The sequence below is a fragment of the Pseudopodoces humilis genome, chromosome 1 (genome assembly GCF_049639895.1).
Source record: "Pseudopodoces humilis isolate 2021_Gansu_Grassland_sample_001 chromosome 1, ASM4963989v1, whole genome shotgun sequence".
Classification (NCBI taxonomy): domain Eukaryota; kingdom Metazoa; phylum Chordata; class Aves; order Passeriformes; family Paridae; genus Pseudopodoces; species Pseudopodoces humilis.
The window spans coordinates 22,777,077-22,849,165 of NC_142200.1; the positions used below are offsets into that span (position 1 = coordinate 22,777,077).

A 72,089-nucleotide genomic window follows, 5' to 3' on the forward strand; every position below is an offset into this window, starting at 1 on the left:
AAATATGCAGCAAACAGTATCTTCAGCTGCATGAGGGAAAAATTGCCAGCAAATGGAGAGAGGTGATTCCTCCCCTCTGCTTGGCACTTGTGAGGCCACACCTGAATTCAGTCCAGTTGGGGGCTCTCTAGTAGAAAAGAGACATGGACAGACCAGAGAGAATCCAATGAAGGGCCACGAGGATCATTAAGGGACTGGAGCATCTCTCCTATGAAAAAAGGCTCAGTGAGCTGGAAAAGTTCAGCCTGGAGAAGAGCAGGCTCAAGGAGAACCTTATCAATACATACCGATACCTGAAGGGAGGGTACAACAAAGAGGGAGCCAAGCTCGTTCCAGTGGTACCCAGTGACAGTACCACAGGAAAAGGGCACACCCAAAACATAGGAGGTTCTCTCTGAAGGTCAGGAAACATTTTTTTCAACATCAGGGCAACTGAGCACTGGAGTACATTGCCCAGAGATGGTGTAGTCTCCATCCTTGGGGATATTAAAAAGCCACCTGGACACATTCCTAGGCAATCAGCTCTACATGGCCCTGCTTGAGCAGGGGGTTGATTCAGACAACCTCCAGAGGTCATACCAGTCTCAGCTGTCCCACGACTTCCCACATGAAGTAGCAGACAGACACCCTTTTCCTTCTCCTCCCAGTTTACACAGGTACAAGAAGACCAAGAGAATAGGTGACAGATTTTTCTTCAGCCAAGGAGTCGAGTCAGTCCCAGCCTGACATCACTGGTCTGATAGCATGCAGGACCGAGGAGCAGAAGGGACTCGCAGCAGCACTGCTGGTCCCTTACTCCTGCCAGCAGCCGTGTTACATTCATTTTGTGGATCAACAAGCTTCCTTTTAACCCCATTTAGGTTGCCACCGTGCACCGTGGTGAACAGCAGCAGCCAGAAACACGGCAGGAACAGAAGCTGGCCTCAGGCATTAGTCACCTGTACACCAGCACTGACGCTTGCACAAGTGGGACAACTGCCTGCATGCCTGACGCTCTTCTGACAACCAAAACAGCCTCTTAACACGGGTACCAACAAAGAACACCAGATCCAAGACAGAAACTGCAGATAAAGCTTCTCAGGCAGCAGCCCCGGTGCCAGGTATTCATTGCTGAGCCCCACCCACCTGACAGAGCCGAGCGACAGGCACAAGACATGCCGACGCTTGTGCTGGAAGCAGATTGCAGTCTCTGCACTTGCTCTGCTAGCAACGCCAAACTTCACCCATCTGCATCCTTGGGTGATCCTCCCCGCACCCCCTAACCAGCTCCGAGCTACCCAGCCCGCTCAGCTGAGGACTGCAGGAGCACAGCTGGACAGCAAGAGCTCACCGCATTTTTGGAGAGCTGCTGTAGAGCACCCAACAGTGCTGGGCACCCTCTTCCAGGGCAGACAGGCACGGGGCACTTCAAATGAGGTACACTCCTCCTTCCCCATGTGTGCTTTTGGGACAGCATGGCAGGAATTTACTTCTCTTCAAAACTACATCAAAAGATCCTCAGGCATTTGCAGCCGCTAAGAATTGCCAGCATTAATTTTGACATGCTGACCAGCAATGGCAATATTTTTTTCCTTCCTGAATTATTCCTGTTCCCTTGGAAAAGGGTCACAGGGAGGGTCCGTGTTAACAATGTACTCACTTGCCGTTCAAGACCTGCTGTCATCACCTGTAAACCTGAAGCCACCAGTATGCAGCACATCGAGACTACTTTGTTTTAGGAATGAGCAGAACAGCACTGTGCTCCCTTGATTTGCATTAAATATTCATTACAACAACTCAGGTTAGTTTTTTCACAAAGATAATATTTTCTTGGACTTAAAATATTTAACTTCCTTCAAGGGAAGTAACAAACCCTTTTATCATGTGAACTAGGAAGTACCTCAACAGAAGGTAAATTTCCTCTGCTTCCAGTTGTCTCATGTGAGACAAACTATATGCATCACTAAAACCCAAAGTGAATAATATTCAAAATAGACTTTTTCATGCGCTCCTCCTCTCATATGTTGTTTCAATGCTGTTAAGAACATTACACAATGCTCTTGTTTAAAAGCCAGTTTGATCTTTCCAACCTTTAAGCCCATCTATTTAAAAAGTCAAGTTTTTATAAATAACTTTCAGGTCAGATGCACATGAGTAATACTTTCACAGACCTATTACAGACTTTTTTTTACTTTTAATAGTAACTTTAGCTTCCAGACTACAAACCCTCCAAAGCCCACTCCCACTGAAGCTGGTTGCCTTTCCTTCTGCATCTAGCAGTAAGCACCACAGCACTTTGCATGCTCTCCGCTGAGAGGCCAGCTCTTTCCTTACAGAGAATGTGTTTTCTTAGTGTAGCACTTAGCTCTGTTGTCTTCCTCATTCCCAGCACAGTGTACATATTCCACAACCAGCTGCAACACCACAGGAGCGCTCACATCATCCCAGTCACACCAGAGAGGCAGGCCCAGCCCTCAGTTATTTATCTTCCAGAGCAATACCCTGATAAAGCAAGTATGCAGCAAGACAGGTGGGAAAGGAAGGAAATTACCTATATATTTACACAGGTGGAAACAGATATCCCAACTCATTTTGGAGTTGTCATTCTGGAGAAAGCACAAGCCTGGAGTGGGGCAAACAGGTACCAGAAGGAACTGACTGCTATTTCCAACACACAAAGCACATCCCCTTCCTTTGCTGCTGGACACATTTCTCAGAGACTGCTGACGTTATGCAAACCTGATACAAGCCAAGGGGTTAGAAGTGCTCAACAGCATCACCAGGCTCTATAAATAAAATAGCCAGCAAGCCCTAACTCTTATTACAACACAGCCTATGATTTAATTTGCATAAAGGCAACAGCTTTTGGAGACAAAAATCTAAATAGCAAGTCTACCAGCCAGATACTAAAATGAATCAGCAGCAAGACACTCACACCTGTAATGGAGCTGGGTGCATTTCCTTTTCATCAGCAAAAAAGACTACCTAAGAAAGGTCAAGAGATGCTCTTGAAGGTCTGACTGTTGAAAGATTTAAATCCTCGAACTCATTAGCATTATGCCTCAGAATATCTGAATAAAACCAGCTCTTGCTTTCTGCCTGAACACTTATTTAGTCTGGGGGTATCATCTTGTTTAAAAGGATTTGTACAGGAGGTTTCTTTTAGAGAAGTTCTTACCATTTAATCCAGTTACCTTCTGTGTAACTGAGAATGACCCTGAACAGGGCGGGGGGGCGGGGGGAAGGCTGTGAGTGCAAGCAGGCCTCTTGGCATCACCTTGGCCTTTGCTGCTGTTGCTGTCATGTGTTAGCCTTCTACGCTTGCAGAAATCAACCTGAGATGGAGTTTTAAAAAATACTAGGTACAAGTAACTGCGAGTTTTATAAATGTAAAACTTCATCTTAAGGGACAGATTTGTTCACTTAGATATGACCAGTTAGACGCACTAAGTGACCATGAAATGCCTTCTGCTCCTTAACATATTATTTCACTGTCAACTCAACTGATTCACTCTGTTAGTTCTTATTCTAAAGGTGTCCAAAGGTGAAATTGAAGCATTTTGACTTTTACTCGGGGCACATGTAGTATTTCACAGACAATTAAAAATTTACATAGCAATTAACCTCTATTCCGAAGACTAAGGTTCAAATTTCTTACTGGTGAATCAGTTTCAGAGAATGTTCAGGTCCGTGCAGTACAGCAGACTCATGGTCACTGTGCTGCGCTCCCGAGCAGCTCCCAACTCCATCACAGCAAGGGAACAGAGCAGAGATTCTTCCCAGCGAGAGCACTGGGAGAGCCAATGAGTCATGGGAGCCAGCTCTGGCAAGAGACCGGCTGCAGGCACAAACAAGCAGCTCAGATTTCATCAAATGAAAGGCAATAGAGAGCCAAAAGACTTTCTAATATTTACTACATTAATTTCCTATTGGAGGCGAAAGGGGGGGACATCAATACTCTTTTCTGACTGTATCTGCTAACAGAACCAGGCATGGTTCTCTCAGTTCAGGCCTTACAGGAAAATACAAAAATCACAATACAATCCCTAATCTGCTTCCACACAAACATTAACCAGCAACTACGACAACCACCGTTTCATTTGCATTAAGAGATTAGCTACAGCGTATCCCCCAGGGGGGAAAACCTCACAATAAATACAAGGTTTCTGAATGTGATTTTCATAATCTGCCTGTTAGAGACAGGACCTTAAAAACTCCACTGCAAATTCAGTACTCCTTAATCCACTTGCCCATTTTGTTAAACTTTGTTTCAACTGAGTAGCAGTGCTTGACCCTCAGATTACAACTACAGCAAATTTAACTGCATTAAATCTGAAAGGAGAACAGCTGAATTTATCTTAATGGCAGTTTAGGTGCAAAAACTGAACTTAGTAAAGTTCAATTAAAATCTTCAAAAGAAAGACTCCTCCCTTTCCTTTAATATTTCCAGCAAATGAACTATGGTAAAGAGTGTGCAAAATGTGAATTCAGCTAAAGCAAGCATGTACTTATTTTTCCAGTACAGAATCTTTAACAAAGCAGAAACTGACTGCAAAGCCTTACAAGACATGCATGCTGTTGTTTTTATTTGATTGAATTTGGAGAAAGAAAAGAAAAAAAAAAGAAAAAAGTTAAATCTACCATAATGTACAGAAAATACAAAGACTTCCCATGCATAACCACTATTTTATGACCAGAAGAATGCAGAAGTTTTGGGGAAAGTACCAAGTTCCTCTCCTGTTTGATACTCCATGAAGTCTTGTCCCCAGGGGTAGTCTGACAGGTCCAAGAACAGAGACCTGTATTGTTGGAGCTGGGCTACTCCAAATGCAGGGCTCTCCAGCCACTTCCAGTGACTGGAACTGTCAGTTCCAGGAACTAACACCAGGCCAACAAAACACAAATTTTGCATTGTGCTTGGTCATACTTCTTTTAAAACATTCCTTAAGTGCATAACTGGCTTCTAAATCCATAACCACACTTATTTCAAAATTATTCTTAAAACTCCTTCTGCACGTTTATGCTCCCAGTTTATTTGTATCTCCTGACAGTGAATAAACCTGCTGCTAAACTACTTGTCAATATAAAAACCAGGTGCCATGTTTTCTCTCACCTCTGAAGGCCCACAGTTAAAGAAAATTAAACACAGGATTGAAGCTATACCATGTATTTGTAAATAAAGTAACTCAACAGAACAAGATTACAAAGTATGAAATGAGCCCTTTCAGAAAGTTTTAACTACAAGGAAAGTCAATGTTCAGTCCATTTTCAGATGAAAAATTCCACACGCACACATTGGTTTGGTTACAGCTTCAGGGGTCAGTGCAGCACAGTGCAAGTTTCCTTCACAGATAAAAAGATATATGAAGTAGGTGCAAGTACATTCTCAAAATACAGGATGTGATCTAACTCTCAAAAACCCTTTTCCCACCACCAAAAGGTGCTGAAAAGCAAAACCTATGGAAACCAAGGGGAAAGTACACAAGGAGATGGACTCTTTAATAAGACAAGTTAAAATTTGACAGCTTAAGAATGAGGAAACAACTGGATAAGGAAGAAAACTACTGTTAGTCATTGGAAGGTAAGTACAAGGGAGGTTTATACTTTGATTCTAGAGAAAAACTGAAGCTAGCAAGTCTCCACTCCTGAAACAGAAATTCCAACAGGTACAAAAAGCACTATTAACTCAAAGTGCCTTCTCAGAACAGCCCATTTTCCCTGCTGCAGAGTCACCACTCCATCTTTCAAGGAAAAAGTATATACAACTATTTCCACTAGTCTTTCAATATATACAATCTGACAATTTTACAGAATCTTCCTGGTCCCAAGTTTGCATCAAAGTGTTTTTTCCCTTTGTGTATTTATTTCCAAATAGAACAAATACCCCTCAGTGCTTCTAAAGAAAGCCTTATTTTTAGAAATTGTCTAAGCTAAAAATACTGATGCAATTTTCACCTGAAGCAATGTCTTGCAAAGTATGAATGTAGAGTGCCTCTCTAAAGATGCTAAGTGCATCTTCAGCTACCAGAAATTTCATGGAGGGATACAGCTCAGAAGTACTCTGCTAATCTTTACAAAAAAATATGACTGATACTTTCAGCATACAGAATGGGAGACTAGTGCAACATGCAGCATTGATTGTTTATTCAATAAATATTTAACCCAATTATTGCCAACCAAGGCAAACAGTGCAGAAATTGTCATTTAGAGATACAAAAGTTTAACATTTTTTGTATAAAGTCAGTTGCTACTATATTCATACAACTATTTCAAAGAGGTTTTTCTGCTTCAAAATTGAGGTTATCATTATAAAAATACAGAAACATGTATTTGGGGGTTTAACATATCTTTGCAAATGTAATTTTTGCATTTATATGGGAACATGACACTTCTGTATTCAAGAAATTAAAATGAACACTATGATAGTGACATTTTCTGCACTGACGATTTCATGATAGTCCTTAAATACATTTTTCTTGGTCCTGGGTATACATTTAAAATGAAATAACTTGCATCTTACATTTATCCTGAGGTCAGCTGTGTAAAAAGGAAAGCCTGTTTTATAAGGATACTTGCAGGCTTCTTGTTCAAAATATTAGGTTATTTTTAAACAAGCCAATAAAACTCCTGGGGGAAGAAAAAACCCAAGACTCTCACCAGTGTTTTAAGAAAAAGAATTTGTGACATTTTTGGGAATTACTTCCAAAAATGTGTAGGCTAGCACACCCAAATGCTGTGTCACCCAAGTAAAATTTCAGTATGCATTTGCCAAATTTGAAACTTAGAAACTGTTCTGAAAAGAAACTATATAAATCCCCAAGAAGAATCTCCCTAAGCTTCTCATCTCAAGATCCCAACCCACAGCACAACTTCTGCAAGGAGAAAGCTGCTGAAAAGCCTGTGGGAATCTGAAGTCTTCAGTCTGCCTGCATAGGTGAGGACATGCCATTTGGGTCTCCATCATCCACCATGGGGTGCAGTTATGACCTTGTCAAAGCTCCACTTTGAACACAGCAGTTATTTTCAATAGCACCAACAATCTTTCAGACACCAGCATTTAGGCAAATGCAGACAAAAAATACGTTTGTTTCTTCCTGAATCAGCACAATTGGTACAAGGCACTGCTTGGCATAGGAAATCATAACTAACTGCAAAACGAGAGTTCCCATGTTTTGTGACATTTAGGTTTGCAAATTGGATGACCTTGTAATTAATTATATACCATGGCTAGAAAAATAAGATGGTCTACAGGATTAATGAAAACAACATCATCCCATGCACGCTTACAGTCTTCCTCCCCAGATGTGAAAAAAACCCCACATAACATACCAATGTGAAACATTAGAAAGTATGGGTTGTTAAATTAAGAAAGTACATTTCATTCTCCAATCTTCCACAAGACTTAGACACAACTCAAGTAAATGAAGTTGGAAAATATTCTGATAACATTTGCACCAGTCTATCCCTGCAGAGGAGAAAAAAACAACTATTGTCTAGAGAATTCATAGATTGAGGCACATTGCAGTTGAATATATTCAGGCATATTTCATGGCTAGAACAGGATTTCTCTGAGGAACCTCACTACAGACTTCCCCAAAAGCAGCTCCATATGGTTTGAAATACAACTTGCAGCACATGGAAAAAACATTTGGTCCTTAATCGCTACTGTCTTCATCATCATCATCATCAGACACATCATTTAGAGATGACTTAGGTGACTGGCTGTAGGAGTCTGACCTAGAGGACTGACAAGCAGTCATCTCCCCAGTAGAAAGAAGATCATAGCAGAAGTCGCAGATTCTCACTGGCTTGGAAGACTGGCTTGGGAGCAGAAACCTCTTTTCCGAGCAGGGCCCGCACACAACAAAGCCGCACTTGCGGCAGTGGTGACGACGGTTGACGGGCGTAAACTTGGCTTTCTGACAGCGCATGCACACAGTGGCTTCCGAGTCCGGTACCCACACAGCTGCGTGTTCATTGCTAGGGGTCTTCCCACTTTTGGAAAGCAAATCAGAAACACACTTATTTATGTGGTTCATCCATTCCGACTTCTCTGTAGCAGTGGCAGCATAAACCGCAAAAGACTTCGTTGGCGTCTTGATAAGCCACCCATTCCGTAAGTCTCCCTCATCCTGGATGGAATCAATAGTGACGTTTTCCAGTGGGATTATGTGCTGCTTATTGTATTTCTTCTTCTGGATGACAATGTTACCATAAACAAGAATGTCATTGAACAGGAAGAACTGCCTTGCTTTGGGCTTCTTCCTACACAGTTTTGTTAGGACTCCCTCTCCAATCAGAACACGGCCAGGAATAGTCAGGGGTTGACCAGCTGCTCCAAAGCAGTTTTCCACTATACTTATTCTTCTAGTATTTGCCTCACTGTTTGCCAAGCGATCCACCATCTTTCACAAGTATCCTAAAATTAGAAAAAAAAGTTTGTTATTAGAACAGGACTGATTCAACAGCAAGCAGCCTTCCCCAAGGAAGGTACCAACCCCGCATTTCTTAAAATATCTAACAGGACCTGCTGGCTGAGAGGCATTGACTTGGGCTAGATTTAAATAAGTATTAACACCTAAGAATTTTTAGCAACCAATTAGTCTTTTTTCCAAAAGCAAAAATGTTCTATGCAGCTGACAGCTATCTTTATCACACAGACAGCACCTACAGCACCGCATTTGAGAGCCTCTGGCAACAAACTAGTTCCTCTCTAGTAAGGCTACTGCAGACTGGTTTAATGCTCCTATTTCTCTGTATATCCTCCTGCACCTACTTCAGACAGAAGCAGGATGCATCACCCATCATTTCAAATTCTAATGCTAAAAAAAAACAACTTAACTGAGCAGCCTGGAGACCCACATTAGTTTTAACACAACAAACAAATTATATAATTGCTGTTCACATAGGAAACCACACACCCCAAGCTAGCTCACTACTGCTCTTTTTTTCCCAGTATGTAAACCTCAAGTCATGGGCCAAAACCATGAATCTACCTGCTGGAAATATTTTGTACAGGCCACAGCTTGCACCCCCCACTACATCTGCTTTCATGGCACTTTTTTCAACTCTTGAGCCAGGAACAAGGAGTGAGTCATGGGTTGTGGCTCATCACCTGCTTGCTGCTGCCTTCATTTTACAGGAGTTCCACAGTCCCTCCGTCCTCACCTACATGAACCACATCTGCATCCATCACATTCAGGCGAGCTACACTGGCAGACCCGCACAGAGGACAAACCACAAAGCTCACAATTGCCCCTGAGAAATACTAAGTGACCTGCACCAGCTCAAAATTTAAAAAAGACTACTTTATATTTCAGGAAGTGCTAATGAACTGTATGCTCCAATTCCAGATTAAAGCCCATCTTGTTGTTCCCCAAATAGCAAATAAGATTTTTTTCTTGTGTGAGATAGCTAAGGCATCCAACAGGGAACTAAAATTAAGAAGTCACTATAGTGATTCATACCTTAGCAAACCACTCTTTAGCCTCTTTCGCCCTAAGGTTTCCCAGGCAGAAGTCTGGCAAAGGCAAATCTTCCCAGTACAATCCAGATCTGCTCCCTTGAAATCCCTTGTGAGTACAGCCATCAACCTGAACTGGTGTGCTCGATGAAGCAGTGAGACATCTGGCAGAGGCAAGTACTATGGACAGACTTTTTCTCAGCATGCAGAAGACGTTCCCCCATGCCTTGCAGAGGGCTGATGCACAACACCCTTTGCTACAGCTACAGCTTTGAACAGCAAAGAAGAGAAGAGCACCAAATACTCCAGTGCCTTCTACCTGTGCTTCACAACATGATCCCAGGTTGGGAAGTCCTCTACATCACCTGCGTTTTCTTTAATCTGCATTGTCTCCCATCAATACAGCATCAGCCTACAACCAGGAGGAAGCTGGGCTGGACAAGGCTCAGACTTGATGCTGCTTATCAAGTCTCCATCGCTTTGCTGTGACCTGACCCAGGCAATCTTCCTCCTATGAATCAAAGCACAGATACTTCCTTGCAAAATAGAGATGAAACACCTCATCAGGCCTCATCTAAATAAGTATGTTACCTGTGATTACACATATCCACATGCCCAGTGTTAAGTATTATTATTGTTACTGCTTTGAAAGTGTAATTAGTTTCACACTAAAGCAGTTTGACAAGTAAGCTTGCACAGATATAACTACCTTTTTTAAGCTCTGCAGACATTATCTTGTATCAAAGTGTGACAAAGAAGAACCTCTAAAAGTTATTTCTCAGCACTGTTTTTGTATTTTCTTTACATGCCTCATAGCATTAGTTACAATACATAAGTATTGCGTTAACTGGTTTTATAGTTAGGAGAATTACAAAGCCACCAAATCCAAAACAATTTTGATCTGCAGACAGTGAAGACAAAATACAAACTGCCAAGTAAAAAGTAGAAAGAAAGGAATAGAAAAGAAATTAGGAGCTTTTTTATGTGTACTTGCTGATGTCCTAGGCTCCAAAATTGAATTCAGGTGCCTGACTGCTGAAGCCCAGGATCTGGAAGACAGTTAATTGCCATTAACTGCCAAAGAACCATTCTCATTTAACAACACATGAGAAATATACAGCCTTTGCAAGCACTAAAACTGAACCAATAGCCCTTCAAACTTAAAAAGCAAGGCCTCAGTCACAGGGTCAGTCTAAAGTTATTTAGTAATCCCATGTTCTCCACGAAGTGGGAGAGGACATCAGTCATCAGAATGCAAAGGGGACAGTCAAGAAAATACACTTTTCTGCTAGTACAAATCAATATGTACCACTTATGAACTTACATTTTTATTTAAATTATCTACAAGTTACAGCAAGTTAAATCCTTTTGGGAGCCCACAAGGGGGAACACTACTCCCACACCACCCCCACAAATACAAACATACTGATGGGTCACAGTGAAGCAAGCTCTTGGTGTGAAGCCACCTGTAGGAAGCAGTTGCTGCTCCACAGTTCCAACTTGGCCACTGCACTCCCTGCAAATAAACTGCAAACTCAGTTCAAGGCCACTGCAAAAGCTTTCAAAATACAAGTCACTGGGAGAAGAAAACAAGGGGAGAAAAAGCTAAAGGCTTTAATTAACTGTTCCCTAGGACAATGTAAGAGAAAACAGCTCTAACCAGGATCATTTAATAATCATCATGGCTTGAAACCAAGACACACGACTCTAGAACTCGTGCTGAAGACTGTATTTTGAGCTTGTTGTGAAAATAATCACTAACTGGACCTTAAGCAAGAATAGTGGGAAAGTTAAGGACTATTAAAGAAGACAATATAAAATACACCTCTTCTAGACTTAAACTTTGTTCTGTAATGGATAACAATCCCACATGATGGCCTCAAGGCTGTAAATGCCAGAGACTGCTGCTGCCATTTCCACCTTTCCAAGGCATTAATTGTATTTTCCCACACTAACAGATTATTTATTTTAATAATATTTAATAATTATTATTGAATAATATTAATTATTATTTAATAATATATTATTATTATTATTAGAATAAGCACTCAGATATTTTTCTCATGAGTTTTTAAAGAACTAAAAATTAAAAATCCATCTGAAATCCTATGTACACTAATGCTCATATATCTTCACTAGCCTTTTCTGGGAAAGGAATTAAGTCCAGAAATGGGTGGGAAACTACCCAAAACACATCCTGATTACAAATAATCATGAAACATGACACAATAAACCAGAAATACAAGAGAAGACATCCCCAAATGAGAGGAGCTAAAGTTACAAGAAGTACACCTCTTCCTCTCATGAGCACACTGACCAAGGAGATTTAAATTACAATATTGTCTGGACACACTGATGAATTTTTAACTCCAAGATGTCACAGTCCAAAAGCAAAGTTATCAATTACCAGTCTTTAAAAATTACAATCTTGTTTTAAAGCATATTCAAGTCTATTGTAAGAGATAGCAGATCATTGTACCCTGAAACTGGGTAACAATATCCTTCTCTCTTCAGAATAAACTTTATTCTGAAGCTTCTGCTGTTGGCCACTATGAGAAACAGATACTGGATTACTGTCCTGAAGATGCAGAATCTCAAGACCTGATCAAACAAAGCAATTCCTGATGGATGGCAAATTGCCGAAAATGTGCCCAAATCCTTCCCCAACCAACTGAAGGGATAAACCAGAACTACAGGCTTCAAAATTAAAGGTTAGACAGCCTCACTTAAGGGGAGAGTATCTTGTATATAGTCTCAGTTTATGGATGCTGTGAAATCAAAAACCTCAAATCTATTATTCAGACTTTATCATATGTGAATAACTGCACACTTCTGGCACACAAACTCCCAAAAGTCCAGAAGCCCTCATGCAAGGGGGACTCCATTTGTGATGGACTGATGGTCCTCACAGACATCAGATTCATTTGCTGCGTCCAGACAGCAGCACAATACTAGCTGCTAGTCAAAACATTACAAAAAAAACCAAAAAACCAAAAAACCAGCAAAACTCAAAACAAACCAAAGGAACACAAACAGATCACTTTGTAAAAAAAGGAGTTACAAAGAGCTACTTCATAAGCCTTTCTAAATAAATAAATCTCAACTCTCAAAATGTTGCAATACCTTCAGTTTGTCCCTCTCATACACACGCTCCTAGTAAGTACCTTTCATGATGAAAATGCTGGGCAAAGGCTTTCATTTCCATGGCATAATATGCTATTTAAAGGTGACAAAATATTTAATGACACAGAAAGCCCCAACTCTTCTACATTATAAAGAACTGTCTTTGACACTTAAGTTATTTCCACTTTTAGTCACATGAAGCCTCTAGAGAAATAACAATTGTTATCAAGATATCAAAATCTTCTTGCTACCCTATTTCAGTCCAGTTTTACATTTGTATCCTGTTGGTGAGAACAACTATCTTGAATGTGATCAAACATACTGAAATTTTTAAAGACCTAACAAGTTACCCCCTTACCTAAAACATAATCCATGTTGAGGAAGTCATGTACTTAGTACAGTTATTAACATTCCAAACTACTGCAGCAGGAAAATAATTCTATTAGGGTTGCTGTGCACTGACAAGTCTACACATAATTTTTTCTTTTTGCCACTGTATCCTGGAGACCAAACCAATGATCTCCCAGGACTCAGCACTTCTACAGGCCTTATTTAAAAATAAAATGTTTCTCTTATATGCTAGCTGTGCTTGTGATAGTGGTCAGACTAAATTGTGATAGTGGCCAGCACAGAATTGCTGCAGCTGAGGACAGACATAAGGAGTCAACTAAAAAGAATGCAATCCTGACTGACATAGTTACACCCAATTCAGTACTGACAGAAAACTTTTCTACTACTACATTAGCACTGTAGGAATTAGCATTAACACCATAAGCAGAACCACAAATAACAAAGGTGCTGGAGGGAAGAAATGAGATTACAAAAAGCTGTTATGGCACAGTGATGCAGGCTGCATACAGCTCAGCACAAAAACATTTTCTCACCCCAGCTCAGTGCATACTACCATCACAACCAGCACTCCCTTCAGGCTGTAGGACAGGCACAAAGGGTGTGCAGGAGAGAGACAACCCAAATTCCCAAGTTTCTTCAGCAAGACAGCAGAACTGGCAGTGTTCCATTACTTCTGGCTTGGGCAAGAACAAATCAAGTCCAGTGTACAGTCCCTGCTAACAAATGTTAATTAATTAGCTTCTAATTTTTAGCATTATTTTTCTTCAATATTCCAAGGAAGAAAAATATTACTGGTTATAATTGTCAGTTCATCTATCATCATCTTTGCAATTAGCTATTAGGCTGCTAACAAGCACATTTAACCCATTGCATTAATACAAACCAGGCAGTCTGTATTTCTCAGAGCCACAGTATCAGGACAGAAGCAGCTTATCCATTTCTATGAATATTCATAGTTAAGGTGACAGCTTTAGAGAACAAAAAAAGCACATTTAAGCTGCTGCAAAAAGCACAAGAGCTCAGAACTAATTGCAAAGAGGCCCATCCAGTCCTAAAACTGCAGCAGGATCCTGGATGTTTCAAAACCAGATACTCGTGTCAGCAACACAAGTCCAAGAAAAAAAGTGTCACTAACCACACCATCAGAATGGAAGAAGCGAGATCTAGATATGAGTGCACTGAATCAAATGTAGGGAATAGAAAAGAGTCAGAAATGGAGGAGTACAAAAAGGAATAAAGACAGAAAAGGCAGAAACAGCAGATCTAAATCCAAGCACGTTATACCTTGCCACCCAATATATGTCTAAATAATTATCCAGTTGTCATAGAAAGCCCTTGTTCTCACACCTGCACGTATATCCAGTTGTCATAGAAAGCCCTTGTTCTCACACCTGCATGTACAATATCAGCAACTATGCCACACCACATACATTCAAATTATCCAATTCTCCTTCTTACCTAAAGCTTCATAAGAGTTTAAAGTCACTTAAGCAGGCAAAAGTTAAAGGTTTTATCATGTTTGGCTCCACAACTTGAAGGTTCTGAATAAAGCAGAAATTTCAAACAGAAATTTATTTTACTTCATTATACTTAAATCACACAAATTAAACATATATGAAAGGTACAGAAGATGAAAAAAAATTTTTTGCAAGACAGAAACAAGTAAATTTTAAAACAAAGATGGACAAGAACTATCTGCAACCAGATATGTAATGTGCATTAATTGACTGATTTTTAAAATTATTCATTATTTGGATCTACCAAGGCAAATATCACACTCTTCCTAAAAAGTGTTAATCAGGTAGAATTGGTCATTTAGTTCTGTGTGAGAGATTATTAGTAACAGCTTTCAAATAATTGACGCATATAGTATTATCACATCAGACCCATAGGGTTTTCCTCTTGCACTTTGCCTATGCAAGGGACAGGTTAATTTGAGTTACTGTTGCATAAACACCAACAATTAAGTTACCCAGAACCCTCATAAATCACTCACTTAAAACTCTGTCCGAAACAGTAATATCACTAGTTTTTGTGGACAAACTTCCAGCTATAAAGGTATCTCACTACTGTAATATAGTATGCTGACCTCTATTGATATTATATATATTGCTCTTAAGAGCAACATTTGACATTCTGCACTACTGCCAAGTAAAACACAAGCGTAAATTTCTGAAGTGCAACCTGTTTAAGGAAACTTACCCATTTAACATGCTGAAAACAGCTTTAGTGTGGAAAATTGCTGAACTAAAAATATGCACAGCAGATCTGATACAAGTGAGAAGACAAATCAGCATGTTTTAATTTTACTTCAGCCTCACTAGTTACACCTCCTACCTTGCATCCTTCAGTACATCCAGAAGGATGATACCAATGCTTGTCCTGGTTGGAAAAATTACATTTTCTATAAACTTAGGAATCATCAGCTGTAATCAGAATCCAAGCATTCATGCACAAGCCACCTTTATGGTCCTTGACAGGTAGTGCAAATAACAACAGCTGGATTAAACATAATATAGAAAGAGGCATTTAATTAAACATCATTTCTATAATTCAGCATGTAAAATAAAATACTGAGGAAAATTAAGTGCTAAATATCCATCAACCCATTTTTTAATCTATTAGTATGTCATTCAATTCTCTACAGTTACTTAAATACATCTATAACAATTAACTGATAGCTTTTTCAGTGTTGGTTATATATGTGCATTATTCACCAGTTCCTTTTTATTAAATAGTAAAAAGACCAATTTGAGCATAAAGTTAAGTGAAATAAAAAAAAATTCACCCACAAAAATATTATGTTGATAGGAGATATGGGTATGACAAGTGTTTTATAAAGGTCTTTATCACTACTAAAAGCTGACACAACAGCAATAACTAAATGCTTGTCCTGTGCTGGAGCTAGCTGGATGCTATTTAAAACATAAGACAACAACTGTCACTTAAGAGAAATACAGCCTTCTAAAAAGCAGTTCTCTTAATGAATCTCTTCAAAAAAGTATTCCCCAAACTGCTGTATTTAACAAACTGTCTTGCTATCACTATCATAACCAGGGGTAAGGACATAGATATAGAGAATAACTCTGATAATATATCAAAGATGTATCAAGCACAACCAAAAGCTTCATCACAATACTGGTAAGAAAAAAGAGCAGAGATATTAGAGATTTTATCAAGGTAGAGATGATAGCAGGAAATGAGTCAATAAGATCTCCCTGACCTTCAGCATAGTCTTTATCCAGATAATCACTTTTGACTAACCTAGTTAATGGCTGCAATGTCCAGAAAGGTACTGATAATGGGACAGAAACTTTGACTTGATTTACAGACAGAAAAAAAGCCCAAACAACCTTTTCCTTATGGCAATGCAAGCTGTTCAATCTTTAAACCATTTCCCACACCATTAATAAATATTGGCATTTAATAAAGTCAAAAAAAAGCTGCAAGATAAAAACATTAGAAAAGATGATGGCAACACCAAGGCTGCTTCAGATTACAGATGCAAAGACGCTTGCAACATTTTCATCTGAACACTATAAAGAAACAGTGTAAACAGCAATCAGTAATACACTGGCAGGAAAGAGGGTTTAACTGTGAACCTCTCCCAAGTCTCATTTTATGATTCCCATGATTTTTAGGATTTTCTACATAAATGCTTTTTTTTTTTTTCTTCCCCCCATGAAGACATCTTCCTGCATTGTGCAAGCCTGTGAAGCACTGGCTTCAGGGTGGGGAAACACAGATTAACTCACCCCCTTACTGGTATATCCAGTATGACCCAGCAGTCTTAACCCTTCATTTGTCTTAACCTGTTGGCCAATGCTGTGGCATCAACCACAGAAACCACGCCAGAAATATGTTAACAGCAACCACATTAATTCATACTGTGCAGCCTGTGAATACTCTGCCTTGACAAAACTTTAGAAGCCTTCAGATTATTTCTGAGTCCAGCAGATAGTCATGTCAAACTACATCATGAAAGTCATGAAAACAAATCCATGCATTTGTCTGGTTGGATGTCATCATAAACCTGTAATTACTATAATGAACCATATGATAGTTCATATAAACTATAATGAACTATTTTGTTTTTAACTGCTGCACACGACTGTCACAAGTCAAATCTCACTAAAATTCTTCTTGAAAGTATAGTGTAGAAATTTTTGTTTTAACTGGCTGACATCTTACAATTGAGTAATTCTTTCTATAAATTACAGTTAATTTTTGTAAAATCTATTTTCTATCTTACAAGCAAGGACTGCTCTTTTACTTTAGTTAACCAGTTGTGTAATAATTGCTTGTATAATGTAAATAATTCTAAATGTATAACAACAACAAAATACCTCACTTTGTTAATAAACCTGCACAACAAGTGCATTGATTTTCAAATTTGCATTATCCAAATGATTTAGGAATTCCTGAGTTAGGATTGCCTAGAAAGGTCAATTCTATCTTCAGGATGGAGATCATTTCTAGGTAGATCTTTCAAGATGTATGACCTTATATTCACTAACCCACTCAGAAGTTCATTTGGGCACAGAAAGCTATTTTTAGCAAAAGACAATTTATTTTGCAAAGCGGCATATGTATTAGCACAGCAAGAGCAGAGCAATGCTGTTTTACTATCCAGGCTACTCTGCTGAACAATTACCACACTCCCTGAGCTGCTGTATGCAGGCAAAACCATCTAAGTTCTGCACATCAGCTGCTCACAAGGTCTGGTATTTAACACCATAAACCTCAGCTGGAAATAGAACGCCAACTTAACCTGCTTATTAAACAGAAAGGGTGCAAGAAAGTTATAATGCCAAGTAATCACAGAGGAGACACAAAGCAAATAAAGGCATGAGGAAGAGGGCTGTCCCATCAGACATGTCTGGCCTGTTTTAAACCTGCCCTGCATGAAGGATGAGAAGAACCACCTTGGCCATAAGGCCACGTGGAGGAATGGCAGCACCCCTGCTCCAAGCAAGAAACACGTGGTACCCATGAAAGAGAGAAACCCAGAACTGCTGGGTTCAAAGCTGCTCCCACTATCTTCTCCTGCTTGGCAGTAACAGAAAACATGAAAGATGGAAACACAAGCAGTACTAAAGAGTTTGTACCACAGGGAAGTACATGACCAGGAGGCCTCAGTGCACTCCCAGACCAACTGGAAAGGGTTGCATTTCCTTTCTGTCCCCTGCTGCACTGGAAGTCATCCCTGAACGCCTCTTCGGGGAGAAGATACCTCACTGCAGAAGTCCAGGAGGACCCTTCTTGTAAGAGGTCCAACTTCTTAATGAAGTCAGCTGCTTATTACCACTGTGAGGCTTCTATTTACAATAAACCATGGTAGCCTGTATTATTTTTGTCTTCTGGCATGATAGACACTGAGCTGCTGCTGGGAATAAACACATAATCCTCCATCCCCCACCTGATAGTCAGGGGTTGGAGCAAACACAGCAACTATCTAAACTAACTTCCCTGGGTCCTTACCCATTTCTTGATAAGCTGAGCATTTTCCAAGCACCTGCACAGGCTTACATGACTTTGAGCAGCACTTCTGGAGCTGAGGTGCTGCCACATTTAGATGTGGAAATTTATAACACTGTTCAGGATGTGAAAGAAGAAGTTGCCAGCATGAGCATGTGGAATGGCTAGAATTAAAGGAATTATTAAAAAAGCAACCAAACAAAACATACACCAAAAAAACCTCCAAACCATAGCACATAGCCAAAAACCCTGAAAGCTTGAATTCTGCAGAGATAACAGGCAGGCCTGATCCATCATGAATAGTGTTCAACTGTGACAAACTCATCTCTCAAAGCACAGAAAGCAAGATAAAGGCAACTACAGGTACAGCAAATACTTGCAGCTGTCAGCACACTAAAACAGGGATAAGTAAAAAGGCTGGTATTTTGTATATCTAAAAATTATGTATTCTTAGACTACATAACACAAGTGTGCCCTTTAAAATTAATTAACAGACAACTGACTAAAAAAGCCCAGTATTCAGATAAAATTTTTGTTTTCATGGGAAAACACCCTAGTACTTTGACTTGCTATTTTTATGAATTTAGGAGCACTACTGGTGGTTTAGCTTAACTTCTGGTGATAGCAAACTACATCTTTCATCTTAACCAAAGCACTGGGGACATATACCAGAATATGGTTTCAGAATGAATTTCCACAAATCTGAAGTCCAAAACAGCTCAAGGTCCTTTTGAAGTTTTCCATAATTCTGAGTAGATAAAAGACATCAGAAGAAACACAGACAACAGATCAACACCTTCAAAATGGACCTGAAGAGTCAAGGGCAGAGGACAGCAGCCTGGAATCCTGCTCCAGCTCAAGAAGCTCCAGGAGACACAAACTCCATCGGCTGGGTCGGTGCCTAAAAGATCACTTGACTGGGCAGCAATACCAAATACTGGGATGTATTTCTCTGTTTACAATTTAATGTTTCCCTACTCCAACTGTTTTGCTGTTTGGAGAGTCTCTCCGGCAAATGTTACTCTCCAGTTTGGCAGCAGGGACCTACCCCTCCCATCCAGGCCTGGATAGGCGTGGGTGTGCCCCTCCCATCTGATACACTGCTTTTTAAGGAACAGCTTAACTGGTGGTAGCCCACTTCGGCAGCACTGGGCCACACATCTGGACTGATTTACAAATCAGCAGCAAATTACTTGACATATATACACACTTAACATTAAATAGACATTGGATGAGAGACATGGGCCGGGGGGGGGGGGTGTGGAAATCAGTCAAAAGGACCTGACAAATTTCTGAGCAAGCTAGATCCTGCTTCAGCTTTGTCAACCCAGCATAACAAAGAGAACCCACTGCACCAACATTTTAAATTTTAGAAAAGACCTATTTAAATTCTTTTGAGGAGGGGACACAGCATCATCAGTATAGAAAAACACAGATGCAGCTGTTCCACAAAAACTATTGCCAAAATCCATCTTGCAAGCAATTTTCCAAAACTAGATTGGCTGTGTGGTTTCTTATTTTTATGGATTATTACAGCACTCATGGAGGCAACTTGTTAATGGCTACCCAGACCACCTCAATGTGAATGACAGGATTTGGTTCCCAGTGACTGAAATAAATTGTGTTTGTCAGCATGCTTCTTGCAGTAACTTTAACTGACAAGAACAGAACATTTACAGAACGATCTCTATGCATCTGTAAGACACAAGTATACATTAAAAACAGCACCTCCTGGATCTCAGGGCACCTCCTTGTTTTAGTAATTGAGAGCTACCGGACCAGCTATATGTTCCAAAGAGCTTCATCAAGTTCACAGGATTTGTTTTTCTTTTTTTTTTTTTCCCACAAACACAAACCTATGACACACCAGCCTGTTCACTGGCTCATGTATTTTTATTATGCACAGGTACTTAAACAAGACAGTGGTAAATATAAAAAAACAAAAACCCCTTTCTGTTTTAAGTTTTCTTCAGTTCGCTTTCATTACCATTATCAGAGAAGTTACTGACTTCACTACCAGTCTAACAAGGACTAGAGGACAGGTAATAATTCACAGCATAACCAAACTAGAGACAGTTACCAAGTAGTCAGAGCCATTAATTTTCGACAAAGTACTAGAACACAAAAGGACTTTCACTTCTAGCAAGCCATGTTTTAAAAGAGCAAAGTTTTCCCATGGAGTCTCACAATTTACAAGCACAGCAATATCACATCATTGCTATTTCATTTTTATGATATCAGTTTTTTTCACCTGCATGTGTTCTTTGAATCCTGTTACAGGAAAAGAAGCTGTACAACAGATTTCTTTTACTAGCTCAGTAATTTTCAGCATTTGCACAAAACTGAACAAGACAAGCCAAGTAACAACACTCAATCTTCCCTTCTCTGAGCAGGTGCAATCACCTCAACTTTCTTGCTCCTGACCCACCTAAGCTAATTTCTACTTCAAGAGGTAACCCTAATAATATATCAAACTGTAGAAATACTTTCAGGAGGCCAGGCAGCTGATCACCACCTAACAGGATCAGACAAAACACTGCTGGAGCACATTTTCAGTATTACAGTAGGAAAAACAGAATACACAGACATACTGAACTCTTTCAAATTCTTCACTCCTTAATTTAAAAAGACTCTAAGTAACTTCTACCACTAGTTCACCAGCAAGAACAGACAAAGGACAAGTATGACTGGTTGCAGGGAATCCTTTTCCTACTATTTAAAACCACTGAAAGAAGTTACCAAAATAGGTACCAGGAATGGCTCTCACCCCACAAGCCATACGCAGGGCTGGCATCAGGAGATCCCAGGGGCGCAGGCAGCTGAAACACAGCTTAGGGCTTGGAATCAAACTACATGAGATTTTCAGGAAGCTTGACAACACTGAAGTGCTGCAATCATGGACCTGTCACTGCTGATCCCCAGCAATAATTAAAATATATTCATCCAGCATTATTTAAAAACACATAAGCCAATATACCAAGGGTTGAATTCTCTTTCTGAGCAAGGGATATAAGACCTTTCTTACGTCAAACACTGCTACCTGGTGACACATGGATGAATTGTGAAGGTCTAGAAAACCAATATCTGACAGCTATTAATAAAAGCCAAAAGGAAAGCTTTAACAGTGACACCATAAATAAAATTTGTCAATCTTCAATGTAACCAGCTTTTCAAACACAACCTGTGTGTTAAAAGGGCTGTTCACTTGCCTCCATGCTGTTAACCTAGACCAGAGAGGGGTATGGAGGGGGAATTAATCGCTGTCACACACAGCTTTCAGAACAAAAGTACTCTGAAAATCACTCTCAGAAGTTTTACATTACCAACTCATGACAGCTAAGGCAGGAGAAATTTAAAGCAGAAGGAGAAGGGTAAAAACAAGGAGTTATTTCCTGAAAGAACTCCTTAATCACAGCAGCTTACTGTAGGTGGTGGCCTTCCTGGGAAAGGCATACACTGGCCCTTTTCCCTTTCACTGCTTGTCAGATATGTTTGATTTATTTTAGTTATATGGAAAGCAACTGGAGTACAGACTATCTAGAGGACAACTGGAAAACTGTACAGAGTTTTGTACTGAAGTTAACCTGCACAAGGAAGATGCTGACAACCTGAACAGCTGTATGGCAGACTGTTAATTTGGTTAGTAAATTACATGTACACTTTAGAAATGCAGATGTCAAAGAACATGCTGCAACTTTTCCTTTTTCAGAAGGCATACTAAGTACTTAAAAGCAAAACAGTTACCTCTAGATATGCTGGAGGCACAAGAAACATTTAAAGAAAGCTAAAGCTGCTGATAAAAAAATCACATTTCTCACTATTTAGCAGCCCCCTGTGTCTGTTTGAATCAGTACAATCTCTCAAGAGATTGCCTCTCAACAGAGTAACTAACTGCTTGTATGTCATCTTACTACACTCACCCACATTCTTACAAGCCCCATTACACTGCGGGTTGGAGGATGGGGTGATGGAGCAAGAACATTCCTGTATTTGAAATCCTTAACTTTCAACCAGTTTTTTTATTTCTTTTACAGTCTGACAAATGCCAAAATCCTGCTACATTACACAAACAATATGCTTAACACTGTTTTACTGTAAAACAAAATAATGCAAAGAGAAAAAATAGAAAGTCACTCCCACTTTAAATTATTTACAATCACTAATAAGCTAAAAAAACCTAACCAAATGAACAAAAAAGATTAAAACATGATTATGTCCAAAGAAGCAGTACTCTTACCTATTTATGCAACTGAAGTCAACGTGTATGCATTTTTTGACTGTGTAGCATTAAAGTCACAGGTTGAAAAATATGCAGTATTCTTCTGTTCAGTAACACTTCCGCACAATAATATTTATTTTCATAAAAAGAGAATCTTTGTCCTACAACTCTCAATCAAGCCACTTCTCATGTATACAGACTAATTTATTTCAGCCAGACTACTCTAGCAGCACTGAATTTGCAGGACTCTACTTCCTAACATCATCATATCTTACAGTTCACTACAACAATAAAATAATCTTTAGTAAACATATTCTACCACACCTACCTATAGAGAAGTTTTTCACTCCTCTCACCTATAAAAACAAGTCTTCCAATGAATCATGAAGACAAAAGTTATCCTACAACAGAAAACTTGGCACTTGCCACATTAGGGTGAAAATTTTAAATATGTGTTTCTATTTCAGAAATCTGTATTTGTCTGTATGTATTCTCTTTTGGAACAATCTACACATTATCACACTTTCATCCAAATACTGAATTAATTCATGAAAGTAGTAAAACATACATATATAAGCATGATCTATGACTTCAAAAAAATACCAAAATTAAAAGGAAAAGTAAGCTTGAACATTAACAGAGCTTGAAATAAAGCACAAACATACCTTTACAGTTTGAGTCTGTACAGAATAAGGTTTAATTTCCTAACAGAAATTCAAGAATTTAAATTCCTTTCCTGCCATCATCTAAGAATTGTATCACTTGTTAACACTGAGATTTCTTTATTTGACATCACCCATTAATAAGTGCACTTTAAGAACAAAAACTAGCATGCCACTTGTTTGCTAAGACACCACTTCCAATTTTATCTAACATACATTTTCAGAAAACCAGGTCTGCAAGTACTAAAAAGTTCAATTCTGCCTTATCTATGTGCCATGCCTTGACCCTAAGCTCTCTCACTTAAACACCTCTAGCCCTCTTTGGTGAAGACCAGCCACTAAAAACACTGTAAGTGTATGAAACCAATGCTTGTACTTTGCTATAATTGCTCTCATGGGGCTTTTGGCAATGCAATGTCATATCATGCCTCACCTGAAATTGCAGTTCCATCTCTTTACTGCTCTGAAACTACCCTGCATCCACTAACCACAACGATGAAACTTAAAAGCCACCATATTCTTTGAATATAGCAAACATTTTGCCGACAATAACTTCTGTAAACTAAAGGGCTTTAGGATACTATGGATAGATCCTTCTCTCACTCTGGGCACATACCTAATTACTACGGTTAAAGCTCAGTCTTTCATTTAATGGAAACAGAACAAAGCTCTAGCTGAAAAATTATTTCATTGCTGCACCTAATGAAAACTTGCTTCTAGGTAAAAAGATGCTACTCACTTTCTACAGAACACAACGTATGAAACTGAACCAGCTTCTTCAGCCAGAAGTTTCTACACACCAATTTTCATTTAACACTTAAGACACTTCCTCTGTGTGGGCTCCTATGCAGAGCAAAACTCAGACACACCAAACGACACATAGCCGATTTGCATTCAAAAGCAAGAATTTGGGACTCGGGCACACAACACTTCACTTTCACTGTTGTTTTCAACAAAACTGGTGGCACTAAAATTCTTGGGAAAGTATTATTTAAGAAACTGAGCTGATACAAAAGACATTTAACAACGCCGGGATTCCTTTTACCCACTGGGATTTGTCAACAGTATTTAGATTAGAGGCTAAAAGCCAGAGCACTGCCTTCTGAGCTAAAGAACCGATTCCATTCTGCATGCTGATGACTGCACACAAAGCAATTAATCTGCAGGATCTCAGCACCGATTACACTGCTGTCTTTAAATACTTGCCTTCTTTCAGATAGGCATCCCTAAAATAATTCAATATAAGAGTATCAGAACTGGAGATCTGAATAGTTAAGTTATCCTTATTTCAGGAGAGAAAGAGGAATTTGCAGTCTCAGTTCTGAAGCAGATTCCTGTATTGTGGGTCTGGTTTTAGAGCCACTTTGTCAACTGTATTAACCTCATCTGACCTTAAGCTGTTAGGCACAGGGAAGCTTCAGCTATAATGTTTCTCAAACAAGCATCAATCCTTTCAGTAACCCTTAGCACAGCCTGAGGACAGCCTGAATTAGAACTTAATGATGTTTCTGGAATCATATGCATCAATTCAGCCAAAAGACAATCCTTGATCTCTGGTTAAGGATATAAAAGGTCCTTTTGGTTATCAACAACCATTGTACTGACGCTTCACGTCAAAACTCGAGTTACAGCTATTTCCCTTAGTAGGGACAAAGCCGATGCCAGGACGTGCTGCTCAGCAGACTCACCCATCGCTTTCTTGCCGTGATGAGCAGTTTTACCATTTATAAACATCGGTGCCTATGAACGTAAGTATTCCGAATGAGGCGAGAGGTAAAACATGCGGCTGTTCTTTCTCGAGCTACTTTCAGAAAACAGCTTATAAGCCATACGTATCTCTGGCAGACCAGTTACATTCCCCTCAAAATAGGCAAATTTCACAGACAAAAAAAATATAGCACCTTATGCTCGCAGCCGCACGACTCGCGGTTCCGCTGGTTTTTCACCACACCGTCAACACTTTTCAGGCGACTCGCTCCGAGAACGACACGGAGTTTCACCGGGCAGGCGAAGGGTAGGGGGGAGCGCGGCCCCGCCAGGGCAGGAAGCGCCCTCCGCCCGCCCGTCCCGCCGCCTCACGGCGCCTCGCCGGAGTCACGAGTCGAGGAGTTTCGGGCACTTACGTAACGCCGCGGAGCCGCCACCGTTGGTGTTTCTCCTCCTTCCCGAAGACAAACTCGTTTCCGAGACCCCTCAACTCCCTCAGTGCCCTGGGACAAGCCAGCGCCCGCCAGCGCTGCTTCCTTTCCCAGGTCCTTCCCGCCCTGCCGCCTCCCTCTCTGCCGGCGGGACGCGGCGCTACCCCAGCCCCACGGCGGGACAGCGGAGCCCAGCGGAGCCCAGCGCAGCCTCCCCCCGGGGAGCTCCTTTCCCCCCTCTCCCAGGCAGCCCCCAGTTCCCAACATGGCCGCGGGAGAGCGGCCGGAGTCCCGCTGGAGAAGGGCTCCGCGAGGAAAGTTTCCCTCTCACTCCCCGACCTAAGCCGAGGCGAGCCAATCCGATCCGCGGCAGCCCAGAACGCGGCCGCACAACACTACTCACCCGGTACACCCCGCTCCGGCCGCCGCCTGCCCTGCTCGCCGCACGGCCGCGGTCATACACCCCGCGCCGGGGGACGGGCTCCGGGACACCGCCCGGCGGGGCGGGGCCGCCGCCATCTTGGGCGGGAAGGAATAGCGCCTCAGCCCCGAGCCGCCCAGAGAGCCGCCCTGAGCGGGGACGGAGAGAGGGCAGGGGGCGGTTCGGCTGATCCCGGCCCACGAGTGGCGCCTCGTGGAAGAGGGATACTCCAGGCACGAGACTTGCCTCGTGAGGTTTTTTAAAGACACAGAATATTTATATTCTTTGTGTACGATCGCGGGTTTGTGCTCCCGCCCGTGGCTCTAAGTGTGCTCGCCCAGAGGTAATTCATAATGGGTACGATTTTAACCATTTCTCTCTACACAGCACATGGAAGAGAATTAGTAACATGTTTCAGCCAGAAGAGTTGCTGTTCAGCCTGGAGAAACTGTGGCAGGTTAGCTAGAAAGGCTCCAACCAGAAGCACTGTCAACTCAAGAAGCCCCTTCCACCTCCTGTGTCAGAATTTTTTGTGTGTACATATCGAGTCATCCAGAGCAGTATTTTCCAAATCTAGCCGGCCGGTCACCTGCTCCTTTACGATTTCCAGCCGTTGATGGATGCTGTCAGAGGGAAAGGCTGGCTGGGAAGGTTGTGAAGAGCTGTGGAGCAAGGAGGGGTGAGAGGGTAAGCACCATTAACTTCTGTGGCGTTGCTTTGATGCCACAGTCTATGCTGGAAAACAGCCCAATGGGCTGCTTTGTTTTTTGGTTTTTTTTTTCTTTCTTTTTCTAAGAAAATTTCACTTACATGTAATATGACAGTTTCATTTTTCAAATTTCACATTATTGAGCAATAATGTGGTTGGCTTTTCTGGGTATTAAAAATAGGTAGTGGAGCTTTCCAGTAGTAATCATGAACCTGCTGAACTTTCTGATTTTCAACGGAATTTTCTATCCCAGCTCAGACACGGACACAGATAGGCAAGAGCCACATCACTGAGCTGTGTTTCTCCTGCTGTGAAAGAGAGACACGGGAAAGGGAGCGGGACATGGAGGTCTGAGCACCCTACAGCATGACAATCTGGTCTTCCACCTCTCCCTCAAATTTATCCAGTGTGTCAGCCTGAGCTGTCATGTAATTATTCTTAATGTCCTGATTTATATAAGGTGTGGGTCAAGCTGTTTAACACGAGTTTTTTGAAAACAGGTGCTTGCTTGTGGCTGTTTAAGCCACAAATCTGAGTGTGTTGAGCAGTGTGTATTTGGCAGGTGCTTCATATGTAAAGAATTCGGGCACAGCCAATATTTAAATTGGCCACAAGCGCCTTCATTTTGTGATTGCCAGTTGCAGAGAGATCTTCACACCAGAGGATCTTTTATGTATGGCTAGGCTGGTTCTTGTGAACGAAAAAGATCCATTTGTGTTGTAAACTTCTGTAGATTTAACTTGTCCTCTAAATCAATTTTCTCGGCATCAGAAGCAGCTTCATGGTTAATTAAAATTTCTTTCATGCAACAAATAATTTTATAATTAGTCAAGATGCAGCAGAAAGTTGGATGGATACGGGCAAAGTGAAGCAGTTCTAGTGTTTTTGCCTGTGTGTCTGTGTTTTAATTCTCATCATGAAGCACAAAGTGACATTGTTTTCTGAAAGGTTTGCAAGGTGTAATTAACAGCAGTGAGATACTTTTTCTACGATGTAATGGAAAATCAGCCTAAGACTTTATGTCTAGTTAAGAGAACAATAAGTAACCGGTTGTCTGAGGAAAGCTAGGAACTAAAAATGACTTAATGTTATCATGTAAAGCAACATTAGCGCTATGAAAGTCTGCCATATTTTTTTTATGTTACCTTCCTGTATCATCAGAATTGTTTTTTTCGTACTGAATGGGCTATTTTTTTACTCTATTCAGCAAGAGGGGAAAATAAAACTGAAAACAGTCTGTTTGCAAATCCTCAAACACTTGTTCCTAAGTCTCTCTTAAAAAAAGTAAACATTTGACCTAATTTTTAAGTAGTGTTGAAAAACTTGGCTAAATGCCACTGATTCTTGCTTTGTATTCACTATATCGAAATGTCATACTGGTCATGTGTGCCCGTTTCAATGGGTTTTTTTGTATTTATCTACTTTGCTCTTACATGTCAACTTTGTATCTTAGTACTGAAGAAGCAATCTTGCAAAAACTGGCTGTTCAGAGAAGATGCATAGAAGGCAAAGGATGGGAGATCATGGCATGTTCTACTGGAAGAAGCTGACACTAATATATTTTACTATTTCACATGGAGTGATTATTTATTTGTAATTTTAATTTAGCTGAAAATAACGTCTTCCAAAGCATATTGTAGTCTAAAGTGATGTTTATTTTTGCTCTCTAATTACAATCTTACTGCCAATTATGTCAGAGCTGTGCTTTAAGGGTAGAGGAAATATCTTCCCCAGAAAATATGAAATAGCAGTGATATGCTGCAATACATGTCTTACACTGTGCTTCCTGAATTGCCTTATGATTTTTGAATGGACACTGTTTACATACAGCTGTTTCAGGGCTTTCATCTTCACTTTAAATCTTCACAGGGATCACATGAAGATTGAAACAAATCTTTTTGGTGTCAAGCCAATGCAAACAGTTGTTTCAGTAAGGATTTTTACTTCATCATGTCAGTGAGACATTTGCAGTATTTATGAAAGCTTCCAGTAATGGGCTGTCTACAACTCCCTTGGCTTACAGGTTTCTCTCAAGCAATTTTAAAAATTGCTGTGAATCTTTCCTTTGTGCTGACATCGAATTTCTGATGGAACCTTATTAAGGTTGCAGCTTTCTTTAACATAAAAAATGCTCCAAAATTTTCAGCAGTTGAATGGGGTTTTTATTGAATAGTAAAAAGTAATTTTAATAAAATTTCAAATTAATATTTAAAAAATTGATAGAGAGCAGCATATATGTAGGTTCAGAGATTTACTGTGAGGTGAGATTATCCTTTAAACCTGTCTTGCCTTTAAAAGTTAGAGTTGGAGATTTTTTCCTTTAGAGTTCCACATACAATGAATTACCTACTGGTATTCAGCTGTAGTTTGCTTCATGGAAGTCCACTTGTTTCTCCTGCAAACTCAGGGTTTTTTTCAGATGCTCAAGCATTAGTTTTACAATTGATAGAACTTGCAACTAGAACCTTGCAGTATTTGTTGTGCTTGGGCTAAAATAAGCATCTGTCCACTTCTTACACAGCTGACTTCTGTGTTACAAAATGAAATTATTAGAGATTTAATTGTTAACATTATATATTCTTGACCAGCAAAATTCAGTCCTGGTATAATAAAATGGGACTTTAAATGCTTTGCTTTCAGCAACTTTAAAAAGTCTTACAAACAATGAAAAGAAAATCTTTCTGTCTTTTGCTTCTTTATTGAATGAAATTCATTTTGAAGCAGCAGCATCTTGGCTTTTCTAGCTGATGGAAATGCAGAAATACATAATACCTTCCCAGCTTTAGATTAGTCCTTCTTTATCACCCAAAAAGGGAAACCAAACTCATTAATTTAAAGCTTTTAAAGGGGAAACTAAATGCTTTACTCTCAAATCTTCTTTTTCATGAAAACAAGAATGAATATGCAGAACGGGGGATTTCTAAGTTACCCTGGTCTCAGATTCTGCACTGGAAATTTGTTTGGCTCCACTGTGTTGTAACCACCCCTGCTGATTTGTCAGAGCTTTTGGATGTGTCCTTCTGGGATGTTACTATCTTTTCTCAATGTTTTGTACATACACATTATCCTCGTTATTAATTTCATTTGCTGCCTTGTTGAATTGTGTAAGAAACCTTTTGACTTTTCTCACACTTCAGCTGTTACTGCTGTCTTATCCATGAAGTGTTTTGCTGAGGAGAGCAGAGCTGTGTGTTTTAGAAATGGGTTATGATAGGTTCTTTTCCATTATGATTCTTTTCTTATGGATTTTTTTTTTTTTAATTGCAGAGATTTCCTATTCTATAGTACACCAGGGACTGGAAAGACACTGGTAGCTTGTGCACTTGCTAATGAATGTAGCCAGGGTGATGGGGGAGTAATCTTTTTTTATGAGAAATGGTGTCAAATGCCTGAGTGAATAGGTAGGTGTAGTGGTTTTAAAGCACTAGGAAACTTATTTATTTCTTGCTGTGAGATATGGATTAGGGGAAGAGCAAAACAGGCTTATAACTTAAAAGGAATAAAGAAAGTTGATTAACAAAACTACAAGAATAAGAAACCAGAATAAAACCTCCAGAAACCCTTCTTCCCCACCACCCAACCTGAATATGAATGACAGTTTTGTTTATTACTTGAGCAGGTAAGACTGAAATGTGCCACATGTTCTGTCCAAGTTGTAACTTGTTTTCTGTGGTCAAGAAGAAATTATTTTTCATGTTTTGTCAGGTTCTTCCATTGAAATGGGACTGTCAGTGTTTCCTTTTCCAGTGGGGTTTTGGGTGGCTGGGAATCTTGGGATGTACTGGGAAATTTAAATAATATTTATTATTAATTAATTATTTTAAAGTAATTATTATTATTTAAATTATTAATTGTATCATTGTTTACTAATTTATTATTTATATTACTAATGTTAATCATGCAAACAAAATTTTGCAAAGCACCACCATCCCCCTCAAAGAACCCCCAAACAAACCAGATCCAGTACTCTTGTAACCATAATGTTATTCATGTATTTTCTCTTTTAAATAGTGCTGTTTTCCTGATGTCAGTATTCCTGAGTTTTCTTTGTAGGCCTACCAGATGCGACCTTCAATTATTTTCCTGGATGAGATCAATGCCCTTGCTCCTGTAGGCACCAGTAAACAAGACCAGGTTCATAGGTGGGACATGTCTTGTATCTTGTGTAGAAGGTGCTTGGTCTTTGTGAAAAGAAGACCTATTTAACTTGATGTGACACCTTCATTTAACCTGAAAAGTAGTAATTTAGTGCTGGTGAATTTCAGATGATTTTTAAATGAGAATTGAAAACAATTCACTAAGCTTGAAATCAGCCCAAGGTCTGTGTTATCTTATTTATTATTTAATGTCTTAAAATGAGTCTTTTGCAAATCAGCATCTCGTCATTAAAGGCATGTTGTTTTGGGGGTATCAGTGGAGACAGTTATGTGGAACTGAAGAAAATTTGCTAAATCAGTGAATGAAAATTGTATTTTTCTGTTAGCTCTGTTGTAGGAACACTTCTGGCGCTAATGGAAGGCTTCACTGGCGGAAAGGTTGTGGGAATCAGAGCCATCAGCAGACTGAAATCTGTAGATCCTGCTTTATGGATCCTCCTGGACACTTTGTACAAGAATTCCACTTCAACTTGCCAAACAAAGAGGTCAGAACTTCAACTCAGCCTGAGTGCTTATGAGGCAAAGTGCATTTTTATAACAAACCCCTGTAAGAAGGCAGCATCACAGAGCAGTGCAAGTCTCCATCAGCAGTGTCCAGCTTAGACACCAGAGACCTGTCTGGAGACTGCATTTACTGTGGAGGCCAGACCTGTTCCTGGGTGTGCATGGGTAAGATGATCTCAGCAGGTAGTTAATTCTCTGATCATTGTTGGTTTCGTTTTGACCAGTGATGGAAATGGGATGCTGCCACACACCAAAATGTTTAAAAAAGAATGAGTACATGAATTAAATATAAAGCACAGCTGTAGCATCTTGAAGGTGAAAGAAATGGTATGCACACAAGAATTCCTTTTGGAAACCAAAGCTTTGATCAAGGTGGGTGCTGGAGCAAATTAAGTGTGTTAAGAATTTGACCTTCTTAACTTGTACTTATTAACAGAGACTAGGACTAAGATGTAAACTAAGCAAGCTTGGGGACCTTCTAGCTCATTGGCAACAGCTAAGCCAAAAAATGGCTATGTAGGAACCAAAAAGCTTTGGGATGGAGGTGGTTTATGGGGGACACAGTGTGCAAAACTGGAGCCCTAGTTTTGTAGTTTTTCTCTCGCTATCACTGACACTTCTTAGCACTTTTTGGAAAAAAAGGATGAAAGGCTTATTAGATTGAAGGCTAGTAAAAGTGCACTAAACAGCACATTTAGCACAAACATTTCCCTCCAGTTTTTATCTGCTTCCAGGAACAGAAGATGAGGTGCCATGAAACAGATCTAATACACAATTCCCTACTGTGGAAGAATTCTAAAAATCTGCCATAATTAATCAGGAAATAATTCAAAGGAAGTCTTGCAAAGATCAGAGATAAGGATAAGTGACATTTGACATTTTCTGGATGAGTGACAGTAGTATAAGTTATACTTACTTTTATTGGTAGTACCTGTAGAATTTGGAACGGAGTGCTAGGACTGTTTTCCTTGAATGAATTGGCAGATAAGCAAATTTAATGAACCAAGACTGTCACCATGAAATTTTGCTAAATTGCAGAGAATTTGATGAAAAATCTATGTTTTCAGATAAGGATTTTACTACAAATTTTTCCCTATGGTCATTAGATCTCAGTTATGAAAACTCACTTTTGATGGAAGGTATACATGCCTTTTATTTCACTGCAACCCGTAGCAAGTGTTTAATGTAACAAGTTGAGAACTGTTAACTTTCCCACTTGAAGACACGAGTGTATTAATAACTGACATTTTAAATGCTTAGAAGTATAGCAGATAAGTATTTGCATTGGGTCAGTCTGCTTCCACTCCCTTCTAGCCCATGATCTACCAGACCTATTGATGGATTTCAACTGGTGTATGCTGGCCTCTACTGGTACCTGACACCCACTGTTAATGTTTATTGTCCAAATCTGTGTCCTCACTGACTGCACTGTGTGTTACTGAGGATGTCTCTGATTGATCAGAGTATTGACAGTAGAAATGTTATAGAAACTCAAGAGAAAGACTTTAACTTCAGCATTTGTGTGTCATATATTCCCAATCTGCAGATTTACTCACTGAAAAGGTTCCTTTGTCTTTTCAGCAGAGAGAGGTGTTCCTCGGATTGGAGGAACACTGTTCCAATACCTGTCAATAATCAGAATCGTTGTTGATGAATTCATTTTTAGCCAAACTAAGGAAATTTGTGGGTTAAAATCCACTATAAACCCCATCTATAATTATTGAATTATAATTCTCTGGAATTGAGAGCATGAAGCTATAAATGTTCAATACTGCCAGAAACTTCTGGTACACAGCAATACTGTCTGGTCTGGGGATTTCACTGGTGTAACCTTTGAGGATGTTGAGCTGTCTGGGTCTGATGGTTCAACCAGTCTCTTTTCCACTGTCTAGAACAGTGAAGAGTTACCGGTCTCCAGGTTAATGAGCAAACCACATTTCAAAGCACTCCAAATTAAACTAAACACTGACATTTTTGAAGGCTAAATCTCTCTCTATAGCCACACCAACAGAAGAAGTAGGAGGCAACAATTTTCCTTCTGCAGACGGTCACTAGATGAACTAAGAAAATAGGTCAGACTAGAAAAAATAATTTTTTGACAGCTAGAAATTAATTTTCCTTGCTGTTACTGTGGTTGGTCTGATACTGCAAATTCAATTGCAGGACAATACTGTGTGCTCACAACACTTCACCAGGTTGTTGGTTGAGGATCCTTGGAAAATCATACAGAGACAGCTGACAGTGGCATCTCTGCACCTCTGCAGCTCAAACACCTTCTCATCTACTGCCACTTAAATGGAGGCTTTTTGGATTTCTAACCGTCCCCTCCCTGTCTTCAGAACACCTTTGCTTAAAGAAATGGTCTGAGTCCAATAGGTTCATATTTTCTATCACATTTCCTCAGCCACTAACTTCTATCTGGGTGAAATTACTGGCTAGGAGAGAAGTCAGGAATTTAGGCCAGTAGCACTGACATCCGCCCATGGCATAAAATGGTTCATCAAGAGAAGACTACTGTGAGAGAGTGGGAGATGGGATGTATTTATCACTTGCTAAAACTGCAGGCATTCAAAAAATGAATTCATTTTACTTGCACTAAGTTTACAGCCCTGGAAAAGTGTCATTGTCATAGGTCTTACAGGTACGGCTGGCTCTTATGCCTCAAAGGCTCTAAGGACCCACCATCTCTCTCAATGATGTTATGACCATTTATTCAGCCATCTACTTATTTCTGGGGGAAAGAAAAAAACATCAGGACCCAGAACCAGGGAAAAAAAATGTCCTTTTTCTGTGTTGGTAACTACAAGTCTGATGCAGTAGGTTCAGCAGGGACCAGCAGCTGAAGGGGCCTGGATCTGACCTAAGTAGAAAACGTAAAGTAACTTTTCAGCTAAGGTATTTGATACAGCTAAAGATTTGAAATAAAGACCATCACTCCAAGCAAAAAGTTCACTGTAGAACTGTAGTAACATTATACAAACCAACAGAAACATTCATTCTTCTTTTCTCAGTTAATCAGTTACCAGCCGATGAAACTGAGTATACATAGAAGTCCTATAGTTATATGAAATACATTAATAACATTTAAATGATCATATAACAAATCTCTAAGTAACTTCTAATACTGCTAAATTCCTTTTCCTTGATTAGGGAGAAAGTGAGAAAAATACATATTTTGAGAGGAAAGCTCTTCAACTGGTGTTTAATACTTCATGCAGCTCAATGGACATGGGATGGTTTTTAATTATCAATTTGTCCAGACAGCTACAGTCATATAAAGGTGTCAGGGCAACAAGTACTCAGCCACTTTTCTGGCCACGTGTGTGCACTGTCTCACACACACTGAACACTGCAATTCTTACAGCATGCAAGGTTCTCAAGACATCACAGCACATGCATTATTCTCAATATATCACTATTTATACAGTCTAGTTTCACATAAGGGCACCAGCTCTAGTCATTAAACAACCTGCTTTTAGTAAAAATAAGTATAATAAAAAAGCAAAGAGCATCCCAAAGAATATTTCCATGAAGGAAATACTGTGAAACAAAAGTGGGATTTTTACAACTTTTTTGATTTTTGCCTAGTAGGTAGATCCTACAAGGTAAAACAAAACAAGGCATACGGAATTAGCTAAAAGTAAACACAAAAAACCAAACAGACAAGCTTCTGTGCTTCTAAGTAATAAAAAAGCAATTACTGTGAAAGAAAGGACAAAGTTAGCATTTCAGGTGAGTAAAGGAAGCATAAATAACTCTAACCTTTCTTTACATACAGCCATTTGAAAACTTTGAAAAGACCACAGCATGCCAAAAGCAAGGACTTGTGACTTAAGGGTGCATTTGTTTTGTTTTTTTGTTTTACTTTTCTGATGTTTTGTTTTCCCCTGAATTGCATTTGCTTTCTAATAGGAGGGTTTGATTTGCTATTAGTGCAAGAAATTATATTAATTTATGATCAGAGGCCAAAAATGCATTCAGGAACAAGTCAAGCTAGACTGTCTGCAAAGACAAACCACTAAAAAACCCTAAAATTCCTTTTCAATAAGTCCAAAAAGATACACTGTTCTGCAGATCTGAGGCAAATTGTTTCCAATTATTTTATTTCTAGAACATATGTCTAAAGATGAAATTCTGAACTTCAATTGAACAGAACTGTCACTGTGTTTCCGTTATGCCTTAGCTAAGTGCAGAAAAATAATCCATCAGAGTATTATATGTGTAACCAAACTATGTGGTTTTTTTCATGATTACTTTGCTCCATCCTTCACCATGATTTTGTATTATCTGTGCACCAGAAGGGCCAAGACCCTGATTTAACTGTGAGATCTTGCCAGATATCAACACCATTTCTATTTGGGCACCAAATTTCCTGAAAGGCATAAGGACGTAGTAAAAAGAATATCATTATGGTATAGGAGAAGATGAGTGTCTGACATGGGGCAGTGGGTGAGTTTGTTGGAAAGAAGCACTTGGAAAACATGAGCAAAATCAACATCGGGCAAAAAGGTAGAGTATGGACATGCTTTTTTTCTCTTGAGTGAAGCAGTAAAAATATTTTATGTTACTGTGCCAGAAATGCAGATTTAAACTGAAAGATTGTAGCTCCAGGTTAGAACTGGCCCTGAATGAGTCTTCAGAGGAGAAAGGAGAGATGCCAATCAGACACCGAGGAAAAGAAAGTAAATAAACAAGGGAGGAAAAAAAGGCAGACAAGATGCCTATGCTTTGATATGGGTGGCATGAGAAGGAAAAGAAGAATTGTTTTCAAAGATTTTCTTATTTCATACAGTTTAATGAGGTTTCTATCCCAGGAAAATCAGAAAGGCATGACTTCAGCAAAGTCTTGTGCAGGTATGACCAAATTTAGTTCTCATGTCAAAGCCCAGATAACAGTCGCATTCACAACGTAATGATATTATTAAATTTCTACCCTCTCTTCCCTTAAATACACCTTACCTTGCCTATACCCAAGTTAGGTACCAACTTCCATGATGGAATCATCCATGGAAGCAATTCTAGAACACTATTTTCTGCAGCAAGACAGTACTGTAGCACATTATGAATGCAAATGGATGGCAACTGCCTGTGAGAAATAAAAGCTGACTGCAGTATACACTCAGATGCACGTAAAAACAGTTTAATCACCAACCCCTTCACTTCCTGCACACGCCATCCCAAGTTTCTCTGCACCTCCAGTGTCAAATCCAACCTGGGGCACACAGGCATGTAGGGAAGTAACGGAGAGTGATGATTCTCAACAGATTCCTAAAATACCTGTGTGAGGTATCAGTACTATCAGGCTATATTAAACTATTTTACAGTACAGTAATAAACAGTCTTAGACAGTGTCCAGTAAAACACTGTATGTTGCCAGAGGAAGACTGCTTGGAAAAGAAGGAAGAACATAGTTCCCTTCTTCCAGCTCAGTAGGCTGGGTACCCTGAGGGTTGTTGGTCTTACTGTTTAAGACTGTGCATTAAGTACCTCTGCTTTTTCCTCATCACGTGTTATAGATGGGCTTTTGGAGGCTGGTCACAAAACTAATTTTGAAATAAGGGGATTTTTTTGTTTGTTTTTTCATGAAACACTAAGTTTTTATGAAAGGCTTTGCCACAGTAACTTTTTCAAAGGCTATTGAGCTCAAGTTGTCCATAAGGAAACAGTGTGGGATGGGAGCTTTAACTGTGAAAGCTGTAATTTGTAATTTTTTTGGATTTTTTTTTCTCCTGCGAGCTACTTCTTGGTGTAGAAGTGGTTCCATTACCTGCTGTTAGCTGAGTCAGGAGTACTAACTACAGAGTAAACTTGCCTCAACAAGTCAGAGTTTCCTTCTTAGCTCTATATAAGTGGTTCAGATTCCTATGTTCTTCCTTCTTTTCTCAGGAAAGTTCAGTTTGCATCAGTATATTCCTGAACATTAAAATGTCAAAGACAACTAAAAATCGGTCAAAAAGTGAGAGAGTGATCCTTGTGGCTAAGTCTCCTTCTGGAAATAAGAATATCGCATCTCCTAAACAGTCACACCTAAGCAAGGATAGTGAAATGTTGGCTTGCCAAAGAGCTCAAACTTCTGAAGATGCAGGTTCAAATAGCAAGTGAGACTCAAACTGGACCTTTAGCTCCTTTTTTCTTCCCAAGGACAGTTACAGTATTATTATTATTATTATTATTAGGTTTTAGCTTTCTTGAATCCATTGTTACTTCTGTTGTGTCTCTCCCAAATCAGCATGGTTTCTTGCATAATGCTGCTGCCCCTCTAGTTACGCTGGCCAAACTCGTGTTTTTCAGCAGTTGCTAGTTTCTTGATTTGGTTTGATTTCTTGTAGTTTGGTTTTCAAACAGTACCTAATTGAAAAATGAAAATCTTGGCTTTAATTTCTTCTATTAGTAGCTTTCCAGTAATAAACAGTGTAAGGTAAAAAGTCCATACTTCGAGTGTGGACCCAGAGTCACATGTGAAATAGAATAATTATGTCCTAAGGTTTGCAATGCAAGATACTTTTCGTAACCTAAATTACTTGGAGTTCTACTGTACAGTGCTGTAAAGGCAACACAACATTTTTCCCTAGTGCTTTTTTTTTATATCCAAGTTTCTCATTTTTATGGAGCTGTGACTTTTGCCAGAAAATAAAAGTCAAGCATTTCCTAGTGAAAAAATGGTAATATTTCTCTCTGTTATTGCAGAGACATACCTATTCCAGGTATGGGATACTCCACGGATACTGTATTCCAAATAAATAGAAATTCTGACTTAAAGACATTTGTGTCACTGCAGAGTTGCAGCTACACCCTATGGTTCATGAAAGATATTCTCAGGTGGACCGAGAATCACAAGTATGTGATGAGAAAGCAAAGAAAATTTACACATGGGGATTACCCTGAGCTCAGAGTAAGTCTGATTTCAATTTTGTAATACTAAAGTGGGACATTTTCTTGATACTTGTACAGTTACAAATTCAGTTGGTTGTTAACCAATGCCAATTCAAACAATTATGGGAGGGATATTTAGCTTGCGAAATAATTCAACCTGTAATGGACTATGACTTGTTTCCACAGCTGGTATAGACTGTTCCTCTTGCTTTTAGTGAACTAAATTTTAGGAGACTGGTTTCTCTTCCTAATTTTTAATGTAAAAGGGCTTTCTACATGTCAAAATAGCCCACTGACAACCCCCTAGTAATGTTGATTCTTAATGTCTTAACAGTTTTTATGATGGATTGGGGTGGAGTTGTTTTAGTTTGCTGTTTGCCTATTTTTATTTAATAGGAACCAGAAAAGGACTGATTTTCAGCAGTGATGACTTTAAACCTGAAGTTCATCCTGGACAAAATACTTGCTTTTCTCAAATTCTTTCAAAATTCAGTGTTAGAATTGTGCATACAAATACTTGCAGTGTTGTAAGGTTACCCAGTTCCCTATAGGAAAGAAGCTGCCATCCTAGGCTACAGTTGGGGAAAGGGTCAAGAACGAGCCTAGCTACAGCTTTGCATGGACTGGAGAAGGTTGAAGGACCCGCCCTTCAGAGGACACTACTACAAAGAAAATTTGGGAAATTGCTAGGTTGAAGAGCTAGAAGATGGTCAAGGCAGAGGGGGCTGCTGTTTACCTGCCATGAAGAGAAAGTATTACAGAACCACAGAATCATTTAGGTCGGAAAAGACCTGAGACCAAGTCAAACCTTTGACGGATCTCCACCTTATAAACTAAACCATAGCACTAAGTGCCACATCCAGTCGTTTCTTGAACACCTCCAGGTATGCTGATGCTACCACTTCCCTGGGCAGCCTGTTCCAATGTTTAACAACCCTTTCCCAAAGAAATTCCTCATGATGTCCAGCCTAAACCTCCCCTGGCATAGCTTGAGGCTGTGTCCTCTTATCTTCTTGTCACTAGTTGCCTGGGAGAAGACCTTATAGGAGAGTGATTCCTTTTGAGAGGACAGGTCTGCCTCAACTGTCCTGACTCAGCACATTTGGAATAAAACATGACCAAGTGTAGAAAGAGGCATTTGTAGTGCTTGCTCTAGATGACAAAATAAACAGAGCAAATGTGCAGCTGGCCTGGTAGCAGCAACAGAGCCTAAGCCTTTGCTCTTCATTTGGCACAAAGAGCTGCAGTGCCTGCATAGGAATTAAACATTTTCTTTTCACTAGACTTCTTTGCCATGTTCAGAAACACCAGTGATACGATACTGCAGCTGATCTGGAAAGTAGACAGAGTCTGTAAAAATTTCAGATTAAGAAAACAGTCAGTATGCTCCCAATCCAGTACATACTGATTCTCCTTGGCTTGTATCACCTTGATTATTCCACCTTTAGTAATACAGAAAGCAGGATCCTGAGCTGAACAAATTTGAAGAGAAATGTCTTACTCAGTAATAAAAAACTGCAGATTAACCAAGATCTGTATCACAAACCAACTTCGAAAATGTAAAGCAAAATCACCAAATGAAGAACTTAATGTTGGGTTCCTAAGATTTCTACCATGCTGACAGTTTGTGATAAAAAAAGCCACAAATCTTGTTTGCAGAAATTCATTATGTAGCATTTTACACAAAAATACAGGATGTTGTTATACAGCCAAGCATCTGGGGTGATTAGCCCTGATTTAAGAAAAAAAAAATCTCTAGGAAAAACAGCTATTAACAAGAGCAAGAATGAGGGCAGAACAAACTACTGGATTTGTACAATTGAATCAAGCTGAATGTTAGGAAGCATTATTTTACCATATAACAAATCAAACAGAAATACTCACCTTGATCCTAAGAGATGCTGAGTACAAAGCTACTAGTAATTTCCCACAAAAAAACACAGACCAGTATCTTTAGAGAGAGAGGGAGAAGACTAAAATTACCTGAAATGTTCAAGAATGTTTTCACAGGACCAAAGGAAAGGAATTCAGGGAAGCCATGTAGGAGTGTGACCTGAGAGACATGCTGAATACTTGACAAAGGGGCAGTTGAACACACAGTGCAATAACAGCTGTGGACAACAACAGAGATGAGGCCAGGAAGAAGATACAGCCAAACCAAGAGCAGAGTGAAAACACCAGAGATAAAAAATGTATTTTGTTTAGTCCATGCTAATCCATACATAGTAAAGTACAGGCTCTCTTCCTTGATTACAGAGCTATCCTCCCACTGCCTATAGTCACTTCAATGCTCAATCTCAACACACAGTTAAATAATTTCTGCTAAAGCTTTTCCTGACAGTTTTCTTTTATTCAAATACACATGCTCATTCTTCCAACTTTGAAGCATCATCACTACTTGCAGGAAACCTGCTCCTTGCACTATATAGAACTACTTAGCTGATTTATAGGACATTTACTGTAAGTGCTTTTGGGCACAAACAAAGCAGTCTTTTTTCTTTTTCCTTTTCTCAGCAAAGAATCAGAACTGTCAGAAGTATCCATTAGTACAGTGTTTGTCCAAGAATTCTGTCATACTGCTGTTATTACAGGAAAGACAAGAAAAGCAATCTCAGACAAGGACATATGACTTGGCAGACAAGTGAAAAAGAGATATCAGCCTAATATCCCAAGAAGAAACTTAGCTACTGCCAGCAAGCTGACAGCTACATTTCATGTGCATCTGCTGTTTCCCTGGAACTGCATTTTGCAGAAATGTGAAGTCAGACACTTCACAATTCTAGCAAGTTAAGACATTGAAGAAAAAACTCAGCACTCTGAATCCATATTAAAATAACCAAACAAACTTTAATATGTTTTTTTCCAAGATCTAATATACAAATACAATGGTAATAATGTACTCTTCTTTTGCAAGCTTGGATGAAATACATTGAAGTCCACTTTTCGCATGTTATATAAATAATCATCTAAAGCAACCTAGAAAAGAAGAAAAAAGCTTAATATGTATGGTGCACACATGTAATTAGGCATTAAGTTTAAAAAGTAATATAAGAAACCAAATGCAAAACTGCAAAAAAGGCTTGACAGTTTGCCTGTGCTATTAAATGGTAATCATCACATTCCAAGCATATAAAAAAGTCAAGTTTTGTGAAGAGATGCATTATCTTTTAGTAGACCAAACACCAAGTTATGAAAATAGACAGGATTTGGGGCTCTTGCATCAGAACAGCAGCCTATGAATAAAGAGACATCTTGTGTGGAATGATGTAGTTAAAATAGAAGAGTTAGAAGTCTTGATCAAACTGTAAGGTTCTGCAGTCAGGCACACATTATGATTTCTATTAGTTTAGGTATTACATCCTCCCAAAATAGACATGTGAAGTAGTAGTTAACCATGCTTAATCTGATACTCTTCACAAATGTATCAGCACAGTAATAAGTCCGTCATTTAAAGAGTGCATATATCACACCCACCGTAGAGAAAAAAGCAGGATACGCCTTCACGGGAACTTTCTTACTGAAAGATCTAGCCTAAAAGTAAATGGGGTGGGAGGGAAAAACAAAACACAAAAAAAAGTACTTATCAGAAGAATTTAACATTTCCAATTAAACATCAAGTACTGTATATAATGCTTAGAGGCAACAAACTGTATTACCAGTGTTATCCCTTTTAGACATCCTGAAACTGTAATGTTTCATTCCACAAAAGCTGTGTACAAAAGCTGTTACACAAAAGTATGTAATACTGGGAGAGGCTTACTAAAATACTTCCATGATTTGACAGACCTCAAGATTATATACTATTAACCAAGGTAAATTAGCATGCCTTGTTCCAACAAAGTCCCAAGCTGTATCTGGTTTAGTAAATACAGTTTAATTTTTTAAATTTTTTTTTCCAATAGACAGAAATAATGGAAGACCAGAAATGCATTTTTCTGTGTGCATCTTTTTGGTTCAATGTTGCCATCAGTCCCAGGAGTTCAGCTGTAAATGCTCTGGTTACATTTCTGAGACGTCAAAATGATCTCAGTTCCACAGTATCTACATCTAAAAATCTAAAGCATGGCTGCATCAAATCTGCAATTTAAACTCATATTCAAGTCAGTACATCTAAAAGAGCTGAACAAGTCTTCCTGTAATGCCTTTAAAAACAAAATCCCTCCTTGTTTTGTCTTTTCTTACAGGCTGAAACAAACTAACTCACTATAAATACTGGTAAGAATGTGTGAATTTGTTAAGTTTAGTTTTTCATGGACCTTTCCAGACAACTGAGAAAATGAGCCTGAAACTTTAGGAGGAAAAAATTATCTATCTTTTCAGAAGACAAATTATTTTAAAATTTTGAGATATAATAACAACTGTGTCTGTTTGTGTGCATCTATTTCTAAAATAGAAAATTATTCTTCCCTGATCTAATCCTCTGCCCTTCCATTATTAATTGCAAGACGAAAAACTGAAGTAGTCGTGTTTGACCTTCTCAACCCAGAATGTGTCATATGTCATTCAGAAAGCATTTTATCTCCCTTGGTAAGCTGAGTCTCATAATGATATAGCACAACTGAGACAAATGCAAAAAGCCAGAAGGGAGACCCTTTTCCACAAAAGGAATCAGGGAAGGGGTGCTGAAGAGGAAGAGGGACAGTGTGTAAACGTATTTGTAGGCTTTCAAGGAAACACTTTGGGGTACTGACAGAACATTTTGTTATATGCTTTTATGCTGATAAAACATACCATTCCTAAAAGAGAAAACTGCAATCTTCATTATATTTTGCCACCTGCTGGTCAGCAGTTGCAGTGTCAGGAAGACCTGACCATAATCCAGGAATTTTCCTCCCAAGATTAAGGGCCATATGACTACAATATGTTTCGCGTAACATGGCTGAGACTCCATTCAGCATTTCAGATTTCTGTGTCTTCTGGCTGTGAAATGGGAGTGGTAATTGTTACCCTCATCCTCTAAAACACATGGTTTGTGTAACAAATGCTGAGATAGCTAAAACCTTTCTGCAGGTTTGAACTTTACCCTACCCTGTAATCCCAACTAAAACAAAAGATAAATGGCTGTAAAGACCCTCAGGCAAAACAAAATGGTGATTTTATACAGCAGAATAGATGCACTCTAAGGCACCAGCCCATTATATTCACCTAAAGTCCTAAATACCCAGCAAATGCTTCCAGCAAAAGCCCGTTTCATCCATTAGGCAGGGAGCATCCTTGTCGTTGCATTAACAAAGACCATCTGATTATGAAGGAGACCAATACTCTGTTACTGCTGCCAGTTATGGCCAGTTAAGTGGTTTGAACACTCTAGAGTTCCTGCACTGTCAACTATTCACTGATGATGGGAGACTAGAAGGAAGTATTCAGAGTTTAATTTTTTTTTAATTTTAATTAAGATGATATAACCCATCCATTAAAAAACACAAAAAGCAGGGAGAAAATGGGAGGAGTGCCAGGATCAACATTCAGTTGAATAAAATGCTAAAGCTGCCCTAATCTGATTTCTTTGTATTCATACTTTTCTCTTTAGTCTCCAATTACATGATGACATTGTATACTTTCCACAGGATCCTCCCAGTGAATAACATGGGCAGGGCTCTAGGAATGAAGCAGGAAGAAAGAAGGCCTGTTCTCTTCAGGAGTTGGTGGCTCATGTTGGGAACCAGGGGGCCAGTGCACTATGAATTATCAAATTACCTGAAAGGTTCTGAAGAACCAAATTCTCTTCCTGCTTCTGTCCTGAAGTTTCCACACAATACCAACAACCAAATTTTAAGTATGTGGACCATAAATACACATTACTCATTTTCCATGCCTCCCATCCCTGAAATGAAGCATTTCGGGCCATGCACTTGCCATTTTTCTAAGCCTAAACTGCAACTAAAGGCAATGGGTTTTATAGACTGTACACTATGGGTTGAAGGGTGGTGAATTAAAAAAAAAAAAAAAAAAAAAAGAAAAAATCCAAATATTTCAGCTTGAACAAAGAAAACTGAGTTTTGATGTTGTACTTGTCTCTGTTCCCTGCTTCTAAATGGAATAAACAGTTTTCCTGGGCATGTGACCACAAAAACTGAGACACCAGGTTAAACAACGTGAACAGGAATGCCTTAAATGCAAATTATAATTAGTGTATGAAAAATAAAGCCAAAGGGTACACAGAATCATAGAATGGTTTGGGTTGGGAGGGATCATCTGGTTCCAACCCTCCTGCCATGGGCTGGGACACTTCCCACTACACCAGGTTGCTCAAGGCCCCACCCAACATGCCCTTGGACACATCCAGAGATGGGGCATCCACAGCTTCTCTGGGAAACCTGTGTCTCGCCACCCTCACAGCAAATAATTTATTTCTAATATATAATCTGAACCTGCTCTCTTTTAGCTTAAAGCCATTTCCCTTTGTCCTTAATGCCCTTGTAAAAAGTCCCTCTCTGGCTTTCTTGTAGGGTACCTTTAGGTACTGGAGGGCTGTTATAACATGCACACATAATTAAGATAAAATAAAAACGTTAATCAGCTCAGTAGGCACTGACTGAACAAACCAGGGACGCCCCATTTCAGAAAAAAGATTAAGGGCTCTCCTATTTCGATTGCATAAGATACTGGGATCACAGGTAATGCTGTAATTGAGGGTTATATTAATGGTGCAAATGCAGAGATAAATCTGGCATTTCTTTATTCTGAAGTGGTATCTTTCCAGACTTTGCAATACTCTCAGTGAACATGCACTCGTAGATGTAAGAAACTTTTTGCAGCGCTTTGTTTTCCAGCTAGAGGCAGACAAAGCATTGCCAATAAAACATTCTTCTGCTTTTGAACTGTGCACTAGCAAGCATCTCAGAATGTAGCTAGAAAAAAATAAAAGCATCAAAGTAAAAATAGGACTCTGCAGGTCTTTAAGGCCCATCAACCACTGTTCCAGCCACTTTCCTAATTGACTTGGCTGCATGCCAGAAAATAAATAAACAGAAAGCACCTTTCTCAATATAGATTTGGGCATGGCTGGTCATGTCAGGGAATGAATCCCCCCTCCCACACACACAAACCAGCAGTTAAAGGCAACATGCTCTGTTTTCCTGGTAGCCATTCAACTGTGCTGTGAAATACCGTAAGCAGATGTGTTTTCTATGGTGCAGTGCTCATCCCATGCTGGCACATAGCTGCACTTATAAAAGCCTCCTTAAAGTTTCTCTACCAGTAATACTTCTTTTAGGCAGCATTTTTATATATGAAATTGGACCTGGCTGTGAGTACACTGCCTCCTGTGCACAAAGATAATATACAATAGTTGTAATCTTTGAATCTTTTGTGTGGTGGGATTTTTTAAATATAAACTCTCAAAATAATGGAAGGTAAAATATTTGAAATTAAGTAAGTAGGCAGCTTTAAGTCTTCTAACAACAAACACTTTGTGAAAACTAGCATCAGTTATATTTATTTAGATAAATAAAAGGAATCTCACATGTTCTAGATGAATATGAGCCTGGCTGGCGATGTCATAAATTACATCTCTCACATTTTTCTCTTGCTTGCCTCTTATGAAATCCTCTTGTGAAACTCCATGCTAGACACAGGGAGGAAAACCAAAATCAAAAATGAGAAAAAACCCTCTATAAATATCAAGTTACCATTTTTGCTCCTCAAAAACCTGTCCCAGCAATGAGGCTAAGGAGTAAAACTAAAACAGCCTAAATGTTCTACTCTGCTCTCTCATTTTTTAATTCCCTTTCTTTTGGTCAGTCACCTGGGGAAAAAAATCAAGAGAACAAAGAGAACAATTGGTATAGACTCTCTGCACAAGTTTGTTTCCTAAAATTTTGTGGTCAGTAAAATAATAAAATCATATGTTAAAGTCTGGGGGATTTAGATTAGTTTAGATACCTAATTTTTCAGACTATAATCCAAGAATCAAGCAGAAGAAAGCCAGTTAACAGCTACTACAGAAGCCATGCTGGCTTTTGAATCTTGGGATTGGTGTGCACATCCCAGGCTTGCAAAAAAACCAACCAACCAACCCCCAATCCACAAAACATCAAAGCTATCTCCAAAAACCAACCAACCAACCAAAGCCGGAACCACCAGAAAAGAACCCTTCCAAACTCCAAAAAGCTAACTCCAAACTTATTCTTTGACTATAGTGACCAATGTTAAGCCAAAATACAGCATATGCAGAACTGCACCAGCTGCCCACTCCTCTCAACACTCAGGCATGTGAGAGCTGTATGAAGGTGGGCAGGAATGCTTCACAGGAGGTACAGACTCAGGAGAACTCCACAGTTCTTGCCAGCAGCCAAAATGCTTACAAGACTCTCTGTACAGAAGGGATACAAGCTGTTTTTACAGTTTCACTGCAGAACACCTTCCGTGGCAAGGAATGACTGAATTTTCAGGCTATGTTTGAAACGCTTAAAACTTGGAAGGCCTCCCATAATATGCAGTCCCAGAAGGGCTGAAAGCAGAGTGCAATTCTTTTCTGCAGGCTTATAACCCTAACCTATATTAATATCTACATTTTTTGCAGCTTCCTACATTACTAAACTTCCAATCCAAACTTTTAATTGTATTAAAATTATATTCAGAAAATACTAACACAACCACCTTAGGCATCACCATTAACTGCATAGATTTTGGTTAAGCTGAAAAAGAACAGCATAAACATTTAAAAATAAAGACTGGAAATTAAGGACTAACAGCTGAGCAGCCTACAGATTAATCCATGGAACATTAATGAAAAATTCTGAGCTTTAATCCCATTTTACCTAAACTGCAAGATCTGCTAAATTCCAATTCAAATTTGATGTACAGTTTAAATTGGAGGACTATACCATCTCCTACAGAAATGTACTGAATACAGGCCTGTAACTGTCAAATATGGAACAGAATAAAACCCACAAACCACCAGCACATTATGAAAAGGTAATAAAGAGCAGCACAAGAGGATTGTTCAAAAGTAAAATTTCTCACAGTGCTTCCTTTAAGGTGATAGAAAAGGCAAAAAAAACCACAAAAAAAAACCCCAGACCCAACACCAAAAACCCCAGGCCTCACTCTGCATATGCATTTTTATAACTGGAAAAATTCCTGAAACCTAAAATACTAATACACTTAATAACAATAAACAAAGAAACCCCAAAGAGAAATCTAGAGTTTCTTGAAGACCAGTCCTCTCACTTCCCAAAAGATATAAAACTGTGACAATGGCATATTATTAGGCCACAGCAGAATGAGTAAAAATAAAGAAAAAACACACCATTTATTTTTGGCATAATAAATTATGATCTCATATCTAGCCTTGAGAAACACAGAAAAACTATACTGTTCAATTCTAGACTATTTGCTTCTCTTACCAACATACAAACGTCCATGGGAAGAAAGACCTTTTGTCTTGTACAGTGATACGGAGTTGCTCTTAAACAGGTAACTATGCCTTGTGCTTTCCCAATGTGACTGGCTGCATGGTCAGCATGGATGTCCCTCACACCTAAAATTGCAGAAATGGCATGTTTAGAAACATGCAATCAAGCCTTTTGAGGGGCAGGGTCTTCTCTGATGAGTATCACAGTCATACTTTGCATTGGTCCATTATAGAACTATCCATGTGCATAAACTGCCTTGAGATCTCATCTCAGAGGTGCAAAACAGGAGGACAATTCATTCATTTCCACACTCAGGAGCAAGATGCCTCTTGTTGCAGTATCTGCAAAGGGTATACTTGGCAGAGCAGCATCTATTCAGATATAACACACTGGTACACAAACTCATTTTCATTGGCATATCCTCTCCCAGGATAACAGTATTTCAGGAACTGTTTTTCCTGCCAGAAAAAGTAATTCAAGTGTGAGATTCCTGACAAGCATTAATGCTTACAGTTTGGTTTCATGATTAGCTGCAGCTGATTCATCAGTGTAGTGAAGTCAAAGAGAATGATCCTATGCTTCAGCCCCCAAAACTGTATTTCTGCTCCCTCCCTTGTGCTGTCAGGAGCGATGAGGCAAACTGAATCAGATCACCAAAACAATGGAAAACTGATGTTAGTTACTGCACAGACACACTACTGTGAGAACTCGAAGAGGGAGATGACTGGGGCAGAGCAGCATTGCTCTTCACAGTAAGACCATACAAGCTTGCCTTAGACTGATTATAAAGCTGAGCTGGGATAAAATTAAAATTTAAATTAAAATTTATAAAACCTCTAACAGAAGCAGCATCCTACAAAGAAAGAAATGAGGATACAGCAATTACAGATCGATGAGCCTAACTGCCATCTGGAAATAACCCTGGGGGTACCACATTCACTGCAGACCCACTGTCTGGGTCTTCAGTGGGTCTCAGAATCCTCTGTGAAAGAGTGACTATACCTAGAATATGGGGACTGATTTTGGCAATGGCAGCAGAAAGCAAAGTGTGGCTTGGAGGAATTATTTACTAACTACTTAGGTAATTAGTCAGAGAGCACAAACATCAGTAATTTTTAATGACAGGAGTTGAGAGGAAGTACCAGGACTTTGGACGACATGATTACCAGTCAAAATGAGCTTGACAAAAGAAATAACCTGAAATCATCAAGAATAAAACAGCACTAGTACTGGCAGAGATACACACTAACTGGAGACTAGTTAGGAAAAGTCTAAAAAGCACAAAAAACATGGCCTGAATGAAAACATGTCCACCCAATCTAGAAAACACTGCTGATGAGCAACACCAAGAAAGCGGATGTATTTGATTAGTTTCTCCGTTTGCAGGAAAAAAAAATCACAGAAGTTAACTGTTTAATATGCAGTGAAGGAGACTTCTGCTTAGACATTCTGTTAAATTTGAGTGTTTTAAAGAAGTTAAACATGACAATAGAACACATAGAATATTCAGAGTCCCCACACAGATTTTCAAAGAGTCTTATCTAATTTGTACGAGGAATGAGTGATTCAAGCATGACTGAACTTATTCAGGATTTCTCAGAATGGAAGACACTGGCATTTCTCATATTCCTACATTTCTTCAGTAAGAGATTCAGAAAGACACTTGCAACATTTCACTGATTTCCTACTGAGGAAGCAAACATCAGATGTTAAGAAATAAGTTCCTCAATTCTTCCAAAGAAGAATGTACTCACCATCCTGCTCTTTTTACTTCTCTTTTTTCTATTTTTTTAAACTTTTTTACATCAGTATTTGCCTTTCATCAGATTAGTCTGATAAGAAGAAGGAAAATATTGCTACTATTATACTTAATGATAATAACATAGTAATAGTAGTAATAATTATAATTTTCACCTATTCTTTACATCCAAGCTCATATTTGGAATACTTCCATAATGCAACAGACACGTTAGTGAAAATTACCCTTTTCTTCACTACAACTCAACAGTTCTTAACCAATCTGTGGTTCTTACATTAGACAACACACAGACAGTAGCTCTTGATCACAGGGATCACCTTCGTTGCATTTTTTTCAACCTCCTCATTTACTGATAGTTATCCTACTTCTAGGAAGAGGAGAGGATTCAGACACAAATTTACATCATCACCAAAGGAAGTTTATAGGCTGGTAAGCTGTCTGTTTCAAGATAATCAGTGTCCATCACTGCAATACAGAACAGTATACAGGATACCTACAGCACTTTGTATTCTGACAAGCAGGACAATTGAAACACAGTGAAGAGCTGAATTTACCACGTTCTTTAAGAGGAGAAAGAACAGAGAAAACAAAGCAATGAACAACAGTAGGAAACTGCACTTCAATGAGCTCTGCACTGAGGAGCTTCCAAGGAATGCACAGAGTTCTATGCAGTACAATTCCACATTTATGGTTCAGCACTCAAAAGGTATCTGAAATTCTACCTAGGACAACTTTTACTGAAATCAAACTCCAGTGGGAAAGAAAAACTTTTTGAAATACCAGTAAATATTGAACTTGCACTAATGACTTATCAGCAAAACCTAGAAAGGGGAAAACACCTACCCAGCGTTTCCAAGGTGAGGTACAAGAGAGCACTCTGAGTGTTCTCAGCGTATGTTTCGAGCTCCTGGATATTACGGTACGCCCTATCATCCAAATTCTTCTCCTGGAATATAAACATGGAGCTTCAGTAGAACACAAACATAAATGCTGTTTGTACAGGCTTATTATTACAGTCATGTCAACCCAATGCACTACCAAAAACAGAAAAAAGGACAAAATTGAGACAGAGAGAGAGAGTATAAACTCAGATAGAAGCAGTCATTAAAGCTTATAGCAAGCTGAACAAATAACTATACTCAACTGCAGCCAAGTAAGTCTGCTTATAGGAGCAAATACAACTTTCTGCAATAATATGAAATCAGAATTCTCCATAAAAAAAGAAACAGCCAAAACAAAACATCATATGGTATTCCTACAGTATAGGGTTGTCAATTTTAATATTTAATTTGCATCTGAAAAAGAAATTTAGATAAACAGGAATGTATTTTTTAAAAGCATAAAGTAAGTCTACTAAATGCACACAAGTGTTAAAGTCATGTAAAAAACCATATATTCATAGAATCATAGAGTGGTTTGGGTTGGAAGGGGCTTTAAAGATCATCTAGCTCCAAGTTCCCTGCCACGGACGTGGAAACCTTGTACCAGTCCAGGCTGCTCAGAGGTCCACCCAACCTCTGAACACCTCACAGAGAGCCTACAACCTCTCTGTTCCAGTGCCTCACCACCCCCACAGTAAGCAATTTCTTTCTCAGATCTAATCTAAACCTACCCTTCTTCACCTCAAAGCCATTCTCCCTTGTCCTATCACTACATGCCCTTATCAAAAGTCCCTCTCCAGCTCTTGTAAGCTCCTTCTAGATACTAGAAGGTGCTCTAAGGTCTCCCCAGAGCCTTCTCTTCTCCAGAATCAACAGCCTCAAATCTCTCAGCCTGTCTTCACAAGAGAGGTGTTCCAGCCCTCTGAACAACTTATTTGCACTAATGAATAATACACCCAAAATAATAAAATATACCCAAAACTGTAACATCCTCCAGCATTCCTCCTGTCCTAGGAGTTTCTGTGGTTGAAACATACCACTCTTAAGACTAAAAAGCAGTCTTAACATTAAGAAAGTCTGAAGTCTTTCATAGCAATGACCCTCTGCAAGTAACTGACCATCAATTTGCTCAATTTATAGCTTCACCAGACACTTACTTTAACTGCAAAATTAGCTTAGGAGATTCCTGCACTCTGCTTTTCATTCTTGTCCTTGTGTCAGTGTTTGTAGCAACATTACTGTACCAGTGATACTTTTAATCTTGTTTTTTCCCAGGAAAAAAGGTGGCTATTTTAAACTCCATGTGATCTGAATACTCCAGTTTACACCACTGCTTAGAAAAAACTCCAGTCATGATAACGGGTAGCTTGAAAGTGTGGCAGAAGGAAGTGTTCAGATAGGTCATTTAATTTTTGAGATTTTATATCCATGTGAACTCACAAACTATATCAATTTAAGACAAAAATAAACAAAGGATTCTATTAGGCATTCTGGCAGAACACAAACTATGGAGAGTAGCATCAAGGAAGCATTAAAAAAATCTAGCAGTATCATTTTAAAAGAGAACTGCTAGTGTCTGGAAAATCATATAAGCCTTTGTTTTACATACAAACATAAAAATAAGGAAATATGACTAAAGCCAGAATGAGACTCTTAAGATTAAGTACTTACTCTTTCATCTATGATCTTCATGAACCACATTTTAGTCAAGTTATGCCTCTTGACAGCCTGAAAATTATCAAATAAAATCTCCATGTTAATGTATACAAAGTGATGGTAGTACTGCATTCTGAAGGCTGAAATACATTTACCTGTTTAAAACAAGAAATATATTCACTGGATTAAATCAAAGTGGCATGTCAGTGCAAAATGAGAATCTTCTTCAAATACAAAAAATTTTCAGCTGGCATTTACTGCAAGTTGCTGCACACAGTAAAAGAAATACCAGACATCAAGCCAGCTAACTAAAAGCATTTCTTTAAAAATGTCTTTGAAATTAATTTATTCTTGGAGTCATATGTTCTCACAAAATATTTGCAGATAACTATGTTCACTTTCCAAAAAGAACAGTTTCCTCCAGAGTCCAGCAATAAAAATATTTCCTCTGTAAATCCTCAAGAAAATGTCAGCACAGCATACTAATACATACTGTAAAGACAGCATGCTAACAAAGCAATACAATTAATATTACGTGTTTGTTTAAAATCATATCACACAGCATCTCATACTCATGCATTCTTCTTTTGGTTCTTGTCTTATATTTGACTTCCTTCCTGTGCAACTTCATTCGATCGACTTGCCTTCAATCTTCTTAATTTCATATTTTGAATTTTTCAGAACATGTCAGAAAGGCTACAATCACACATTAAAACATCTATAAACAAAATTTACAGAGCAGTTTTCTCACAATTTAGTCCTTATAGCTCACTTTCAACTTTTTTACATCCATCATATTAGTGAATATTTTTTCAAAGTTTGACAAGACCAGATCTTGTTGATTCAATAAATTCTGCTTAAGACAGTACTTGGTATATGAAAAGGCAAATTTTAAGTTATAACTACAAATGTCAGTTTTGACTCCCACTTGTTCACCTCAAGTATCATTTTGTAAATTAAATCCTTGAAACACTAACTTAAAGGACCAAACTCAACTCAACAATGCTAAATTACCCATATTATCCATTTTGAGTTACCTTCATTCAAACATGAATTCTTATTTCTCCAAAGTTTGAAAAATTGGCTTCTTCCACAGAAATGAACAGAGAATTAGACCTCACTTTTCATACGTTAAAAACAGACAGAAAAGTAAGATCACACATCATAGAGTTGCTGTGAAAGTTTATATTAAAGTCACCAAGAACTGAGCTATTGATAATTATAGAAATAATATTAAAGGCTATTTATTTACTTTACTAGTGCATAAAAATTTGGAACCCAAATGCAGGTATACTTGGATATAGAAAACTTCAGGAACATGCTTAAATATCACAAATTAAATTTATTCTGGAAAATCACATTGTCCTCATATAAACTCAACAGCAACAAAGGAGTATACATAGGATATGCTGTGCAAAGATATGTTAATTCTATTAACAGCTCTGCAATACTTGTGAGTTCAGGTGTCTTTCCTAATCCTTTTTCTATGAATTGCAATGACATTCTTGGACACTTGTGAAGTCATGGGCATCAAATGGGTCACTCTTGGAGTAGTTGCGGAAATACGTAAATAAAATCCCATACTGACTGCAAAAGTCACCAAGTCACATTGAATTGTTTGTTCACTCCAGTGAACTAACTGCAATGTTCCGCAGTGCTTAGAGCTATCAGAGCTCCTTTAAAATACTTTCTGAATAAATATTTTTCATCATCTTATTTTGCAAGCAGTTCTTTTTGGATTGTATTATATTGGTCTTCCTTTACAGGAATCATACATGAGGTGAAATCTCATCAAAAACCATTCTTCTTCCACTCCAAAACCAATTTTCTGTTTTGTGAGAAAGGAGTATGATTGGCAGTCTTAGCTATTGGAAAGGATTGCAATTGGTATCCCAGAATCTGAATGACTTATATCTGAATACTGTACTAGTTTTGGCTGGGATAGAGTTAATTTTCTTCACACCACATTTATGGGGCTGTGTTCTGGATTTGTGCTGGCAACAGTGCTGTTGGTTAGAATGGATGCAGCACAGCACACACACAAAACACTGGCATTATTTCCCACAGTAATAATAAAGCAAATTTTAGGACAAGAAAGATGTATTTTACCCTCCACAGCTCTGTAGCAACGGGCTGATGTGGTGGGTTATCGCTGTATATGTCCTCTACAGCATCCCTCCAGAACTGCATCCGCATCAGACCCGTAGTCTTCTGAGTTATGGAGTCTTTAATCTGGAAAGGATACATCTGGAGTGAAAATCAGTGTCTTTAAGATACTTGGTCTATCTATGTTGAAAAGACAGACACAGGACATAGTCAAACTCAGAAGGGAAAGAGCTCAGTTCAGAATTGACATTTATTCCTTATAAAGTTTAAGAACACTACATAGAGTAAATGCAACATCTTCACCAAAACCTGATTTTAAAACCCACAGAGATTAAGTTCTGGGCAACCCTCACCTTAGCTTTCTTCCCTGAAGGAAATAGCAGTGAGAGGAGCGAGGGAGGGCACACCACAGATTGGTCTAAGCACAGCCCATGAAAGCTGGTTGGAGGTTTTGCCTGGTCAGCTCATTTCCTGGATCACTCCTTTATGGAAAGCACTGCCAACTTTCCTGGTTGCACTGGCGGTTTCTGGCCACATAGCAAAGGGGAGAGAGAGAGAGACTAGAGCCACTCCTCTCCCACAACTCTCTAACAACAATCTTCCCTGCTCCAGCCTTTTCATCACCACGCTCCTGCCAAGACTTGGTCCTGATGACAGCATCCCATTTTTTGAGTGACCTTCTACAGTTAGATTTAGGTGCACTTTACCCATTAACTGCACACAAAGCTAGGATTTGGATGCAATCACATAACAGAATCAAGATCCACTGTTTGTTACAATTCAGTTTGAAAATGCATAAACAAAAAAGTTGTAAAAATCATACACATAAACAAAATAATAGGGCAGGCTGGGTACTTTCCATGGGCCATTCAAAACTGGAGGTTTGTACTGCACTATTTCTTTATTGCCCTTGACAGTATAAAAGTTAATCTTGGCAAAACACCACCTACTACAGAAGGAGTACTTACAAGTGTAATTCAGAATATTGAAATTGTTATTTTAAATTTCCAGAGTTCACAAATGTATTTTAATACCTGCCTGAGCCAGTTCCACATTGAAGGCTCTCAAGGCGAAAGCAGAGGTTCGAGATTCTGCAGGCAACAGCAAAGAACACAGAAATCCTTCATAGTCACGCTTCCTATAGAAGAATCAAAATGCACATTTGTTATTTATAGCTCTAAGACAATTGGATGTGCTATTCCTTAGCACTGAACTCCTGAAAGAGTAGCAGTAAGTTATAGCTCAAAACTGACTTTGCAAACATAGCAGCTTTTAGGCTTGTTTTAAAATAAGATCAACTCCAAGAGAGAGGACAGGCTGTTTGAACTCTCAGTGCACCTCTGAAATCCACATCTCAAGATATCTGTCTAAAGGCATGAAGGCAGGCTGTGGCAAAACTGCAAATAGAATCCAGATTGTCCAACTTGCAGGTTTCTGTTCCAAATATGAAACCACAATTCTTTAAAAGACTGTGATTTGGAGCTTGGCAGAAGAGTGCTTGCTTAACCATTAAGTTTTTGTTTACTGGCAAGTAAATTCAAAGCATAAAACCTCCGGGAGTTGGCAGTTTTGCTGCAGGTAAGTCATTGCCAAGCTGGAGTGATGTGCCTTCACTTGGCCACGTGGGTGTACCATGAAATTATAAACACAGCGCTCAGAATTATAAATTATGAAATCACTCCAGCTAACAAAAACACCTGACCGCTTCTGAAAAGCTAAACTGCTTGTTTTGAACATTATTTTTGTGTACTTTCTGATAAGCCTGAAACCTGATTCTTCCTCAGAACAAGACAAGCTCCCAAGTTTGGCCTGCAGAGTGGAGAAGCAGGTTGTGAAGGAAAAACACTTGTACTCATTTTCATTAAGTGTTCTTGCACGTAGTCCTGCTTCTTTTGAATATGATCTTAAAATAAAAAGCCAAACTAAACCCAAGGATTATTAAGGTTGCTACTTTTAGCATCAAACAAAAACAAAGTGAAGTTTAACAGAGATGCTTAACCCTACAATACAGAGCAGCTGAAAACTAGCAAATGCATAGCTTCCATAACTGTTGTCAAACTCTTTTAGAGCTTGATGCAAATCCAGAATTTTCAACAAAAAAAAAAAAATTACATTTTTAAGTTGTAGTAAGCTTTAGAGGACACCTTCATATTACAGAAGAGATGCATTAACCCTCCCTCAGTTAAGACATTTTCTGAAAAGTGTTATCAGCTCAAAACCTAATACTTTTTTCAAGATTAGTTGTAGAAATACCCAGTATTGCCCACTCTAGACAGAGCTGCATGGTTTACAGCCACATTTCCCCAGTTCCAGTCTGTGTTGTTCACACAACACAGAACCACCTCTACTTTCAGAAAGGAAACAAATACATTACACAAAGTACACAGCAACACAATAAAGAAAATTGTCTTCCCTGTGGTAATGGTGTTGACATTATGGACTTTTGGTTGGTTGTTTTTTTTTCAATTATTCCAAGCTTAAAAGTTTAGTAGAGCAAATCCATTAAGCCTCAGTAAAATAAAATTGATATTGCTATAGACCACATTCTACCCCAACCCTATTCAAGTATCAATGTAAGGAATGAAGAAAGGAGGGAATGACCTTAAGCCAGGTATTGAGTGTTTTCATAGTTTTCAAATATGTATAAGCTTACATATGAACCCACAGACAGAAGAAAAAATAGTAATGGTCATAACTGGGCTTTCCACATAATGAATTTATAATAAAGCTATCAATCCACAAGCTTGTCTTTGAGAGCAGACATTGTAGACATAAAACATACCTATAAGGGAAACATATTTTTAGTCAAATAGCTTGAAGTGAATTTAGTTGTTTAACAGAAAAAGGAAGACTCAAGAGAAAGTGCATCTTCCACACTGCAAAAACAAATATACATTATTAAGGCATAACTCAGTTGTACTTCTTAATGTGTTGGAGACTCAAATTCAGAACAGAGTTGCTGACACTTGCATAGCCCCAAGTGTTTTATTTCTGTTTGAATAATAATTCCTTCCACTTTTTTATAATTATTATTATTCCCATGCAATATTTGTGCTACAGGGAACAGCAGTTTCAATTAAATTATGACAAAAGCCTAACTACCTTTCATTTTACTGTTTTGAATGCTGGTGTCCTTCTCATTAGTCCTTTTATCATTTAACAAAAATACATATTAAAAAAAAGTTTTAATTCAATCATCTCATTGGAACCTATTCTGTTCACAGTTGCTTGTTACTGGAAACATTTCACCTGCAGATGTTAACTTTACCTGTATACTGTCTGTACACACAGCCTCTGGTCTCCTGAGTATCAGGGAAACAAATCTTGGGTAGAATAACTACGAAAAGAAAGCTGTATTCTGAAAATCATGAAAAATGCACCGTGGCTGTGCATTCTGGTGTGTCTGTACAGCTTCTTGGGGCTGAACATTTAAGATTGTCCCATTTCTTTCCCTTTGTTCTACTACCTCACACTACTGCAGACCACACACACTTTTCCGTCTTTTACAAGCACCAGTTTGGAGAAGATAATCCTATTCCACTCTTTCTATACACACGTGGAACCCTTCTCTCAGCTTTTGACAATCATCTGGAACAACAGTATCCAAAAGGAAATTACCTAGGTCTTTACTAAGAGATATAACATCTTACTTTACAAAGAACTGAATTCCTGGGAATTACAAAGCCACCAAGGGGCCCTACACATTGTTTACAGCCCAGAATCCAAGAAGTGGCCTGACCTGGAAGTGTCTGACTGCACTCCTGCTCCTCTTGGAGCATTTTGGGTTTGACAAAGAATAAAAGGATGTTTTGGACACACAGCCCTCCTCTTGTGTTTAGGATAGAGAAAGTACTGAGCTGCTCCAGCTGTCAGATGCGCTCTGCTTTGGCCTGTTTCTCGAAAGTGCACTCAGAAGCATGGCTATTTCTCAGTAGCCAAGATCTGAAAACGGCCGATGTTTGTAAACATCCACTTCGGTGATTTCGCTCTCCAAAACATCAATACAAGGAAGCAGAAATGTTCAATATTTCTGAAGAAATGCAGCCATGAAGGGGCGGGAGGAGGAGGGGGTATTGCCCGTGGGAGGCTGCCCAGGAAGGTGGTGGAGCGTCCCTCTCTGGACACATTCAACACCCACCTGGACACGTTCCCGTGTAACCTGCTCTAGGTGACCGTGCCTGGGCGGAGGGTGGGACTGGATACCTCCAAACGTCCCTTCCGACACAAACTAATCAGTGATTTTGTGTGCAGGTTAAATCATCCGTGCGGCCTAAATACGCGCCTGGTTTCCACGCTCCCGACACGGCGTGGTCCCGCCGGTGCACCGCCGCCGGCCACACGGGCTATTTTCGGGGCCAGGAGAGCCCGAGGGCGGCCCGAGCAATCCTTTCCGGGAACTCGTCAGCGTTCCCGTCGGGTGGGAAGCGCTGCCGAGCTTTCCCGGGCCGGACTCGCCGCCCCGCTCTACGGAGCGCGCAGCCCCGCGCCTGCAGCTCCCCGCGGTGGGCACTCACCGCACCAGCTCGGCGCAGTACTGCACCGCTCCTCCGGCCGCCGGGCCGCTCCAGCCCGCCGCCGCCGCCCTCCCGCCGAGCGCCGGAGGCCGCGGCAGGCGCTGGCCGATCCCGCAGCGCCGCCGCTGCGCTGCCCGCGCCATGCTGCTCGCCATGGTGCCCGCCATGGCCATGGCCCCGCCCCGCGCACGGGCCGCCGGCAGGGGGCGCCCGCGGCCGCGACGCTGTGGGGGCGCGCGGCCCTTTGTGCGCTGTGAATGGCGGCGCGCACAGGCCGCCCGCGCCTCCAGCGCCTCATGAGGCCAGTCCCTCCGCTCCTCCGGCACAGGGGCTGGAAAGCAGCCCCGCGGAAAAGAACTTCGGGGTGCTGGTCGGCAGCTGGCTGAACATGAGACAGCGTGTGTCTGGGTATGGCAAAGAAAGCCAATGGCATCCTGGGCTGTATCAGCAATAGTGTGGCCAGCAGGACCAGGGCAATGGGAGCACTCAGTGTTGGTGAGGCCACACCTCAAATCCTATGTCCGGTTCTGGGCTCCTCACTGCAAGAAAGACTTTGAGATGCTGGAGCAGTACAGAGAAAAGCAATGAAGCTGGTGAAAGGTCTGGAGCACAAGTCCTGTGAGGAGCAGCTGAGAGAACTGAAGGTGTTTAGCCTGGAGAAAATGAAGCTTGGGGGACGTTAATGCTCTATACAAGGCCTGAGAGGAGGTTGTAGCCAAGTGGGGGTTGGCCTCGCAGGTAACAAGTGACAGTACAAGAGAATTGGCATAAGCTGTGACAGAGGAAGTTTAGGTTGGACATTAGGAAGAATTTCTTCACAGAAAGGGTGATTAGACATGGGAATGGGATGCCCGGAGAAGTGGTGGAGTCGCTGTCCATGGAGATATTTAAGGAAAGACTGGATATAGCACTTAGTGCCTTGATCTAGTTGATGTGGTGTTTGGTCAGATTAGGCTCAATGATCTCAGAGGTCTTTTCCACCTAATTGATTCTGTGATTAAGTTTTTATAGCCGGTACCCAAAAAACTTAAGGAAGCTGAATTGTCAAAGCCTCCCTGTTTGGGCAGTGTGGCATAGGAGTGGCTATGCAACTGGGAAAAGGCTCAGGCTGGTGCACTGTGTAAGGGAGAAAGGCAGAGCACTTTTGCCCGAGCAGCAAAACTAGCCCCAGGGTTCCAGCCTTGGCAAAATGTGTTTAATGTTTGCAGCAGAAGCCCTATTTCCTCCTTTTAGCTGGCAGAGGGGTCCCTCACTGTAAATCCCTCACTGTCTGGCTGGATTTTATCTAGAGACACAATGGCTCTGTTAGCCATGTGGTCATGGACAGAACAGCTGTGCTTCCTCAAAATTTGGCCTATATAAGGATAATACAGCAGATTCAAATAAAAATGCCACTGTGCTTAAAAGCAGTTTCATCTTAAAATTACCCCAGCCCAACCTATTAGTAACTAGCACAATCTAGCTCTTGCTAGAGGAGGCACAACAGCAGTCAGGCTCTTTCTATCCCCAGCCATGCCATCCTCTTCCTGGTGCCAACTTTGACCTTCATTTTATAGTACAGGGACTTAAACCAGCAAAGACCCACCCACTGTTCACTTTTGTTTTTCATGAGTTCCTTTTCTGCCAGTTTGGTATCTTGAATTAGTTCACTGTGTGGTCAGTTGAGCAAGGGACTGTGGGCTGGGGAGGGGGTGGGTTTCTCCTGGGTTGAGGGCAGTAATACATATGTTCATTAGCTTAGCTGCAAAGTGAAGCCATGCAGTAAATATAAGGAGAGTTTTGAGTGGGCAGTGATTTTCAAGGGACAAGGCATCTATTTGGAAATAAGATCAAGCCTTTATTTTGTGTCACAGAGATGAAGAGGAGAAGGAGGTTAGGGATCACACTTAAACAGTATTTATTTTATTGATTAGTGGCCCTTGTGGGTTTACTCTGAGCCTTTCCTCTTCCCCTTTTCTCATGTCTAGAATTCTCTGTCTTGAAACTCTGAACCTTGTTTTAAATCCTTGCTATGCCTTGAGCAGGATTTATTTTTTGTCAGGGCACCCAAAGAAGGTCATTTAGCTTTGGGTGGAGGCTGAAACTGCTGTTGTTTAAGTTTTCAGGGAGAACCCCTAGATAAACGAATCCAGCTCTTTCAGCTGCTGCCAATTTCTGGCAGAAGGGTTACATAAACATACTCTAAACCTCAAGGGTATTATAAATAAATCTTATAAAATATTAACTTTTTTTTAGTCTCAGAACAAAAAGGGTGCTAAACTGATTTAAACTCATAGTAAGGAAAGAATAAACCAGTTGTTTACATAAAATATTAATCTTGACCTTGTTCTCAGTGTACTGACATTTGTTTCTTATTGTTCTGTACCTTTATAGTTCATATTAAAGCACTTCTTTTTTCTTTAAACAAATATTTCAAGTTTCATGTGTAATTATTAAAAAGCTTCCTCAAGACTATATAGATTCTAGTAATTTAGCTTTTTGTGCTGCCAGCACAATGGGAGTAACAATTTGGCTTAATGTTCTAGCATTAACATATACATGTCTAACATATACATGTCTAACATATACTTGTCTAACATATACATGTTCTTAGCACTGTATATGAAAATTGAAGCTTTGTAAGCGTCATGCACAAATTTTTTTCCCATTATCTCACTGTGTTGAAAAGCACATTTCATCACTTTTTTCAGCATTTCTCTCAGAAACTGAAAGGTGGCCACCTCTCTGACTTACTGATTTTGTCCCACTGACTCCTCAAACAAAACTCTGAAATCCTTGGGTAGCAGTGCTAGTGACAGCAATGGCTGGGTTAGGCAGAGATAGTTCAGTTATTACTCTAATATAAATACTCTGGCATTTCTGGAAAAAAACCCCAAGTTCTGTGTCAAGGAAATAATGATCAATTATAGCCCACCCTCGTTATAAGAACATCCAGATACAATTTGTATACAGAGAAATGAGAAAAAGAACCCCTCAGCCGCCCCGTTGGCCAAACAGAGGCTGAAGTTTAGGAAGTCTACATGTAGTCATGTGCTTGTACCACAAAAGTCTTCATGCAGAGGAGAACATAGCAGGGAAGAGAGAGATCTCCCACAGAGCATCCAGTGACTGGAGGTTGGGATGTCAATTGGGATATGGGGGACAGTCGCTGGGATCCCTCATCTCTAGCAACGAGAGCAGAAATACGAAGAGTGATTTGACAGGTCTGTTCTCTACACTCATGTAGCCAAGGATATATTCTCCCTCACTCTCATTTTTCTCTTCTGAATAATCCTGGATTAATTCCAATATCAGAGTTAAGGAAAAATCCATGTGTATTAACAATAGCGTTTCCTGTCAAGTTCCATGCCACAGTGCACAGGCATATGCAGTTATTTTTACCTGAACTACTAAAAGTATTCAATCAAAAACCTTTGTTTAAGGACTGCAATTAGAAAATTAGTTTAATGGCAGTCACTTCAGTCGTGACCAAAGAATAATACGTTAATGTGTGTGCTAATAAATACTGGGTCACTTTAAAACACATTTTCCCATTTTTTCATGCTTTAAGCATCTCAGTCTTTGATTACAAAGTAAATTAAGAGCTGTCCCAAAGGACATTGCAGTGAAAGGGTTTTATCTTTGTTTACTGCTGCATTTTTTATTTTTGGTATGTTTCTCTATAGATAAATTGCTGGTAAACCTTTGTTTATTTCTTGTTATTATTTGGCTCTTTCACTTCCCAGTTTCAAGCACAAATCAGGTTGTACAAGGTAGTATGCTAAAAGCAGTGGGACACAAAGGTCTCAATGATTTACAGAGAGTGAGAACCACTGCAAGCTTCCTTGGCTTTGTGTTGCGGGACTGGGCTGGAGTGACTGTCCTGCAGAGGCAAAGGAAGCAGCAGTTCTTCCTTATTCACTGGCCCCTTTGCCAACCATGGGCATATGTCATTGCACTCAGTAGGAATGGCTGCTCATTTGATGTTCCCAAGCCTCCTGGGGTTTTACCTGGGATTCAGGTATACTCCCATGAAGCGGGTGGATCTATCAACACACTTTACATACACCATCAAGTAAAGGCCAGATATTACTGACTTCCAATTACTTCTGATTCAGACTTCATGAAGACTTGTGAGTAAAACAGTGTCATGCAACTTTTTGATACCTATCTTTTGTTAGGTTAGTCTCATGTCTTTTCAGATAGCAGATTAAAATTGGACTTCTACAGAGAGTAGTTCAGAATAAGAAATAGCTTCAGCTAATCAACTTATTCCCTCTCCTTGCTGGAGGTTACTGACTGTTTCTGATCAGGAAACTCTCCACAGCTGTTCCACATTTTTTGAACACACAAACACATGAGTGCAGAACTTGGGGCCAAGTTTTCAAGTGTTTAGTGCATTGTAACTGCTCTGCTTCTACTTTGGAATCAAAAGACTTTCAGACTTAACTAGCCTTTGCTTCTTAATCTAACAAGTTCCTTCAAAAATCTCTCAGGGGGACAATGTACTCTCCTCAGAATTTTGTCCCCAGTTTTTCAGCACCCATCATAAAACTTCCATACTGCCTTGAGAAGAGATGACTTACTTGGCCACCCTTGCACAGAATTGTAAGCCCACACAAACATAGTTTGGTTCCATGTTGTTGTCTGGTGTGACACACATACAGTATCAAATGCAAATACAGTGAATATTTCAATGGAATTCACTAAGTGTATGCTTTTAAGATAAAGTAAAGCCAAGTCCTTCTACTTCTGCTTTGGATGCAAATGTATTTGTAATGATCTCCTGGTTTTGTCCGTATCCCTTATCTTGCACCTGTTATCATCCTTGTTGTAAAAAGCTTAGGGGTAAGCTTGCCAAATGATACGCCCCATCTGTGCTACCTGGATAAACAGTGTTAGCAAGAAATATGCAAACTGAAAAGCCACAAGTTCTTGACAGACAGGTACCAGCACTTTCTCTCTGGCTAGCAAAGACAGGGTCTCTGTGTTCTTTCAACAAGTTGCCAACCTTTTATTTGAAATTCTTGTGAAGTTGTTGGGAGGGAGATGAGACAGAGAGGAAGCTGAGGGTGTGCAAACTTGTTTGGAGCATGCAGATGAAGTCAACTGCAAATATAACAATGGTAAAAGTGGAATTCACCAAGTGAATGTTTCTTCTCCAGACCCTTAATTGAGCTAGGTGTTGTGTATGGAGTGATGAAGGCAGGTGTATTTGTTGTGTACACTGCTTTTGTTAATATCTCTTTGCTTGGACCCTTGCAGACCAGACTAGCACTCAGAAGGAGGGAAGGTAAGTAATGAGAAACTGCATCACTAGGACTTGCCCCTGACAAACCTGGAAAGAAGTGACAGCAGATACAGGATGGTGAGAGAGGCCTCAGGCATTTGGGCAAAGAGGCAACAACAGTAGAGAGAACAACTTGTTCCAGAACCTTATCATGTTCTACTGAGGTCTACACAGTTCCCTATGTTTTCTTTTTTAGTAACATACAGGAGGGACCATTATTGAGTAATTAAAGCACAAAGTTGGCAGCTGGGCTTCTGAAGCCCTGTCATTGAGTTCCTGCAGCAACACATGTGCTGTCTGCAATGGTCACCTCTGAGAGGGGCCTACACTTCATGGTCCTGAGTCAGGTCATTTTAACTGACTTGCTTCTTTAGTGTTCACATCTAAGGGCCTTTTTGGTGCACAGGGCAAATCACTACTGCATGTTAATGGGGACACAGGGTGGTATGAGAGCTGTCCCATTTGGGAAAGATTCCCCAGGCCTGTGTCCAGTTTTGCTAACTGAGGCAGAAGAGATGAGACCAGCAGCACTTGCTGTGGCTGGATACAGACAGCTCCCTCTTCTACTGTTCTTCCTCTGCCTTGTGCTCCCTGTGCAGGCATGCTGGGGCTTGTTACTTTTGTGTGTTAGAATGGGGTAAAGGGTAGAACTTGGCATCAGGAATGACCTGCAAGGGAATTTACCTAATGTGATTTCACCAAAAGAAGAGACAGAATTAGGACCCACATTCCTTTGGCTGCTTGTCATATGGGGTCTGTGTCTGCAAGAGCTAGGAAGGATCCCTCACCTGATCTGCCTGAGCCTTGTCAGTCAGCAAGGATAATTCATAAACTCGTTACCCTGGCAGAGTCCAAGATAACAGCATGTTTTGGTATTTGGGTACATTCCACCAGACACAAGCCAGGAACTTCTGATGTCTTCTGCTGTTTAAAACACTGGTGGCCTGAGGGGATCCCTTTTTATTATGGTCAGTTCAGCCTAACCCCTGACCTGTCCAAGAACTTTAACCAGGCTCCAAACTCTTGCAGGGTTGGGTGTGCTGCCAGGCAGCTGGGCAAAACATTACAGGTTTGCTGGCATTGCTACAGCAGCCCATGCACCCTTGCTGCCTCCAAGGCCCTTGTAACAGCTTGTAAAAGGGCTCAGAGAAAACTTCCTGTGCAGAACAGACACTCCTAGGGTGTTGCAGACCAGGCAGTGTGCCAGTTGCCAGGGATGAGACAATGCTTTGGGAAGCTCACCTGTAACCCATGACTGACAGCAACATGTTCAGAACTTGTAGAGCTACAAGGACACAGACAGATTCACTGCTTCTTGACTTTTGCTCTCTATGTCCCAGTGGCAGTCTCCTTCCCTGCTCATGGTATGAAACTAACCTCTCCCCCTCTTGCCTTCCTACATCCCAGACCCTCATGGCAGGTGTTGGCAGTCCCAGTGAGAACAGGCTGTAGAGTCAGCTGCTTAGTAGGAGACTGCCCCAAATCCTGCAAGCTTCTTTTTGAAAAAAGTTTCTTTTTGAAACCTATTGTGCAAGGGTGCAGGGTTGCCAACACAACTGAAATACCCTTAAATGATCTGACAATTTTATACTGTGTAGGCCATAAGGAACAATTGTAGGGACAATACTGCAGAATACAATGCAGAGACACCTGCGTAGGCTCCTGAGACTGTGCAGCATTTGTTTTATTTGTATTAATTTTTAAATGGTTGCTGAGGCAATATGAGGTTTCCTGGGATTGGTTCCTGTGGTGACTAAGAGGTCCTGTGGCAGCCAGCTGTACCGAGATAATACCACATGCAGAAGCAGGATCTTTGGTGTCTTAAGCATTTTTTCTAACAAAAACTTGGGCACTTCCAACTGCTCAGATCAACAATCTGGGTCTGACTGTCCAGTCAAACTACTTTCTGCCTAGTCTTTATCTCAGGTAACTATGTCCCCTTCTGAAACACAGCCTGGTTCCTCAGAGGTCACACAGAGTGCTTCCACCCTGTCACATTGTTCTGCTCCATCTCACAGTGGGATCCTACTCTTTCAACCATCCACGTGAGTATTCTTACAGATGGTCTTACTCCTAAAAGAGAATCCCTCCCAGCTCTGCCTGGACAAAGTAATTTGTCAGATCCAGGGGGCCTAGGAGAGGGGACTACACTTGGGCAGAAGCCAGGATGATCTTCTGCAGAAGGCTTCAGGGCACAAGCATACATAGGAATTTTGATACTGAAATTTGCAGTGTTAAGTAGAAACAATCACCCTCAAAAGTGTTCCTTATCAGACAACCATAATAACTAGCAGAGTACAGCATTTGCTGGAAAGAATGAGATGCCTAGCTACTGCCCTGCTTTTCACTTCCCCACATTCTTCTGGTGATGTGGAATCTCAAAGCATTTCTAAAACACCTTTTAGAAATCAACTCTTTTCAAATCCACAACTACTCCAGTTCTGAGCATTATAAATGGTCATGCTAATTAAATGCAGCTAAAATCATGAAAAGAGTTGCAGAACAGACAAGATAGATGACAAAACACCCTGAGAGAGCACAGAAGGGGGAAAAGTACTGTAGAACAGTGATTTATGGTGATTCTCTGGTTGTTAAAGCAGAACTATTATTGAGAATCTTGAGGAGAAAGGAGCTTTAGGTTGGAAGATTGACGACTGAAAACCATGGGGAAGTAATCCTTTCAGCACCAGCATGGCAAAGCTTCAGTTCTGGGAGGCAGGTCAATGTAGGTCAGCGCTGGCTCTGGAAATGCTAAGCTGGGGAACCTCTCTGGTTGCTTTCTTACACCATGTTGCCTCCTCCCCACCCCCTCCTTGATAAATGGAAGCCAGTGCATTTTGGTGGTGTCGTTTCACATTCAGCTCCACAATCTAATTCCTAACCAAAGGCTGCAGCACTAGGCAACCTGGCACAAGGGTAAAATAAATTGCCCCAACACGGTGATTCATACATTAGCCTAGAGTTAGGAAGTTCTTAAATGTAGGTAGCATTGGAATTTGGCATCTGTCAGTGTAAGGGGTCCTTTTGTCATCTTTTACCCTATATAAGCTATCATCTTTTAACATAAACATATTTCAAGGTCCATCTTATACAGATACACATTTGTGAGTTACTTTGTGGCCTCCAGTACCTGTGTGAAAAACAAAGCATGAATAAACTTTTATTCAAAGTGATGTTGTCACATTTTCCTATAGAAAGTAGTTCCTGCCCACAGCAGGGGGGTGGAACTAGACAATGTTTAAGGTCATTTCAACCCAAGCTGATCTATGATTCTGTGACTGTATAATCTCAAAACATTGTATGCAAAGATTGTATCTCCATATTCTACAAAATAAGTAATATTCCAGCCTGACCAGTAAGTCCATTACAACACAAGATGAGAATAGGAAAGAGTCAGCATGTTGATTTTTGAAACTTTTAAATTTTTTTTGGAATAAAATAATTACATATTTGAACAATTGTACTGTTATGTTTGGACAGTTATTTTATGACTATCATAGGCTGTAATTAGACATGCTTGTCTCACTTTAAAGATATCATTTTCTTTGTTTCAAGAGGTTTCAGACAGCAATTATTGCAATTGGATGGTGTTTCAATAACTGGTCTCAAGGAAACTCCTATGATGAGTCACACCATCAGCAAAACATGTCAAGTGTGGTGTTATAATGTCATGTAACAGCAAATCAGTGTCTTTTGCTAATGTTTTAGTGACAACCATTTCAAGTAGTCCAGGTTGTCACAAAGTTTTTCTTATTCACACATAATGATCTGGACTGCAAAAACATCCCTGGAGAATAAAGCTAATAAAATAAGCAGCTAGTTATTACTGCTTTTTACTATTACAAATTACTAATTTGCATTATTTTATTATTATTATAAATTACTATTACAAACTTCTTAATTTTATTGTGTGGAAAACAGCAGTTTTCTTGCATGAGAAATACTCTGCTATTGCCTGCAGTTTTCACATGGCCCTGCAGCTTTTACGTTGCTCCAGTTAAAGGTGTCAATCAGACAATTGCTGCATTTTCGCTATTGCTGTCCTGTGCACCTCTATGTATTGCACAGGCTGGCTTTATTCATAAAGTTAAGTATAACTGTAAAGTATTAGTCATTAATCTGGCACCATTTAAATGTAAAGTATTAATCATTAATCTCATTAACTTTTTGCTGGGCTTGCATTCTCATTTCCTTTTCTTGATAGCAAAATAATGTTTGCAAACAAAATGCAAGCTCACTTTTTTCTCTGTTTCAGAGATGCATTTCAGAAGTCTCCTATTGTACTTCTTTCCCTCAGAGAGTAAAGTAAACCTGCCCAGCTCAGTGAGCTACTGCACTGCTTCTTGTTCACTGTGACTAATACAGTTACACCAGAAGGAGGTTTAAAATAATTTCATTAGCATTTGGAGCATAAGGTTTTTCTTCAGCCAGACCTTAGACTGTGCTTTCCAGAGCACTTGGATCACTGAAATACCCTTATATAAGCCTAATTGGCACAATTAGAAGAATGACTCCTTGCAGATGTGTGTTGCTGTAGCAACCTCGGGGGAGGGAAGCCAAACTGCCCTCCATATTTAGCAAAATATTAATTATAACAGATAGATGCATTTTATCCCTTTTGTAAGGCACTTGCTCAGGAGGTACCTTAACATGTCACAATAAGGATCACTGTAATGGAGCTTAAATAATTTGATGCCAAGCTAAAATTCTCCCTGTAGTAACCAAAATTACACAGAAACAGAAACATAGTCAAATGTTCACCAAGAATTCCAGAATATAGGCAGAAGGCTTAGCTGTTCAATGCTTTGATTCCACTGCTGTAGGATTCCTAGAGGAAAAAAAACACCAAAGGCATCCATGGTGGCAAGAGGAGGCCTGTGTTGCTGAGCACATCTCAAGTCTTCCTGCTGAAGACCCAAGTAATTCAGTGGGAGCACTCTTGGCAGATTTGAAATCCACCAGCCACCTCCTTTGTGTGAGAGGGACTCCATGTTGCTGGCAGTGGATGTGGATATGTATAAAGGTGTCAGTGGTGCTAGCAGCAAAGTGAAAACACAGCAGATCTCCTGCTTCCCATGAGGAAAGAATAGGAACAGCTGCTTTGCAGGGTGGATCCAAATGGTTTGTTCCTGACTCCGGCTTGCCTGTCCTAGTAAAATTGCACATCTCATCCAAGCATCACAATAGCTTTGAAGTGTCAAAGGGACCATGTGAATAACCCAAGACTCACGACTTAGGACTTGTTTTCATTAACTCTTTTGATTTGAAGCCAATGATAAGTCTGGTGTGATTGCTCATAGGTATTAATTTAACACAGTTTTAAATTTTGTCTTTATGTCTTTGCACCTTGAACAGTCACATTGTGTTGCTACAGAGTACAAGAAAAACCTGAACTCAGCCCTGACTGAGACTGAATAATGGGATTTCCATTTCTAAGATGAAGAAGCAAGTGACTAGCATGAATAAACAAGCAAGTCTGAAAAAAACAAACACTCATCTTGTGGATGAACATGGAAAATAGAGATGAAAAGGTTTCTCAAGGAGTTATCTATACCATCCCACTCTTTATAGATGGATAAATTTTATCTCTGTCATTGCTGACTAAGTTTTATCTGATCTCTTTTAAAAAGATTTACAATCCTCAGGCAATCTTGCCTGATGCTTCACTAGCCTTATTTTTAGAAAGTTTTTCCTAATGTCTAACCAAGTCTATTTCTGCTGCAATGGAATATCTTATTAATCTGCAATATCTTTATTTTTGAAGACTGCTCCCACATTTCTGTTATGTTTCTCTTCACTAGAGCAAGCACCCCTGTTTGTCCAGCCTTCGCATGTAATTTGTGATTTTCTAGAACTCTGATCATACACATTGCTCTCCTCTGCAGCTTGATGAATGCTTTATCTCTCCCAAGCATGGTGGCCCAAGCCAGGCTTGCTGAGCTCCCACTGATCTTTGCCAGTACTGAGGAAAGCAGAAGAATCACTTCATGTATTTTATTGCCTCTGTTTATATTTGTACCTCTCAATATGTACTTTGCTTTTTTTGAAAGGGTATGCAACATCCAGGATATTTCTTCAGGGCTGCTCCCTACTCATTTGCTCCTCAGTCTGTGTTTTTTGCAGTAGATTATTCTTGACCAGACATAAAATATTTGATTTCCTATTCTTAAATAGCCTCTTATTTTTTTTCACTAACAAACCAGCTATGTAGTTAACTGGTGTGAAATTGCTTAGTTGAATGCTAAGCTTATATTTTTTCCATCTTACTTTCAAATTTTTTTAAACTTTATCATGCTGGTTTATGCCTGGGCTCTATAAACCTTCAGCTTTTCTCTAATTATAGTCCCAGAGCCCAGGTACATTATGTTCATGTGCAGCCTGGATGTGGCCCCTCCACTTATCCTGTTCCAGGTACAGTGTTATGATTATAGCTGTTTGACCTGTTGCACCATTGGAAGTTCAGCTTGTCCTGATAATAGTGCAGTTATGTTTACTGTCCTTGCAGTTCTGGCCATTACGTCTCATTACACCATTTTAATAACTCAAACACTGACATTTGAGTGATATTACATCCAAAATTCCGGTACAGAGAAAAAGAGTTCCTTCAAATTCAGAGTCTTTTATTTATCTGTCCTCTGGAACTGCCTGTTTTCTCACAACACATTCCACACTCTGTCACAGCCACTTGTGTTTTTGCAAAAACCCTGGAAGACACTGTAAGGCCCTGCTTCAGCCAGAAATTTTTTCATAAGAAACTATTTCTTATACTTCAGAACCTTCACTACAGCAGGATGAAAGATGTATCTTTAAAATACGTTGGGTAGCATGCCTTGAAGCAGTAGCACAGGTGAGACAAATGATTCATAGCACATCAACTGTTGGGCCTGAGCCCTGGGAAATACCAAGTGCTAGGAGGGCATCGTTCTCAAGTTGTCACATTCTGTCATACTGTCACTCATGGCCAAGAATGTGCTGGTTTGGTGTATTTATTTAATAATTGAAGCATACAAACTTACTTTCTCTATATTTTGGACCTCACACCTGCTGAATTATCAGCTGGAAGAATATCCTAGGAGCAGCTCTACTTCACCTTACCCAGGAACCTTTCCAGCAACTTACAGCCATTTGAAAAGTTCTTAGGCAGCCTAGAACAAAAAGGGTTAAGTGCAAACACCTCTCTTGCATCATCCCAGTGGAGTGCTTGGCTGCCTGACCACATCCTACCTATGAGGAACTCAGGCAGAGTTACGTAGTCTGCCCAAAGCCACGCAAAAGGTTAACAACTAAATCTGGAGCTACAGCTCTCTCTCTGTAATGGCTGGACAACATGACCTTGCTGGCAAGTTTTAGTAAAACCTTTGCTGTCATCTGGGAAGTTATATTGTTATGTAGGGAAGCTAAACCTTTCTGTGAACACTAACTTTTCCAGACTGGAAGGGCATGTGGAAGGGATGATCTATCCCTTGACTGAAGGCTTCATTAGTACAAATCTTGAAGAGATTGAGACCTCATAAATTCATTATTGTGCAGGACCAATTTGAAATGCTATCTGAAAAAATAGCTGTAATACCAGTTCCTGAGCTGCAGAGATTCAGTATGCAAGGATGACACTTGCACCTGGCTCCTGTGATGCTTAATCCCACAGACAAGACCTCCCACACTATTTATTCATTCAGCCACACTCAGCTGGCACAGAATGCTGGTGTTCATGTGTGTGAGCTACACAAACATGCATATATCCTGTAATGCACTGCATAAATAAATCATGAAATACACAAAGACATACACGTATATATCCCATGTCAAAATGTGGTTGGAACATGCAAGCTAAGGACACTGTGACGTACTGACTGCATTGTTACAAATGCAGTGCCTGAGACCTTGGTGCAGGAGAGGTGATGTCTCTTTATCCACCATAATCATCTCAGCCTCCATTGCAATAGACATTATTTGCTCTTCTCTCAGAAGCATTTGACCTTATTTTTTTAAAAAAATAGTCTGAGCTATGGTGAGGAACACTTGGGTCAGAATTTTTAAGGAGCATCCACAGCTGAAAAGAATAACAATGAATAATTATGGTGTGTGGCTTTGTACCTGGAAAAGACTAAGAAATCTTTCAAAAATCATGGTAATTTACAATTAGATGGAATCTTGCAGTTGAAATCCAAGCACATCTAAGCATATGATATGATTCATATTGTTTGGTGCTAAACTGATGTTGGTAATTCTTTTGTAACTTGTCACAACAGAACAAAGATAGTGGGCTCTATTTTGGGAAGCATATGAATCAGTGAGAGAGCTAAAAGGAAACAAATGGATCACTGGTGAGACTAAAAATGCCTCAGAGATGTGAGCAGTGTGTCTGCTGACTCTGAGGTTGTGCAGAAAAAATTCGAGGAAGGGTTTTAAGCATGGCTAGCCACACAAAAAACCCACATTTTGAGCGGACAATTTAAGGAGGAAGTGAT

The 72,089-nt window shown here is 39.8% G+C and overlaps 2 protein-coding genes across 9 annotated transcripts; both read right to left on the minus strand.

Moving 5' to 3' along the window:
- Window positions 1-6,106: 6,106 nt before the first annotated feature.
- On the minus strand, window positions 6,107-25,968 carry PLEKHF2 (pleckstrin homology and FYVE domain containing 2). 5 transcript variants are annotated; one of them, XM_014258021.2, is made up of 2 exons: window positions 25,817-25,968; window positions 6,107-8,398 (listed from the first exon to the last, which is right to left on the minus strand). In XM_014258021.2, exon 2 carries the CDS (start codon window positions 8,382-8,384, stop codon window positions 7,635-7,637), a length of 750 nt encoding a protein of 249 aa, XP_014113496.1. In that variant the 5' UTR covers window positions 8,385-8,398; window positions 25,817-25,968; the 3' UTR covers window positions 6,107-7,634. The 5 variants fall into 5 exon arrangements, with proteins under 5 accessions (XP_014113496.1, XP_087920489.1, XP_087920483.1 ...); XM_088064363.1 differs by lacking the exon at window positions 25,817-25,968 and adding an exon at window positions 25,399-25,530; XM_088064357.1 differs by lacking the exon at window positions 25,817-25,968 and adding an exon at window positions 25,177-25,369.
- A 14,936-nt stretch (window positions 25,969-40,904) lies between these two features.
- On the minus strand, window positions 40,905-58,519 carry NDUFAF6 (NADH:ubiquinone oxidoreductase complex assembly factor 6). 4 transcript variants are annotated; one of them, XM_088055601.1, is made up of 9 exons: window positions 58,353-58,519; window positions 54,877-54,976; window positions 53,842-53,964; window positions 51,748-51,804; window positions 50,039-50,141; window positions 47,428-47,561; window positions 45,543-45,644; window positions 41,552-41,608; window positions 40,905-41,053 (listed from the first exon to the last, which is right to left on the minus strand). In XM_088055601.1, exons 1-9 carry the CDS (start codon window positions 58,517-58,519, stop codon window positions 40,925-40,927), a joined length of 972 nt encoding a protein of 323 aa, XP_087911727.1. In that variant the 3' UTR covers window positions 40,905-40,924. The 4 variants fall into 4 exon arrangements, with proteins under 4 accessions (XP_087911727.1, XP_014109839.1, XP_087911729.1 ...); XM_014254364.2 differs by having other exon boundaries at window positions 54,873-54,976; window positions 58,353-58,460; XM_088055603.1 differs by lacking the exon at window positions 58,353-58,519 and adding an exon at window positions 55,092-55,353.
- Between the last annotated feature and the right edge of the window lie 13,570 nt (window positions 58,520-72,089).

Bases quoted from the DNA above. Each gene is read 5' to 3' on its own strand.
- PLEKHF2 (XM_014258021.2), bottom strand. From the start codon at position 8,384: ATGGTGGATCGCTTGGCAAACAGTGAGGCAAATACTAGAAGAATAAGT.
- NDUFAF6 (XM_088055601.1), bottom strand. From the start codon at position 58,519: ATGGCGGGCACCATGGCGAGCAGCATGGCGCGGGCAGCGCAGCGGCGG. The intron at 53,965-54,876 runs GCAGGTATTAAA...TATCCTTTCCAG, and splicing joins TCAATGTGGAACTGGCTCAG to ATTAAAGACTCCATAACTCA. The intron at 50,142-51,747 runs GTAAGTACTTAA...TTTATATTCCAG, and splicing joins TGAAGATCATAGATGAAAGA to GAGAAGAATTTGGATGATAG.